We start from the raw sequence: 66,610 nt of genomic DNA, 5'->3' as shown, positions 1-66,610 counted from the left end.
GGTTGTGCCATTCGACAGGGAATTGTGCCATGACTTACCGAGTGAATCAAATGGCCCTAACTTATTAGACGAACCTTTGAAAAGCTTCATAGTGAACCCTGCCTTCTCACCTCAGATGTGTTTTGGGAGTAATTAACCCGGGCATATGGGTATCACGACTTATAGTGAAAGTGTACAACCTCTGCAGACTGTAAAACTAGTATATCAGCTGTGCTCACGGTCACGAGCGGCCTTGGAACATTTATGGAATAGATGATCACTAAGAATTATCCGTTTATGCTATTCATTATTCTTGTTTACATTGATCATGTGTTTATATGGGATTGAAACAACTTGTTGCTACTCTTATGCTAAATTTGTGACAACTAAAAGCTGAATGCTGTTAAACCTGTGTCAAATCTTTTGAGCCTCATGAACCCCATGTTACACTTGTTGAGTACGACACGTACTTATGCTTGTTTATTTTTATTATTTGGATAAAAATCTCGGATGGGGAATAGATGACTATGGTAATGTCGACTTTCCTGAGGAATACTAGACTTGTGGTCAACCAGTTGATGTCCCTATGATATGGAGTTTCCACGAGAGATTTTTCTTATACTTCCGCTACATTTATGTGAAGACTATATCTTATTATTCATGATGTAATAAACACTTATGATGATACTATTTTTAATTTGTCGGCTTATGTGTGTGACTGATCTCTGGGCGCACATAGGATTTTGTATCACATTTTATCCTTAAAATCGGGTGTGACATATAATGATTGTTTACACTAAAGTAATCCCAAGGGTCATGAAGATATATAGACACATATGGTCCGCACTACCCCCACTTCTCAAGATGCGTTTAAATTTATTTATCAAGAAATTATATGTGCAATAATGGTTCTACTATCAATATAGTTAACATTTTAGTTAAAGTGTACTTCCATTCCAAGTTATAAATTGTCTGACTTTTCTAGGTAATAGGTTTTGCTATATATTTAAATATATAATATGTCTAGATGCATAGCTTTACTATGTATCTAGAAAGGTAAAAAATATATTAAATATATTTCATAGTAATATAGTTTTAAATAATGTGTAGTATCATTAGTATATGAGTTGTTAAGAAAATATTTTTCATAGTTTCTAGAATATATATATATATATATATATATATATATATATATATATATATATATATATATATATATATATATTCATCTCAAGTATGCACATGTACTTGATATGTATGATGACATATTATGTATATTTACTTCAATACAGTTCTAATATAAATGTAGAAACATATATGTGCTTTATGGTAATTTAAATATTTGTTTTAATAGAAGATAATAACTTAGATATAGATTTGAGGGGCTCTTGTTGGCTTTTAAATAATGACAAAAGTGTTACATTAGATGTAGATTTAAGTGGTTATAATAGATTATCTCTCATAATAGCAGGTGGGTAATTAGAATTATATTTAAGTTGACTTTAGATTGTGGTTTTAGTACTGGGTAATATAAATAAGATTCATTGACTTCTTTAACTATTTTACACAATCACAGAGGTGAGTCATTATTATAAAATAGGATAGATCCTAATGTCTATAATTTTGAATGGTATTAGACTCTACTGGCCTGATGACCTTACAACTTTGTTCTTTTAGAAGAATTTTAAGATATGTATTTAAATTTTTAATCAAGTTGTTGAAATTTTTGAACCACATGTTTAGCTAAACCTAAATGTATACATGTTTACTTGCTCCGCATGACAGAACATAGCGAGCATTGAAGTGTGTAATTTTGAAATATATAGCGTACTTTTATGGATATTGGACTATTTTAATATATTGTATTAGTATTTGCATATTGATAAGTTTGATACTAACTAAAAGGTATAATTCTATATTATATTTTATAATTATATGGTTATTTTGAATGCACGGGGGATAGTTTGCTTCTTTTTTCATAATGACACATGTGGATAATTTATAAAATGTAATAGAAGGTTATTTTGAATTACCTTTCGTAACGGCTAAGGTGTACTTCATTTTTAAATTTAGGGGGTATTTGAATTGCTCCCTCCATTCCACATTCATAGTTTTGACACAGATTAAAATGTATTATAAAATGTTGACTTTTTTGGATACATAGTTTTTCCAATGCACTTGGATATACATTATATTTAGATAAATGCTAAAGTAATGTAACTGAAAATGCCAAAGCGTCTTATAGATTGGAATGGATGGAGTATTTTTTTTTATTTGATGAATGATGAAAACAACTGGATGGATGATGAATAGATGATTCCAGTTTCGCATGGATATACATGGGCTGTTTTTTGTCTACATTTAATTGCAGAGGTGGATAATTTTTTTTTTAAAAAAAATTCTCTCCGGTACGTCCAAGTTGTGTGAACATTACTAAGGGATTTTTTCTGTTACATTTTTTTCTTGAGGAATTTTCTTCCCATACGTCAAAGTTTGTTTTACATCAAGGAGATTTTGGGCTATTTTTCCATATTTAATTGCGGAGGTGGATAATTTATTTGAAAAAAATGAATTCACTCATGTACGCTCCAAGTTGTGTGAACGTCACTTTGGGACTTTTTCTGTTACGTTTTTTTTTTCTTGAAGAATTTTTTCACGTACGTCAAAGTTTGTTTTATCAAGGAAATTTTGGGCTATTTTTTGTTTATATTTAATTGCGGAGCTGGATATTAAAAAAACAAAATAGATCTAATCGTTAAGGATGGTTGAAGTCTTTTGATTAATGGCCAGATGTTTCTGATTAACGTGAGAATTTTTAGCATTTATCTTTTTTCTAGCACTTCTGGTGAGGATTAATGTGGAGGCTCCGTTGGGACATCTAATTAGTAATAGTAAGATCCATTTAGCCAATTCGGTAATAATTGTAAATTATGTAACGTGATTCGGTATACATGCACTAAGTAACTTGATAAGCCTTAAATTCAAGGATTAAATTGAAACCATCCCCTAGTATACAATATAAATAGTTCAAAAGCCATACCAATAGTTCAAATATAGACATAGATGAGTACTAGAGACTTATAATGTGAATGTTTTATTCGACGCTTTCGAAGGGACTTGAATGTCTTGAATATATCATCTTCATCTACTTCAGAGAAATATCCTCCTCAATAAAAATGACTAGATGTATCAGCAGCCACCGCCGCCTTCTTTGCTGCAAGTTTCTAAAATAGAGATGCAATATCTAAGTTTCTCTTCGTAATTGCACAAATATTAAAAAAACATATTACCAAATAATTAAACCATTCATTATTTGTGATGTTCGCAAATAAAGTAGACAATTTTTTTTTTAAAAGACAAAGAGCAAAGATTAAATTTTACCTAAGCAACATAGCGAAAGACGATAAGCCCTAACAGGCATGACCGTATATACTGCAGAAGAGACATGCGAAATAGACGGCGATCCTCCGACTCAAAGCAGGGCAAGCAGGGCAGCACAGATTCACTGGTCAGGCAGCGACACGGCGTGTTCCTCCATGGCTTCCTACTCCCCCGATCGGGTTTAGATTAGGAAACTGAAACCAGAGCGCACGTACTAACGTATGGAGTTCACTTGCCGTGTGGGCCGCGTTACATGGTCCTCCCGTCATCACGTTATGGCGTCCGGGTATGTTTTTTCGCAAACTCTATTGCGCGCACGCTCCTGGTGAGCGAACGACCCTCGGGCACGCGGCCTGGCCTTGCGCGTGCGGCCTAGCCCACGGGAGCCAACCTCTTTTCCTAGACAAACTCAATCTTATTTTCTAAACAAAACTCTATTTATTTTCCTATTTTTTATCCAAACCTTCCGTCTATTCCGGATTCCTCCTTGGCAAGGGAATCGAGGCAGTACGGTGTCCGCGCCCCCTATCTCGCGTGCCTCCCCATGTGTGTGCAGGAAGAGGCCGAGGCCAACCCAGGCCCAACGCTAGGCCTCATTGGGCCTGCTGGGATTGACGTGGGGGCTCGTATTTAGACGTATGACATCTTTCTATTTGTCTCCAAGGTAAACTAGAGAACAAAGAAACGGGGGAGATGATGATGCAGCTGAGCATCTCTAAGAGTGCCCCATATTCCTTCCTCATCCATGTTTTTTGAAAAAAATGAGAAAAAATCATCTTCAAGAGTACCCCATATCTCTTTCCCATTTTCATTTTTTTGGCACTTGCCAAACCGGTCACCTCTATGCGTAAAAATACACGCGATTGGGCGTCTGCGGATCCTCTCGGGACTTCAGGCTCACGGTACTCCGAGGTGCAGTACGCTGCCCATGCCTCTTCTTCCCAAGGGCGATAGGACGCCGGTGCCACCACTGGAGGACCCACGCTTTCCACCACCAACGACAAAAAAAGGACAGGGGCACTGCTGCGCAGTGCGGACAGCATCCTGAACAAGCCGTACTATCCTATCCAATCTATGGAGTAGCTCGATTGGTCTACGTAGCATCAGGGAAAGCCAGCCAGAGCGCAGCCATGTTCATGCGGCGGTTGCAGCGTCCGGCCTCGTGCGCCTTGCGCTTCTTCTCGTCGGTCTTGCTCTCGTACCCACAACGGCCTTTGCACGTCCCCGAACGGCGGGCTCTGCACGTCTTCGTCGGCGTTGAGGTCGCCGGCGTCGGCCTCGGCGAACATCACGCCCTGAGCAGCGTGCCGCTGCTCCTGCTTCGAACTTGTGGCCGCGTGCATCAGACAATCACAATGATAAAATGATGTGTTCCGACCTTGCGAGGCTCCAGACTACCGTGGCCGCCTGGGACGTCGTCGTCGCGGCTGGCTGCGAGGGCGCAGCGGCCGGCAGGGAGAAGGGCGCGGCCGGCCAGAAGGTGGCAGCTCGCTGCAAGTTGGCGGCGGCGGCAGGCACGTCGCGGCCTCCGAAAGGGATCGCGACCCCATGAAAAGTCGCGCGAGACAAAAAAAAAAAACCGAGCAAAAATTGACGTGGGACTCAAATTTAATTTTTTAAAGCCATTTATTGGAAACTCTTGGAGATGGTTTTCTTTTTTCCTCCCAATACCTTTTGGAGAGTTGCAAAACTACATGATTTTGGGAGGAAAAAATGGTGTTGTGTTTGGGAGAACAGCAGACTTTCAATTTTTCCCAAGGCTTAAGAGTCAACACTCAAGAGGTGGCAGCCAGCCAAATGATCAAATAAAGTTGAAACATATCTCTAAGGTAAAAAAAAGAAGTAACCGAAGGACAATAGTTCCCACCTGAATATGATTCTACAGATACCGGCAATAATGTCGGGAATGGAAGATTATAAAACGGGGCAAACTTGAGTGGTACATAATAGAGGTGAGATAAAAACTTAGTCAAGTAGGCCCACTAGCTAGCTATACGGTTGTTCCCTACGTCAAGGGGTTAACTGCCTTGAGGCACAGGACATGTTAGCATTGACAGAATAGTGAGTGGTGGCATGTGCTCTCTCGTACGTGGGCCCACTCTATGGAAAAGCTACGAAAATCACGATCATGGAAACTGCGAGAAAATTATGTTATGCTGAATCACTACCGGAAACCGGTGATTTGCCGAGTGCCGGAGGCTTTGCCGAGTGTATTTTATCGGGCACTCGGCAAAGACCGTGTTTGCCGAGTGCCAAATAAAATACACTCGGCAAACAAAAACACACGGCAAAATACGTCTTTGCCGAGTGTTTTTTCTGGCACTCGGCAAAGATGTATTTTGCCGAGTGCCTATGTTTTGGCACTCGGCAAATAGGCTTTTTGCCGTGTGCATTTTTTTGGCCCTCGGCAAATCAGTTTTTCGAAGCAGATTTTGAGGCCCTAAATGAATTCAAATGAATAACTTTTCAACTACAAAGTTATATAACTTCTCAAGATCTACAAAGTTTATTTTGGTCATTTCTTCATTTGACAAAGCGACAATAACGTTGTTTATAAAATCTACATCTCTCATATTAGTTTCATGAAAGTAGAAGACAGATATATAAGATTTGTGAATAATGTTATTACCACTATGTCGGATGAACAAATGACCAAAATAAACTTTGTAGATCTTGATAAGTTATGAAATTTTGTAGTTGGCAACATTTTGATTTGAAATCATCTTGTCATGCAAAAACGACGTTTGAATTTGAAAATTTTAAAATTTGAATTTTTCAAATGACCTCGGATGGAAAAACTTCCTAAATGAAAATTGTAGATCTCCAAAAGTTATGAAACTATGTAGTTGACAACTTTTTGATTTGAAATCATCTTATCATGCAAAACTACGTTTGAATCTCTCAAACTTAAAATTCAAATTTTTCAAACGACCTCGGATGGAAAAACTTACTAAATGAAAATTGTAGATCTCAAAAAGTTATGAAACTTTGTAGTTGACCACTTTTTGATTTGAATTGATTTAGGGCCTCAAACAAGCAATTTACTCTAAGTTTGCCGAGTGCCTTTTTTCAGCCACTCGGCAAAGCCGTATTTTGCCGAGTGCCTTTGTTTTGGCACTCGGCAAAGAGGCATTTTGCCATGTGCCTATGTTTTGGCCCTCGGCAAATAGGCATTTTGCCGTGTGCATTTTTTTTGGCCCTCGGCAAATCAGTTTTTCGAATCAATTTTTGAGGCCCTAAATGAATTCAAATGAAAAACTTTTCAACTACAAAGTTGTATAACTTCTCAAGATCTACAAAGTTTATTTTGGTCATTTCTTCATTTGACAAAGCGACAATAACGTTGTTCATAAAATATATATCTCTCATATTTGTTTCATGAAAGTAGAAGACAGATATATATGATTTGTGAACAATGTTACTATCACTATGTCGGATGAACAAATGACCAAAATAAACTCTGTAGATCTCGAAAAGTTATGAAACATTGTAGTTGGCAACTTTTTGATTTGAAAACATCTTGTCATGCAAAACTGCGTTTGAATTTTTAAATTTTAAAATTCAAATTTTGTAAACGACCTCGAATGGAAAAACTTCCTAAACTAAAAGTGTAGATCTCAAAAAGTTATGAAACTTTGTAGTTCACAACTTTTTTATTTGAATTCGTTTAGGGCCTCAAACAAACAATTTACACTCGGTTTAGTATAATATATTGGGAACTAAAACGGAATCCAGACATAAGTGACAGTGTGGTGTAGTGGTAGAGGAGGTTTGTGCGCAGCGGGAGGTCTCGAGTTCGAATCCCGTCGGCCACGTAGCCGTGAAATTTACGCGAAAAAAGCCGGAGATGGATGGGCGCTGACCGGTGGGGGCCTCCACCAATTAAAAAAAATTCCATTTTTTTTTGGTAAAAATTCCCATTTTTTCGGGTTTTTTTTCGATTCCAACTTTGCCGAGTGCCCGACAAAAGACACTCGGCAAAGACGTCTTTGCCGACTCATTTTTTACCGAGTGGTCTTTGCCGAGTGCAGCACTCGGCAAAGCCTTTGCCGAGTGCAAATTGGGCTTTGCCGAGTGCCCCTGGCACTCGGCAAATTCACTGAGTCCGGTAGTGAATATGGTATGTCGATAAGTATATTGTACAAAAGAAAAGTTCAAGTGATATTTTAGGAGACACGATGTGCAGCTGGCAGTCATCCGGACATCTCGGTAACGTTTATATGCCTACTTGGCCTGTCTCATCTCAGTCATGATGAAGACTCATATATCAGTATTCATGTGTTCTTTGTTTTTTTAGATAATGGTTCATGTGTTCTTTGTAATGTGAATCACACACGTTACAATTGGCTAGGAGCTTGCCTTCTCCGACCTCACGATCAAAACACAGCACATATTGAGGGTTGTGCCTTGAGCACCTTTTGAACTCGGCAATGTAAGCTGGTTTCCCAGCAAAACTCAATTTGCTTTTCTATAATAATGTGGGACCATGGTCTTTGGTCTAAATAAAACACATCACATATAGCGAAAGGGCCTGTGATGCCACCACTGCACAGTAGATAGAAACTAGAGCAAATTTAGAAAATATGACTGCAGACCCTGAATGCACAACATCGTCGTTAAATTCTTGAAAATTCGCCAATGTAAACCCTCTGAGGCTATGAGCAAATTCAGAAAACATGACTACTTCGTTTGATAATTTACAAATGGTTTTAAATTTGGAATAGGAAACCCTATGATCAATTGTGCACATATAACTACACAAACTGATAAAATACTTGGAGAAGAACATCTGAAGTGGAGCGACCCCAGCCCATCCACTCGCGTCACCCACTGTGCATGTCGATGACGGAGTGCTCCGAAATCGAATGTGGCTCTGCTAAATTTACAGTAGAAGATGATGTACGACGGGCCTTCGGCGGGAGATTGACAGCAACCCGGCCTTCGAGCATATCCACCACATTTTGCATGGTGGGCCTCATGTCCCGCTCGTGCTGGATGCAGCAGAGTGCCACCTTCACCACCGTCTTCACCGCCTCCACATCGTCTACAGTCACCACCATGGCTACGTCCACCAATTCCATGTGCTCGCCTTGCGCCATCTTCTCCCGCAAGTTCCGCGCGAGGTTTGGGTCCGGCGTCACCCATGACGAGGGATCGGAGTTCCGGCGCCCGCTGATGGGCTCGAGAAGGGTCATGCCGTAGCTGAACGCATCTGACCTGTCCGATACCGCATTGACGAGCATCTCTGGCGCCATGTAGCCGAATGTGCCCCTCCCGCGGGTGTTGATGACACTGGTCAGGTCCCGGGTTATGGACATGGAGATGCCAAAGTTGGAGACGTACGCAACGCACAGAGGTCACCGTCGAGGAGGATGTTGCCCGGCTTGATATCGAGGTGCAGGATCTGCCGGCGGCACTCGTTGTGGAGGTACGCGAGCGCCCTGGCCACATCGACGGCGATGCAGCACCTCTTGGGCCACGTCAGGAGGCGCCTCTGCTCCTCGCTGCCGTGGAAGGGCCACCTGTCCAGCGAGCCGTTCTCGTAGAATGGGTAGACCAGGTAAAGGCCGCCCCCGCGCTGGAAGCAGTAGCCGAGGAGGCGCACAAGGCTGCGCTGGTGCACGTTGCCGATGATGGAGACCTCTCTTTTGAATTCTTTCTCACTGGCCACGATGCGTCCACCGTGGATGTTGATCCTCTTGATGGCGACGGGTGTGTCGTCGTCGAGGTGCCCTCGGAAGACCTGGGCGGAGCTGCCTTGCCCTATCATGCTTCCGAAGTCTTGCGTCATGGCTTGTATTTCATCGCTTGAGAATTCCTTGGGGGGGGGGGGGGGGGGGGGGGGGCGCATTCTATGCAATACAGGGTCTGTTGGAGTTCAAACACTGCTTCGTCTTGCGGCGCCGGTTGGCGGGGCGGTGCCATGGCAGCATCAGGAGCGTGAAGAAGGCGTCGTCGGAGCCAGGGATAAAGCTTCAAGAGACAGTACGAGGATATAGCCACCATACTAGCCCAGAAAATGAGGGAGGGCCGAAGATCGATGTTGTCAAATGAGGATAGGAGGAAGACAAGGAGAACAAGCATAAGAAATCCAGCGGAGATAGCCTTCTCCTTCGGACCAGAGGCTTTGCAAACGTGTAGACAACCAACGAAGTTGTAGGATACTAATTGAACGACTACCCATACTGCAATGTCTTGGTAATCTCGAATAACATAGGTAATTATGATCACAAACAATAGGATTGCCACGATTGCACCATGTAAGATGGTTCTCACAATCTTTTTCATCCAACAGTAGTGCAGGATAATGAAGTGATGAAACTTCTAGACGCAATAGGAGGATATTGCCACGATATTGGTCCCGGAAACAAAGTGTCGGTGTTTCGAACAAACACCGGCTAGTAAATTTGTAATCGTTACGCGTTAGGCTCGGATGGTGTACTAAAGGACACAAGGTTTATACTGGTTCAGGCAGAATGTCCCTATGTCCAGTTTGCCGCTGCTCATGTTATTAGTACCGAAAAAGGTTTATAGTAGGGGGTACAAACGGTCGAGAGAGGGACTGGTCTCAAGTCTCTGATGGAAAGGTCGAAAGGATGCCAAGAGCTCGGTTGCTGCTTAGCTGCATGTTGTCTGTGGAATTGATCTCTCGTCTTGCGTATATCAAAACGATCCGTCCCTTTAGTGGGGTGCCCTGCCCTCCCTTTTATAGACCAAGGGGAGAGCAGGGGTTACAGATGGGAGAAAGAGAAAAAAACCCAAGGTAGAGAAGGTTCTTCGAGGAAGCCGGGTCTTCCTTTTCCCCTGTGCCTGCCCTGCTAACATGGTAGTGTCGACACAGAATTTTCGTTTCCGTGCCGATGACACACGCAGCAAGCCGGAAGGGTCCGCTCGATGGAGCAGATCCGCCTAGCTTCAGCAACACATTTAGCAAAATCTTAGTTGCACATCTAGATAGATTACTTTTTTGCATAGGTTTTGTTCAGTTAAATTAGAGACCATAGTTTAGAGTACAAGTTTTAGAAAGCATAACCGAAACCCTAATAAATACCAATAGGATCTTTAATATTAGGTATAGGTAGGAAAGAGGCCATCATGTCGTCGACGCTCGCGTCACCGTTGGGTGGCCGCAGCTCCACCATGCCGCTCCGGTGGCCGGCCTGCCCTCTCTCTTCCTCCCCACTGGTGATGCCCCCTCTGCTTCTCCCTGGTATGCCCCCCTTCTCTGCTTTGGCGGTGGGCTCTGCCTTTGCCACCTTCATCCGAGGCAAATATGGCAACTCTATGGCTGCAGACCCTCAATCTGAAGATGAGTTCTCGTTGCTGGTTGCATTTGGAAGGTGCCACTTTTGCTAGGATGTTCCTTTTGTTGCCGACACTATCTTCTCGCTCTTGGGGACTTCTTCATATTCTTTCAAAGTTGGTTTGACCGAGGACAATTTTTCTCTTCAGTGTCAACATCGGTATCATGTCTTCCTCGGGTGTCCAATCAGTGCTGGGTTCTGGAACAGGCTCAAGCTCAGCAATGTTGCAACCCTCTCCGATGTTGACATATGGAATGCTAGCACTCCCCCTCACCTGGACGTGAAGCTTTGGCCTTTCATCCTGCAGACTCTCCTATGGCGGTTGTGGGACGCTAGGAATGGTGAAATTTTCCGGAATGAGTCCCCCTCTAGTCGCTCTATTATTGTCTCTAAGGTCGTCTGCGATGACCTTGTAATTTGGCGTAAACGTTTTAAACATGATCAGGATGTAACTAGCCTGAACAATTGGCGACGCTACCTCCTCTCTTGTAACACTTCTGTTGCCTCCACGTTGCTGGAGCTTTGAATGAAATTTGGTGGGGAAGCTCTCCCCCCCGCTGGTTTAAAAAAAAGTGTTTCCTGTAAAGCTGTGGGATTTGAGGTTTATAAGATCAGAGACCTAATTTGTGACGATTTCAAGCTCTCTTTTCATCTTTTCAATGATGTTGGTCTCGTTAGCTTTTGCCTGTTCTTTGTCTGATTCAAGAACTGCTCAGAAGTTTTCTTGGCAAGAGGTGAAATATAAGAAGAATTTGTCTTATGCGAACACGGTCAGACGTACTCCTTCAGTTCTTACTGGCCGCCAATGGTATTCCAGTGGATGCTGGTTCTCATTGGAGTGCTAAGATTGGGTCTTCCTCAGGCAGAGTTTCAGTGTTTAACCATTTGGTCTCTCTGAAACCCTCAGTCTTTAATAGAATCAAGTGGAGTGATGTGCAGTCTAATGATGTTCAGAGTACTGGTCTTCAGAACAGAACTTAATATAGTTATTAATAGTTCACAGTTAGCTTTTAAAAGTTGAAACTATTTAAAAGTGTGTACGAGTAATTAATAGCTCATGTTTTATCTGTAAAATACTAGTGACTCATACATGATTAATAGGATTAAGTCCACTTTTGGGACCTCAACTATTGTGTTTGTCTAATTTTAACCCTCAACTACAAAACCGTCTAGTATGATACCCCAACTGTTAAAACCGTTCACTTTTAGCACCTGGACACGGGTGAGGCTGTTTTGTTCAACGTGGAGCGGTTTTGACACGCAACCTCCATCTCCGTGAGCTGACCCTCGTGCGGCAGGCGGTCCCGGCGCGAGCGACGCGGCGGCGCTGGCCTCCACTCCTCTCGGCGGTCCCGAGGCCGTCGTGGTGCGGTGTCGTCGCCGTGCTGGTGTTGCGCCCGTGCTGTGCCGAGCAGTGCTGTTGCCTCGCGGTGCTGCTGCCTGTGCCGTGTTGTGCCCGTGTTGTGCCTGCATCTGTCGTAATTAGTTCGTGAGGCCGCCGGAGTTGATCCAGGGCTCGGCGGTCCTAGCAGCCTGCTGCGCGCCAATGGACACGACCCTGAGCACGTGGACCAGCCGCGGCACCACGCCGAGCGCGCCAAGGCTGTCGGGCATACATGCCGTGGGGCCAGCCGAGCCGCTGCCGGGCTTGCGCATGGGGGCTGATGTGGCATCACCGGGACGCGTCTGCCGAGTTGCGGTAAGGCGGGAATGTCGCTGTCGGCCACAGGCTCACGGGCTACTCCTCGAGCCAGACGTTCCCATGTGCACGTCGAGGCACCGATGCCAAGTTGCAGCGGCGGCACGCGAGCAGGGCGACGACGCTCGAGCAGGCTACGGCGGTGCGCGAGCAGGGCGGTGGCACGAGCAGGGTGGCGGCGCGAGCAGCACAGCTGGCCGGTTGTCGGCGAGCCATGGTCGTGAGGATGGAGAGGGAAGGATTGAGTCGATGACGCGTGGGCCCCACATGTCACTGAGATGGAGGTTGCATGTCAAAACCGCTCAACGTCGGTCAAAACAGCCTTGCCCTGCCCAGGTGCTAAAAGTGAATGGTTTTGACAGTTGATGTACCGGTACTAGACGGTTTTATTGTAACAGAACCGCCCAATTTATACAAGATCAAGTACGGCTGTCCCCGCTAACACGTTGACACGCGCATACTTTCACTCATATAAACCCAGTAGTCCGCCGAGTGTCCCAAAAGGCCTCGGTAAATCAACATCACAACCAAGATCGCGTGATTAAGCAAATACACATCACATACACAGGGTTGCAGCGGAAATAATATTACAAATAGGTTCACAAATAAAAGTACGAGTTTGGGTTTCAAAACCGCTTAGTGAAAACAACATAGCTTTCAAATGATTACATTAATATAAGTTCCAAATATATTGCTAGCATAAGTGACATCATCCGACAAAAGCATATAGACGAGAAGTAACTATAGAATCAACGAGCCCACCGGTGGTTAGCCACCATCTTCAATAGGCCGCGAACTTCACCTGCAACATGGTGGGGATAAACCCTGAGTACGAGAAGGTAGTCAGCTAGACTTACCCGTCAAAACCAGAAATAAAGGACACCAAGGGTCATGCAAGGCTTATGAGGTGGGCTAGCTTGGCACAGTTGCATAAAAGAGCTTATGAATATAGTGACCAATTTAAACTTAGCATCGAGTTTATCATCATTTACCTGTCCACTAGATTAGCACCTGTACTAGAGCACTCACTTATTAGGAGCAATCAATATTAACCATAGCAGGTATAATAAGGTTGTCATCATCATATCATCGTTTCTGAACCATTATGTTATTTAGTGTATCTACTTTGGAGATAAGCCCGTCAAGTTCTCACTAACCAGGAGAGACGGCGACTCGAATCGAATTACAACTCAGCTGAGGGGGTATTCCTAACTCTCACCCTGGCATACTTTGCAAGGGTAGCCGTGGGTCACCTTTGGGACAACTCAGGAACCAAATTCATGGGTTCGATCAGCGCCAGCACTCTCAGGGATTACCCTTCTGCCAGGACGATCAGGACTTTTAAATCACCTGCCCTTGGACTCACGCCTACGGCTCCCTTCCGAGACGCACTTTATACTTATCGATTCCTGGCCTGAGGTGAGCTACTCGGCTTCGTGGTCAGTCTTCGGACACGGCCAACTAAGAGAGAGGCATGCGTTCAACATGAACAGAAAAGGCTCCAAGATTCAGTCCTTAAGCGACACAGACGGAGTCACTACAAACCGGCAAGCCTCCGCCCGGTCTTCATTTCAAATTAAGACAGGTTCTTTTCCACGATAGCAAATATAGCCAACCGTGCCATATGTATATTCCTATATCTCGCAGGTGACAGGAAATCACCTGACTTCTACCGCTTTTAAGCAGGGCTAAGCACTACACGAGCCTGAGCTACATAGGATTCAGGGTATCAATATCTGGACAAGGATTGGATAACCAATGCAGCAAGTGTTTGCATCCAACACCTAAACTTAATGCAACAATATATATATGTAACAATAATACTTTAACTGCATTTCAGAAATTAGGAGGCTTAATATACTCCGGGACTTGCCTAGGATCCGACACAAGTCAGTTTAGTTAGCTTACACCGTCATGGTGACATCTCCAGTCCTAGCACTTGCTTAGTCCTTCCATCTTCGAGATAGATCCACCAAACCAAATCTTCGGGTTTGGCCCCAACATCGCATCCTTCACGTGGTGCATCTAGCGTACCTAGATGAGATGCAATATACAAGTGCATAAATATGAAGAATAGTACCATGAGACGCATCACAAAATAGCAAGCAAGACAAGCATAGTTTACACTAACACACTTAAGTACTTTGCGATGCTTAACTTAAACATCACACAATCTATCATGCTAAGATGGCAAAGAAGACGACAACACCAAGCATGACACAAGTTTCCCAAGATCTCAGGTGCTCTAACTCAGTCATCATTCAAGGCATAAGTCACACTTAACAATATACAAGCAAACACTATAATTGGAACGGCGGGGACGGTAGGACGCAAGGGAGCCTGGAGCGGCGGGGACGCGGTGGCGGCAAGCTTCACCGCTCGGCCATGGCGGCGGCGCACCGTTCTACGCACACGGCGACGACGAGCGCGAGCAGAGGAGCGAGAGGTGGTGAGCGCGAGTGAGGAAGGAAGTGGAGCGCTCGGCCGGGGCTCTCCTCATCTGCAACGGTGCAGGAGGCACGCGGCATGGAGGTGGTGGTGCTGCTCGTGCATGGCCGCCACGCACGGGGCACGTGGCATCCGTTGGGGCATTTCCGCGAACACCTGGCGAGCGACGGAGTGAACATGGTGGAGCGCAGGTTTGGGCCAGCTACGGCCCGATTTGGTCCATGGGCCCAAAATGAAGTTTGGTCTACACCTGATGCTCTCCAACTTTGCTTAAGGGTTCAGGGTCATTAGGGTTATGGTTTAGCAGATAACATGCTCCTAACTTTGGTTTGTCAGCGTGACGACGGTGATTAGGAAAAATTCAGAATTAACCATCAACACGAAGCCAAACGGGTTCCAACTTTTTGCATGCTCTTCTACATAATATAACCTTCCACTTTTATTTTTGGACCAACTCAAATTGTTTAACGAATTTCGGAGAACGCGGAATGCCAATGGCGACGACGATGAATTCTCGAAAAATTCTAAGTGAAAACAGCCGCTGATTCAATTTTCGAGCCTCTGTTTGACTTAGTTCCAAGTTGATCTGGCTCTTGTTCCAAAAACAAAGTTTGTTCTACTCTACTCAATCTTCAACTTTTATTTAAGGTGCAACTCTATGCAAGCACTGTAAGTGGTTGGTCAACATAGGTCAAAGTATCATCACTATAAAGCTTAAATTAGAGTTATTGACCGATTGAGGCATTTTCTTGACTTCTGCTCAACATGAACCTTTTATAACTTTTGTTGTAGAGTTCATCTAGAGTTATTTGGGCAAGGTTGCAAGGTTTGATTGATGACCTACATTTCCATTCACTTAATAGTGCAATTCACGCACTTAGTAAAATCATTCCAATAAGGATATAACTTATCATTTCATGTGACTTTTTGATTCCAAACTTCATGAAACTTTTCCAGTGATCAATATAGATGGATATGGATGCGAGACATATGAAACAAGTACATCCAACATTTCCCAAGCATACTCTTTAGAAAGGGCAGCATGTAGGCAATGGTGCATGGTCCAAGTTTAAGTGGTGACTCATTTTCATATGTTTAACCTAACATCTCCATCACTACTTAACATGCCATGGTTGAGCTTAAACCCATTGCTTAATTGGTGACAAACACCTGGGGTGTTACATTTATAGTTGAGGGTTAAAATTAGACCGACACAATAGTTGAGGGACCAAAAGTGGACTTAATCCTAATTAATATGATCGATGATTTATAATTTGTAGAGTTAATATGCCTAAATTTTTCATTTTTTATATTGTTTATATGTATAGAGTTTAAATACTTATATTTTGATTTCTTATTATATTATTTTTTTAAATCATTCTGAATATTTATAGGCAACCACTTTAAATGTATATCCGAATTTAAACTATCCTATTTGTATTATTATCCAGTCATATTAGGACGATCCATATCCGTATCCGATAAAAAGATATTAAATACTGACATTCATATTGTCCTTCTAGTGTGTTCCACTCAATGTTTTCCTAAACGGTAGACAGTCGGCGAGGTCTCGTGTAGCGTTTAGACCGTGTACACGGCGTGTACACGGTTTTACACGGATTACTCGTTTTTACTTTATTTGTAAAAATAACTATAATAACATGTGTATATATTCCTATAACATAGATAATATTTGTATATTCAAATAATTTTATTATGAAAGTATATTCCACAACTAATCTAATGGTACTTATTACATATCATAAACATTTGTAATATTTTGAAAATAACATAGATAAATTATTTTCAAAATATTACCCAGTGTTCGCCTACACGGCCGTGTAGACCGATTACACGACCGTTTTTTACCGTTTACACGGCGATTCCGTGTAACCTACCGTTTATGGCCTAAACTGCACGTTCGGCTACCGAGTAGCGATTACACGCCGAGTAATCGGTCTACACGGCCGTGTAGGCGAACACTGGTTCCACTGCATTTGTCCTTGTGCATCGGGTCCTTTATGACATCTTGCTCTTAGAAAATTGGGAATCATCTACAACATAGTTTTGTCTGGATTTTCAAATAGTGGGTACAAACGAAAGTTTGCATAACTAATAACGACAAACTATTATGCCGGCTACAATATGCACTGACGATGACTCATTGACAGCTCCATGCATACATTAATTAATTTTAAGGGAAGTACCGTAGCTACTGCCGAACGAAGAAGACAAACAAAAAAGCCATGCCGAGCACGATTACGAGGCAATGTGCTTTTTAAAATCGAGCCAAATGATATCACTACATTGAGTGTGTGTTTAGTTCCCACCCCAAATTCTAAAAAAGTGCTACAGTAGTCATCACATCGAATCTTGCGATACATGCATGGAGCATTAAATGTAGACAAAAAAAAAACTAATTGCACAGTTTGGTTGAAAATTACGAGACCAACGTTTTGAGCCTAATTAGTCCATGATTGAATACTATTTGTCAAATAAAAATAAAGTACTACAGTAGTCAAATTTTCAACTTTCACCCAACTAAACACGCGCTGATATTCGAGTCCCCCTTTCATTATACAAGAATGCTAGCTCTCCACCTACGGCCGAATACGCTGGAATATTCCCAACTAAACAACAGGCATAAACACAAGGGTTGAAGGGTCTTTCTCCACCACCCACTACTGCATTAAAAACAACATAGGCGGTCAAAAAGGCTTTTCGTAGGCGGGCATCCTGTCCGCTTGTGCCGAAACTGAAAGGCCTGCGATAATGAGCATTAATGCAGATGGTCCTATAGCCTACCTATTTTAATCGCTGTTAACACGGGCTGTCCTGTTGCCCACCTGCATAAATCAATTAGAAAAAAAGAAAAACCCATAGACATGCCTGCCGAGCACATCCACGACATCCACGCCAAGATCCACAGGCACCGCCCTCCTCACCGTGGCTGCCGCCGCCGGAGCTCGGGCCCTGACCTCTCACCACCGGATATGAGCACCCAACGCCGGATCCGATGCTTAGCTGCCGAGGATCGAAGCCTCCGCCACCGAGACAAGCGGATCAAAGCCCCGCCGCCGTCGGGGTGCGTGGGCCCTCCACCACCTGGTGCACACCTCCACCACCCTGCTATCAGGTGTGCGCGAACGCAGCCGCCGGAGCTCGGTCCTCGACCTCCCAACGCTGGATCTAAGCACCCAGTGCCGAATCTGATGCCTAGTCACCGTGGATCGAAGCCCCGCCATCGGTGGGGCACACGATCAGTGGCTAGGGACACGATCACCGCCGCGGATCAATGCCGAGCATGCGCGACGTCCACCATCGGGCGTGTGCAGAAGTGACTGCCTCCGTCGATGCCATGCCGAGAGAGCAGTGGGAGACAAAAGAGAGAGAGAGGCGCCACCGCCAGGTGAGCTGTGAGAGACGATGTAGGGTGAGATGTGAGAGATGAGAGAGAGGGGATGAGAAGCCCCCAAACCCTAAGCCCACTGACTTGGGTGATGGGTCTTTGTCGAGCCACCACCAGGCTCGTTGGTCCATCAGACTAGTTCTGAGGGCTGCCGGGACGAAGGCTGCCTCCCAATCGTCCTGGTGAGTCTCAACTAGGCGACTGTAGAAGGTCCTTTTGGAGGCCTTTGGCCATTCCCCCTTTTTGGCCTTTGCCTTCGGCCTTTGGCTCGAAGGTTCCATCACCGCCACTATGTAAAAAAAGCTAATCACAGACATGTCTAAATGCACATTACAGACGTGGATTTGCCACATCTCCCATAACACGTCTGTGGTGACCGCAAATCACAAACGCGTAAACACGCGTTAGAATTCTGATATCTCTTATCACATACGTGTCTATGTAAAAGGCGACAAACGCGTATATACAGAACACGTCTGTGATAAGAGTCACCATAGATGCATATGATTAAAATGCGTCTGTGATGACTCTTATCACAAATGAGTTATGTCTAGACCACGTCTGTGAGAGGGCCTATCAGAGACGCATTTGTCTAGAAGCGCCCGAGAAGAAAACATTGCATGGTGCCTCTCGGCTCGTGGACTGCTCCGGTTCGACCTAGAAGTATGCACCAGAAGCGGGGGGGGGGGGGGGGGGGGGGGGCTGGCGGTAGCCCTTCTCCCGTGACGATATGATGTTGAATGTTCGCTAGTGTATAGAACATTTGATGACGCTTCATCACGATGGGGTTTGGGCCAAGACTGAGGTGGATCTTATGGGAAAGCACCTCCAGGTCGACGCGCAGGAGGCCTACAGGAGGAACGACATCAGGGACTCGATGTACTCTAACAAGGTTTCCCCGAAGAGATGGAGTTCACCACTGTGATCAACGCATAGTATAGACTCCCAAAGCTGAGACTATAGTGGGGTGAAGGCACTACCAGCAGAGATGATCTCATTGGAGAAGAGTATGTTGCCTTCAAGGGCAATGCCTCTAGCTCTGTCGATGAGGATGTTGGCTTGAACCACCGAAGGGTTGTGATCACACCTGACGCTGCCCCCTACGTACCTAGCTCACCAGCTGTCGTGGGTCCAAAAACATGGCAATCATCGGGTTGTTTGACGTGGGTCTATGTGTGTACCCCAGTGGCTTAAGCACTCAAAGCACTTAGAACATGAGCGATTTATCCTTGTTTGGGCCTTTGACCTCTACGTTTAGCAGTGTTGTTCTTTGTGTTAGGAATGTTCAATCGAGAGTTCTTATAATGGAGGAAATCAAGAGAGAGATTGAGAGGTGTAAGCGTTGTGCTAATCTTGGGGAAGTTGGTGTTGCCCTTGTTCTTGCAGAAGCAATCCTAGGGAAGATGTGTGGTGGGAGTGGGCACCTTCTTCCTTTGAATTGGACAGGGGGAATGGGCTTGGGTAGGAGGTGGCGCAATCGCAGCTCGACACAATAGAATTGGTGGGCGCGAGGTATTTTGGTGACATGCTCAATTCAGAGAGGGGATGGGGAGGGAGTTAGAGGGTGATGGCACAATGGAGTAGGGCAAGCACGAGGGATTTGGGCATGATGCCAGGATTGGATTCATATACGAGTTGGGCGGTTGTTGGAAGATTTTGGTGGAGGAGGCACTAGGAGTTGGCAGGGGCGGCGCATGAAGAAGCTAAAAATTTGGGACGAGCAGGGTTACGGTAAGATTTAGGGTTTATAGACCAACAAAACATATGGCCCTTTCAATAGCCAAGGTCCTATATGGACTGAAGGTTGGCCTTTTAACTACTTTATACCGACAGATAGTTTGATGGTATAAGTAAATTACTTATACCAACTGATTGTTGCTCGAAAAAAGTACATTTCTCGACATTTCATCTGTGGGTTAGTTACATATACCGATTGACTCTCAATAGTGTAAGTGAATATATAATGACACACATGTGATGTTATATGTTAGTGTTGTGGTATCTTGTAAGTTTTTTTTGAGAAATACACAGTACAACGTAGATGCCCAAAACACACACACACACTCACACTACTATAGATTGATTTATCACTATCGCCACTTTCATAGCTGTAGCGATAGAAGTGACGGTGTCATACTTTCACCGCCGGTTGGAACGATAGGGAGGCTTCGTAGGAAGGAAACCGGCCGTTGAAACTTCTGCCACCCACGGGTTAACAATGGATGCGGAAGTGGTATTTTCTCCATCGTAAGAAAAGCCGAGCCGATTGGGATAGGCGTTCTAGCCACTGGACCTACACGACTGTTTGGTCTACCGGCGGTAGTAAATTCAGCGTGAGTTATTTTCCCATTTCCCAACTACCCACAACACAGTTGCATCACCAATATTACCCCGTAGTACTTTCACTTCTCCATCTTAAGGTTGGCGCATTGTTCCTCTCTCCCAGTTTATGTGAACCATTGCATGCCTCGTGCCACGCCGCCACCACCTCTCGCACAACCGGCGTATTATTTCTCTCGCAATTTGTGTGAACCATTGCACGCCTCACGCCATGACGCCGCCAAATCCAAAGGCAAGGGTATGCTTTCGCACTTCACTAATGATCTTTGTTGGATTATTTTCCTCTTTAGATCTTGTTAGTAAGGAATGAATCTTTGTCGTAGGCTCTTTGAAATGAAGGTGGCCCCCAACAAGAGGAATGTAGTGGCCAGCCTCATAGACGATCTCCTTCTCGACATTCTCTGGCACCTCTCGGCCACTCCTTATGCTCCTACAAAAGTGTCTATCGCTCCTAGAAGTGCCTCATCTCTAACAACCATCAACTATTGCCATAGACTATGGCCAGCTTCTTCTACGACACCGAGAACGGCAAGCGAAACTTCACCAGCATCACTGGTGAATACCCCCCGACTTGTCCTTCTTGCCCTTCCACAAGGACAATGTGTAGCTGTCTCAGCTGCTATGGCCTCATCCTATGTTGGTTCCTTGGGGCTGCTAGATACCGCTATGTCATCTGCAATCCAATGACCTAGAAGTTTAATATACTGCCACCTAGCACCCATGATGTTGGTCATTCTGTTGGTGAGACTCTCTTGGGATTCGATCCGACAGCCTCCTCGCACTTCCACGTGATTGAATATGTGGATGTCGATGGTTTGTGCGTAGGTGTGGAGATCTACTCATCTGAACTGCAGTATGGATCTATAAGGAATCTGAATAGGGCGAGGAGACTGATGTGACATTTTCAAGATCACCAAGTGTGTTTCTTAACGGTTGTCTGCACATTATGGGGGACTCTGGGGGGTACTCTGCGATATTTGCTGTGAATATGGAGGGAAACACATGGAGGAAAATTGATAGGCCTAGTGGTCTTCAACACTCCATGCATCAATTTCAGGGTCACTTGTGTGTATATACTGTTGGTGGTCCCAATGATTCCAAGCTTTCAATCTGGATCCTTAAAGACTATGGTACTAATAATTATACAATAAAGCATACGGTCAGCACGGAAATCCTGTTTGGAGGATTAATATTAAATTTGGTTTCATGAATTGTGTTGACGACTACACAGTGATTATAGTTCACCCAGAATAGAATTTTATTTTCTTTGCTGGAGAGAGTAGAACAATCACCGCATATGACATGGACCGCATAATGTTCATGTCATCCCTGCCCGGGTGTTTCGGTATTGTATTTGTAGCATTATAAAAGAGTTTATCTATAGACCATACTATCTTCCTTGTGTTCCCTTTATCTTGGATTAATAACAGAGCAGTAAATAAAGTTGCATTTGATGTATCTCTCTGTCATGCATTTTAAATGGACCAATGTTGTTTGCTTACCTATACACATGTTAATTTCCTCAACGATGGATGCTGTCATTATTTCAGTTAAACTAGTGTGCCATCTCTATTTTGTTTACAAATTGAATTATTTATTTGGTGCACACATGTGTTACGGTGGTGTTACAATAACATTTCAAAACCAATGGCTCCTCTGATTGGCTTTTAATAGAGGGACGTGGTCATGTGTACCGTCTTCTGCTTGGCTTTTAATTTAATTCCTCACAAAAATGTAACATGAGACTTGATCGGATGAACTCTGTTATGTGATGAAACAGGAATTACACATCAATTCTTGGTGGTTGATAGCTCCCGTCGCCGTTTCAAACGGTGATTCAGCGTTAGTAGCATGAATAGTACTATAGTAGAACACCTATAATGAATTATGGAGTAGTTTCCTATTTACTCTCACAACAGAAAATCAAAACCTAACTAATTCACTCTCGCATGTAAAGAGTGAATTAGTTTCCTATTCCAATTGCCTTCCTAAACAAAATAATTTCGCGACAAGCCTACAGTCCCCGCCGCAAAATAGAGTCCTTTGTTCCCATAATTTTGGAATGCCGCAGTCGCTGCCTCAGCATGGAAGATCGCCGCACACCTATGCCAGCGACGGCGACAGCCACTTGTTGTGCCACCACATCGTTTGGTGGATCACGTTCATGGCCGCCTCATGTCACAGCCGAAACCCCTGGTTGCTTAGCCGCCTGCTCGTTGGTCCGCAGCCGCCACCCGTAATTCTTCCTCACCCTCGACCTGTCTTATGTACCGCCTAGCAGTGTTGTCGTCGCCAGCACTGCCATTGTGTCTATAGAGGAATATGGCGACCAGATAGTCCACCATATTGTGCCTACCATTGGCAGCACGGGTGAGATAATCGAGGCATTGCCAGGGGCTGTGGTTTTCCATTAATATGGTTTGTATCTCGGTGAGCAAGCAAGCCTTTCAGGTTGCCAACTTGGGTCAGCCTAGTAAGGAGGGCGAAGTAGTTGACGCGGTCATTCGACAACCTCGCCCCGCATCTGCACCGATCCACTGCCACGTGCCGACCGATGGTGGGGTCACCACAGATGTGACGCATGGATGAGCACGAAGCCTATAGGCTATGGAGGTCATTCATGGGCCACTCTGAGGTCACAGAGAGGTGGCCGGCAATCTCAATTTGCACCTCGGTAGGGAGCGTCGTCAACGACATAGGGTGCCGCCTCACCGCCATGATTGCCGGCGTGGATGGAGGTGCAGCGTGTGGACGACGCGATGTACATTGATTGAGGAGTTTTTTTGGGAGTAATTTGATTGAGGAATAGTTATTGTGACGAACTTGTTTCCCGGTTATGTAAAGAGTATCATCCGGCCACGTAGTGCACTGTGCCACTTGATCTTGGACGTTGGAGCAATCTCGATGGCGTAGCCCACAACATCGTTGTTGGGTATGGCGTGTTCTTACATGTGAATCACACTCCTAATTGATGACCATTGTGGTGGTTCCTTTTCCAATGTTATTGAACGCTTTGGGTACGCTGCCAGGCCAAGCGACGTGAAATACGTGCCTTGAAACTCGACGCTGCCATGCGAATGGTCGCCATTGAATGGACGCATTGAGTACGCTGCGAGGCGAGGCAACGTGAAATATGCGCCTAGGGAAGTCAACGTTGCCATGTGAATCATCGCCATTGCTTCGTATAAGAAGGGGGTGCGATGTGTTGCTTTCTCCACGCTGAACTTGCCAAATTTTACAGTTGATCTTCCTCTTTCTTTCTTCCACTTTCTCCGCAAGCATGGAAGGCCACAGTGACTCCGAGAGCGAAAACTCATATTCAGACGAGGATGAATTCAAAGAGAAGGAGAGTGAGATCCTACTCGGCCTCTCCAATGGAGGTGTCAAGTTTCATGGTCATGGCGTGGGCACCTTTGTGTGTCCTTTTTGCCGTGGTAAGAAAGTGCCATCATGGAGTCTTCACGAGTTGTTGCAGCACGCCAATGGGAAGTCTCGCAGAGGCGACGAGATATCTGGGCCAGAGCATAGTGCTTTGGCCAAGTATATCCTAAGGAATGACGCCATGGCCTGCAACCGCGAGCTTGGTGGAGTTGGGGACTGTGGCGGCAATTAGGCGATGAAGGCTCGCAGGGACAAGCACCACACGGCCAATAGGGCCGACAAGGAAGTGCGCAAGAAGAAGGTACTGAAGAAATAACTCTGTGTGATGATGTTTTTTTATCAACCTTCTTTCAATTTTTAAGTTACTACGTAGTTCCTATCACCAAATGAAACTAACTATATTTTAATTAACAAAGCGGACCGAGCGCCGCATGGGAAAGGGCCTCTACTACAAGCCCGGCAGAAGGCCCGATGGAGGGTCATCCGCATCCCGCTGAAGCTAGTCTTGTAGTAGGATTTTTATTGTATGTACTGAATTTTTAGCGTAGAATATGTATGTTTTATTTAGATGAAATATGAAATGTTCTTAACTTATGTATTTTTTGGGATCTTCCTTATCTTTGGTGCGATGTTTATTTTGTGTGATGGGGAAGCGGTAGTGTGATGGTAGCCTCCGAGCACCTTAGATTTTGCGACTGTATGTCACGTCCGTCATTAGGTGATATTCGTAACACACAACCACCACCGCTGGCAGCCTTCATCACCGTTTCCAGACTGTCAAGAACTCAATATGGCACCGCTATCGTCATATTCCAAGACCGCCCAAGTCTCCCGCGCGTATTTACAAAGTTTCGCTCAAATTTGCATTCCCGCAGCTCCTACTTTAACTGACAAAGACCGCCACTTCTCCACCCTGTTTGCCTCCTCCTCAGTGCTACTATTCCCATCACTGCCACTCACCGCCAACAATCCAGTGCTCTGCGCCGCAGCACCAGTACGCCTCACTGGCCCACACAGATCCACCGGTGACCAAGGTGGTACTCACTATCGTGTCCGCTCGAGCTCACTGCTGCAAGATCCAAACGCAAGGTTAATGCTTTCGCACTTCCCTTATCCATGTTTCTTGGATTTTTATTTCTCTCTTCACTCATGTACGTAGGAAGCAAGCTTCCATCTGATTAGTGTGTGTCTGCCGCTCCAGCAGATCCTTGTCAAGATGAGGAGGTCCCCAACAAGATGAAGGGAGTGGGCATCCTCACAGACCATGTCTTGGTCCTCATCGTCCGCCGCCTCAGTGTCCGCTCCTTGTGCAGCTGCAAGTGTGTACTCAGGAGTTGCATGTATTCATGCATATACGTTGCATGTACTTAGCGTCAGGGCCATGGATTTATCTACTCCAGCGGCGAATACAAAGACGACGCACGCATCAAGCCGTTCGAGCCATATCCATCTACTCGGACATCGTGACACGCCGACTACTCCGCTCGACCGTCTATCAAAGCGCCATGCAACATCGCTTCTCCGACCAGATTGAATGCGGCTACGACAACGATCTCTCTGTACCTAATCTGCCTGCGTCGCCGACCAGATAACGTCGTACGCCGCTGACCAGACGCTCCGTCCAAAGCTAAGTCACGCTTTAATATTTTTATAAATATTCTCCAATCTCCGTATATCGCCATAATATTTCTCCAAGCCGTTTTCTCCATATTTGCTCTCCAAACGATTTTCCGAGCCCCGGAACAGTCGCGTTGATGCTCGGACGCCTCCAGAGACGGCCCTGTCTTCGGCTCCTTCCTACACGTGCTACGGACTCCATGCTCTGCGCTATGCGTGGTTGGCAGCGGCTCCTTGGTCACGCCTATTCCTCCTACACGTGCACGGGCTCCGCGCTCGACGTTATAGACTATGGGCTAGCTAGGGCTGGAGACTCAGCTACACACTAACTGCTCGAACGGTTTATATTAAACATAAATATATTTTCACGCCAACTGATCGCCGAACTGCATAAGCCGTTTCATCACCATTGCTGATTTTTCTCCAGAGTTCATTCATTTTTACATCATGTACTACCCGTTCTACATGTTTGTATTGCAGGATCATCGTCTAGGTGATCGAATCACCTGGTGCTCGGGCTTCTCCACCGATCAACTGGTCAGACCACTCGGTTCATGGACTCTATCGCCGACCAGTTGATCGGATTGTTTGCCGGTCGCTTCTACTCAATGCTCACTTCGCCGCCGACCAGTTGACCAGACTGTTCGTCGCTCGTGCTTCATCGTCAGCTACGCCGGGGACTCCTCAGCGCTCGGTTTCTTCGTGCTCGAGGAGTAAGTGGGCACACTTCACCGCTCGGATGTCGCCAGCTACGCCGGGGACTCCTCGGTGCTCGGACCTCGCTAGCTTCGCCTAGGACTCCTCGGTGCTCGAACATCGCCGCCTACGCCAGGGACTCCTCGGTGCTCGGTCATCGCCAGCAATGCCGAGGACTCCTCGCTCCTCGGTGCTCAGACATCGCCGCCTATGCCGGGGACTCCTCGCTCCTCGGTGCTCGGTCATCGCCAGCGACGCCAGGGACTCCTCGCTCCTCTGTGCTCGGTCATCGCCAGTGACGCCGGGGACTCCTCGCTCCTCGGTGCTCGGACATCACCGCCTACGTTGGGGACTGCTCGCTCCTCGGTGCTCGGAGATCGCCAGCTACGCCGGGAACTCCTCGCTGCTCGAACATCGCCGGTTACGCCGGGGATTCCTCGCTCCTTGGTGCTCAGTCATCGGGAGCGACGTCGGGGACTCCTCGCTCCTCGGTGCTCGGTCATCGCCAGCAACGCCGGGGACTCCTCGCTCCTCGGTGCTCGGTCATCGCCGCCTACGCCGGGGACTACTCGCTCCTCGGTGCTCAGTCATCGCTAGCGATGTCAGGGACTCCTCGCTCCTTGGTGTTCGGTCATCGCCAGCGACGCCAGGGACTCCTCGCTCCTCGGTGCTCGGTCATCGCCAGTGATGCCGGGGACTCCTCGCTCCTCGGTGCTCGGACATCACCGCCTACGTTGGGGACTGCTCGCTCCTTGGTGCTCGGAGATCGCCAGCTACGCTGGGAACTCCTCGCTGCTCGAACATCGCCGGTTACGCCGGGGATTCCTCGCTCCTCGGTGCTCAGTCATCGAGAGCGACGCCGGGGACTCCTCGCTCCTCGGTGCTCGGTCATCGCCAGCAATGCCGGGGACTCCTCGCTCCTCGGTGCTCGGTCATCGCCGCCTACGCCGGGGACTACTCGCTCCTCGATGCTCAGTCATCGCCAACGACGTCAGGGACTCCTCGCTCCTTGGTGTTCGGTCATCGCCAGCGACGCCAGGGACTCCTCGCTCCTCGGTGCTCGGTCATCGCCAGCGACGCTGGGGACTCCTCGCTCCTCGGTGCTCGGTCATCGCTAGTGACGCCGGGGACTCCTTGGTGCTCGGACATTGCCGCCTACGTCGAGGACTCCTATCTCCTCGGTGCTCAGAGATTGCCAGCTACGTTGAGAAATCCTTGCTGCTCGAACATCACCAGCGATGTCGGGGACTCCTCACTCCTCGGTGCTCGGTCATTGCCAGCGACGCCAGGGACTCCTCACTCCTCGGTGCTCGGTCATCGTCAGCGATGCCAGGGACTCCTCGCTCCTCGATGTTCGGTCATCGCCAGCGACGCCAGGGACTCCTCGCTCCTCGGTGCTCGGTCATCGCCAGCGATGCTAGGGACTCCTCGCTCCTCGGTGCTCAGACATCGCCGCCTATGCTAGGGACTCCTCGCTCCTCGGTGCTCAGTCATCGCCAGCGACGCCGGGGACTCCTCGCTCCTTGGTGCTCGGTCATCACCAGCTACGCCGGGAACTCCTTGGGTGGTCGGACATCACCGGCTACGCCGGGAACTCCTTGGTGCTCAGATCTTGCTATGTCTCATCAGTGTGCTATCAAGCTGCTCCATGCTATTCGAATCAGGGTGCTGATCTTGGGCAGCATGTCTGGGGTCTTGATACGCGCATGTCAGACGACGTCGGTAAGCTTTCAGACTTCTTTTCCTTTGACCCTGCTACAAGATTCATTCTTCATCTTCCAGTAGGCTCAGGGACTATGTGGGCACACTTCACCTTGCGGTGAATGTGCTTGTTCTCATCTCGAGGCTACGCCCGGGGACTGGCTGCCAGCTCGGCTGGTTTTCTACTTTATGACCCTGGCACCACGTGACTATGTCACCTACTATTAGGCTCGGGGACTAGCTGTGGGGGTATGGCCCCCAAGACATGGGCCGCACCATCAAAGGTGGCTCGGCTCACAAGATCAAGGCGTGTACGGCGCTGCTCAGCGTGCACCGCAAGACATTGTATAGTACCAAATAGGCTACTTTACTTGTAACCCTGTCCCTCCAGACTATATAAGGAGAGGCAGGGGTCCCCTAGCGGACACGATCCATCAGATCGGATCTACATACAGATCAATACAATACACCAAAGACACGGGACGTAGGGTATTACGTCGATCAGAAGGCCCGAACCTGTCTAAATCGCTGTCTCTACGCCATGTGTCACCATCCGGTTCCTGATTATGCGCACCCCCACCGACAAATCTACCATCGCAGGATACCCCTCGGTGGACTGCCGATGATATTCTATCGACACAGCCGCTCCTGGAACCACCTCATCTCGGACGCTGAGTACCGAAAGGAGCTGCCCCAGATTGTTGTCAGATTCTTCTATCACACCTAGAAAGGCAAACGCCACTTCACCAGCATCACCGGTGAACACCCCTCCTTGTCCTTCTTGCCCTTCCCCATTCATGATGTCGTCGTGTCGGATTGCTGCAGCGGCCTCATCCTCTACTTGTGTTTTGGGTGTCGCTATGTTGTCTGCAATCTGGCGACTAACAAATGGTTGCTACTGTCGGATAACCTCCGTTCTTGTGGCGAGGCTCGCATGGGGTTCGATCCGACAGTCTCCTCGCACTTCCATGTGTTTAAATAGGGGAAGATGAGGGAGGGTGAATCCGTAGGTGTGAGCATCTACTCATCTAAGAGTGCAGCTTGGATCTTTAAAGAATTTAAATGGGGCGACGGTATTATAGTATCCACATATGCGAGAAGTCTGTTTCTTAATGGTTTTATGCACTGTCTCGAGTTCTCTCAGATCGTTGCTGTTGATATGGACAGAAAGATATGGATGAAAATACAAAAGCCACGTGGTGATGCAATCTCCATCCATGAAGCCCGAGATCAATCATGTTTTTGTATTGCTGATATTTACACTATGACTCAGCTTTTAATCTGGATCCTTGAAGACTATGATAGTAATAGATGGACATTGAAGCATACGGTGACCACGCTGGAGATATTTAGACAGAACAATATTGACCTTGGTTATGAGGTTTGTCATGCGGAGTACAGAGTGATTGCAGTTCACCTTGAATAGAATTTGATTTTCCTTGTTGGAGAGGACAGAACACTGCTTGCATATGACATAAACCACATAAAACTTCATGTCCTCCCTACACGGGTCATGCGCTGTCCTAGACATACCTAGAGTCTATGTATCAACGGACCTCACTATCTTTCTTATATTCCCTTGTTCATGGAGTCATTAGTAGAGCAGTAAAGGTGCATTTATTGTATTTTGTTTGTTTAGGTAGGTAGTTGTTTTGATTCTATATATAGGTCAATTTGGGCTTGGTAACTAAAGGAATGGTGTGTTTAATATCATTAATTCTGTTGCTTTGTGCAGGTTGAGTCTGAGTGCTTTTGAACAATTTTCCTGCATTAGCTATGGGAGGAAGAAGAGTGGTTCCATGGTGCATTGGCTACCAATCCGATGGATAGACTAATTATATTCATTTTTGCCTAGCAAGCAGGAGTGCCACATAGGCGGGGCACAACAACATCATTTTGTTATGTAAGTCTGTAGAGATCATTACCTTTAGTTTGCAATCTATGTACCGCTTGTGTTAGAAAATCAGTTGAGAAAGACATTATGGTAAGCGTCCATTGTTATTGTAAGAACATGGTTTATGGATGTAATGATTATATATGTATGCTTTGTGTTCAGTACGCTATTTTATTGTTTTGTTATCACCACCGCCGTTTGTGGTACAAACGTCCAACACCGTCACTATATGTATTATGCGGCAGGGATCAAAAGTGTATCACCGCTAAATGGTTCAGTAACCTGACACTGACTAAACGATCATCAAAGGCGGATCGTGGTGCAAGTCGACGGTAACCATGACCTTTGTATTGACGGTTCATACGCTGAAGCGATGGTGATGTTTACCTCTACAGACGTCTCGGCCGTCGAAGCGACAATGAACCTGCACGGTAGACAGTTGGGTCGAAGTATAAGGCAACGGTGTCGTGACCACTACACAGGCGGTTGATATGCCCAGACAACAGTGATGATAGCCTCCACACAGGCGAATTATTTGCCAATGCGGCGGTGTTAGTGCATACCCACATAGATGGGTCATGCTCCAATGCGACGGAAGTAAGGACCTTATCACGGATGGATCATTAGCCAAAACGGCTATGTATTGTACACCGCAGTCGGTCCCAAATGCCGACGGTGAGGGCAATGACCATCACTGCCGACAGCTTACTGTCGAGACCGAAATTGGACTGCGATTGGGGTTACGACGTGGTCGTGAAAGGTCCGAGTGTAGTAGTGTCAACTCTATGAACACACGTATGCAAACCCTACTCCTATGAACACCTTTGAAGGACTAAGCCGACAAATTTTGAGTTGGCAGCGCAAACATGTTATTATTTGAACCCATCATTTTAAACTATGTTTTCTTGTAGTGGCATAAAGACCTAGATTTTAAGGGCAAGGAAGTAGATAATGACAATCTCCTAGATGTCGTCGGGGACCTCGGTCTGTTTTTACTGAACAAAGTCATATACAACTATACAAGAACGACGAGTACCAGGATCCATCGTCCGTGATAGGACATCAAGCTGATTGGTTGAGACTTCTCGACTGTCACGTTTATATACAACAAAAGACTTAGGTTGCTGAAAACAGTGTGCATTTGATGTAACACATTATTATTATTATATTAGTATATATATTGGCCCCGTTCGCTTCGCTAAAAAAAACAAGCTGAAACACTGTTCTGGCTGATTTGTTGTGAGAGAAAAATACTGTTCCGGCTGAAAAAAACAAGTTGAAAAAGACGGATTATAAGAGAAACGAATAGGGCCAATTCATGTGATGATTTCTCCTCATCTGAATATACATATATACGTGTATATTTATAGTGCATACTTGACATACATACTACTCTAGATGGTTTAACATGATCACATACTCTGTCTACGTACATTTCATCGGGTCATATTCACCATGAATCTGGAGATGTACACATCAGAATAACTACACCCTAATAATAGGAAATAATTTCCCTATATATACATTATATATAAGACTTTATATGTGTATTTAGAATTTAGAATTTTCAATATGGGCAAAAAAGAGATTTTTGGAGGTGGCTAGAAATGGTTAATTAGGAACAACAGCCGCCTCTAAAAAAAATTGAGTCGTAGAGACGGCTGAAAACAACACTCATAATTGGAAACCCATTTCTAAAGACAGTTGTTATTTTCAACTACCTCTAAACATCGATTTCAAGGAGCGGCTAGACAGCCCGTGGAGACAGACCAAGTATGTACGACTGGGAAGTTCTTTGTCCACGGTCAGTTCAATGTATACACGGTACAAATACACCATGTTCGCTTTATCATTTCTGTGGCTTATAAATCGGCTGATGCTGTTTTATTGTGAGTGAAAAACACTATCATGGCTGATACGATCCAACGAACGGGGGTGATGGTCACTACGGGATACTGTGTATTTACCGAGTGTGAGTAACACTCGGCAAATAGTGCTACACACTCGGCAAACTCTTTATCGAGTGCCACACTCGGTAAAGTGGACTCGGCAAACAACGACTCGGTGAAGTTATTTTACCGAGTGTCTAATATCGGCGCACTCGGAGCAGAGAGTTACCGAGTGCTACAATGACACTCGGTAAACAATTATGACTTGACGATCGTCATCCTCCAAACTGACCGTTAACGGCGACGTTTACCGAGTGTCACTAGCAGCACTCGGTAAATAAATTAGCATTTCGTGATTAAAACAATTCCGCAAATAAATTTTTTGAATAATGTTTACCGAGTGTAGCTCCTAACACTCGGTAAAAGAATAACCATTTTCGTGATTAAAACAATTCCGCAAATAAACTTCAGGAATAATGTTTACCGAGTGTTCCCACTCGGTAAAAAGTAGTCAAATATTTCCGAGTGGGGACGCGGCACTCGGTAAAAAATGGCACACTCGGCAAAATTCACAGAATCAGAACCAATTTGGTTCTGTTCGCTGTTTTACCGAGTGCTACACTCTGTAAAACTGACAGAATCTCTGTTTTACCGAGTGCTACACTCGGTAAAATATGTCCACAGAATTTTTTTTGTTTGTTTCAGTGCATATCCAGTCACAATAAGCAACAAAATCACAGGAAATTATAATAACATGACAGATAGGCAATATATATCACATATATGTCCACAAATGTCACATCCACTCACAATAACCAACATATGTCGACAAGCACCATGCAAAGTCCACAAACACCATCAACATATGTCCAAAGTCCACAAAGTTCAACCAAGTCCACAGTTCAACATACAAACCCATCAAACAAGGTCGGATGGCCTGTCACATGGTCGGAGGCCTGCGGAGAAACGGAGTCAAGTCCAGGTCTTGATCACCCTGCATATCGTTGTTCGATCCAGCTGTAGAAGGTCCCTAGAATGAGATTGCACATGTGAGTTATCTGGATCAAAGCAAATTCTAAGGTCTAAGCTATGGTAGGTCAAACTAAGGTATAAGTCGAAGGTAGCTCTATATGACACGAAAGTGAAGAGTGCATCTAAGTGACTCACAGGAGTGCCGTCGCGCGGAGGTGGAGGCACCAACGGTATCATCGGCGGCGGCGGAGGCGGTGGAGGTTGGCCCATGCTCTGAGAAAAACGGGCCATATACTCGTACCTGTCCTTGTGCGCCTGCTGGAAGGCCTCAAGCTGGGCCTGCACTCGCGCCCTCTCCTGTGCCAACTCAGCCTGGTGCGACAGCTCGAGGGCCTGAAGCTGGCTCTGTGAGGCCTGTTGTGACTCCTGCAGGGCTTCAATCTGGGCCTACAATTATTTATCACATAGTTAGAATGCAAATAAAGAACGAGTAGAAAATGAATGGACAACGAATGCAACAGAACTAACCTGGAGTGCTACCACCTGGGGCTGTGAGCGTGGGCGTATGGCCGGACTCGAACTCGTGCTCCGGGCTCTAATCTGGGCGAGTGTCTGAGTGTTGGCCGTGTCTATGGTGCTGTTGCCCATATAGTACCGCCCGTGTGGCTTACCTGGTCCCAACCTCATGACGATGTCACCCTCGAGGTCAGCGGTGCTCGGATCAAATTCTGACCCATGGATCTCTCTCGCCATCGCCGTGTACTCGCTGAGGCGCCTGTGCACACTCGGGTTGTTGTATGCCTCGGGCGGGATTTGTTCAAAAAGATTTGTACAGTATATATTATTTCTCTCCTTGCTTCACAACCATCAAGGCTATTGTGCAGGCATCACTATCGAAAAGATTTGTTCATATGGTCTCGTAGCCCATCATTTTTGTTCAAAAAGATTTGTACAGTATATATTATTTCTCTCCTTGCTTCACAACCATCAAGGCTATTGTGTAGACATCACTATCAATAATCAAAATCACAGGCTAACTGTGGTCCTTCATGTATTTTTACATTATTACTTTGATATATCATTTTTTCAACGGTTCTGTTTTTGAATCTTGATATAGAGAGTTGCTATTAACATATAATTTTAGGGCCATGCCATTTTTTGAAAGGCATTCATCTTTTACCTTGTTAGAGGTTGATCCACACATTATGATAGGGGAAAATAATGTTGTCAGCTGTTAGTTGTTACCCTTCAAAACACAATAAGGCAACGTACGGCCAGACACTTGGAAATACAAGCGTCACGGTATCTGTCTGGATCTAAGAAGCATAGTGTAATTGCACACATAATCTTATATTTTTATCAATAGCACTGATAGATATTGGAACAAAATATGGAACTTTTGTTCCCCAAAACTGTATCTTCGTGAAATCAAAGACATTACTGAACTATATTAAAGTCACAGTGAAAATTGGTTTCATTTGTACTGTGCACTATGTCTTATGTGGAATGATTTGAAGGAAGCAAAAAGTCTACTTCTGTAGTTACCTCCAGTGTATTCTCTAATAGCATAAATTTGTTGTTTTGGACCCTTTTCTCATATCAGTATGTTTTTACAATGTTTAGTTCATCTAACATCATTACCTTAGCTGTCTAGCAAGAGACTGCATAGACATATAATGCAATTCAGCTAATATAATCCATTCATACTGTATTTTAACAAATAACCTATTTACTCCATACAAGAAACTGAAAGTAAACACATAATGTTTTCTTTGACTACCAGGAACACCAGAGATGGCAGCCTCAAATTCTGCAGTGACATCTATTGGCCAGAGTCAAAAGGTGCCTGGTTTTGCCAAGCTTCAGGGTGAAAATTTTGTGTACTTTATACAAACTTATTCAGTCATCTTGGGGCGCAACACTGAAAGCTATACTGTAGACTTTGATCTCTCAAAATATGAATGCGGAAGCCAACGAGTTTCCCGTTGCCATGAATGTATATTCTATGACTTTAAACTCCACCATTTTGCCATTAAAGTCATTGGAAGAAATGGATGCACCATTCGGGAGGTCTCTTATCTCCCAGGTAGTGTCCCTATTAAATTGAATTCTCAGGACCTCATTGAGATTGCTGGAATAAAATTCTACTTTCTCCTACCATCTCGCTCCATCTTTGCCACTCTTGCTGCTCGGGATACTACTTCCTTGCCTCCACAATCTTCATCCCTTTTGCACCCTGCTGATTACCCTGGGCATCGAAATGCTAATGATTTTGGCCATAGCAATGGTGAGAATGGGGCCAAAATAATCAATGACAGGCAAGGAAAGTTGGTGAAACAAAACAGGAGTTTTTCTGGAGAATTGGAGATATCTAACTGCTATGGCATCAGTAATGCTGACCCCATTGGAACGCTTGATGGATGCGGTACGCTATCTCTGCTATAGTCTTATGCTAGATCCATTTTTCTCCTTTTTTTTCCTACATTCTAGCATACTAACAGAAAGTGTGGAATCACAAAATGACTTTATCCACATGGTTTATTTGCCAAATAATTCAAGTATACCTTGACTGCTATATTGATTGTTGGCAGGCATTTCCTCTCTTTTTTTATGCTTTGCAATAATATACATTTGCCAGTGCAGGCTTGTCTTATTTTTTAATTATAGATGTAATTTTTTTTAATTACTAAGAATGAATATTGATAATGGGAAGGCTTCCTTTTTGTTGGCCACAAAATATGAATATGCTGTAATTAGTTTTGAACCAAGTGTAACGTGAATGACTTTTCCTATGCCTTTTTTTTGGAGGGGGCAGGAAGGATTGCCCCCCTACTGAGAGAAAACATCAAAACCAAAAGTAGCAAGATACAAGAAAAAATGAAACAAGAAAGAGATTGCACAAATGCATATAGTCATAACTCGAAAAAAGGAAAATATGGTGGCTTAGGGCATTTACCGGTGGCGGCGTCGGTGGAGGACCGCCCGATGGCGGCGGTGGTGGAGGGGAGGAGGCGGCCGCGGCGGCGGCAGTCCCGTGGTGGCGGCAGGTGACCGCCCTCCCCCGGTGGCGGCGGCTGTGGGGGACCGCCCGGTGGCGGCGGTGGTGGAGGGGAGGAGGCGGCCGCGGCGGTGGGGAGGCACCGGCGACAGCGGGGAGGCGCTGGCGACGGCGTGGAGGGGAGGAGGCGGCCGCGGCGGTGGGGAGGCGCCGGCGACGGCGGGGAGGCGCCGGCGTCGGCGTGGAGCGCGCGGGCGCGGGCGCGGGGAGGCGCGGGCGCAAGTGCGGGGGACGGCGGGGAGGCGCCGGCGCTGGCGGGGAGGCGCCGGCGCGGGGGACGGCGGCGGTGCGGCGGGGATGCGCGGGCGTGTGCGGTGTGTGTGTGTGTCTGTGCACGATTTGAGGGAGAAACGGCTAAGTGTTGAATGCTTCTGTTTACCGAGTGCCTAGATGTACGGCACTCAGTAAACTCAAGCACCGCAGCCCAATGACATGTGGGCCTGGTACATGTTTACCGAGTGCCCAGATCTACGGCACTCGGTAAACAGAAGCACCGCAGCCCAATGACATGTGGGCCTGGTACATGTTTACCGAGTGCCCAGATCTACGGCACTCGGTAAACAGAAGCATGGCAGCCCACTATGGCAGACAGGTGGGTCGTGGCTAACCTTTACCGAGTGTTTGAGGTCACACTCGGTAAAAGTATCCATTATTTCATGCAAAACAAAAAAGAAAAAATGCCAATTTAATCCTAAAATTCACCAAACTTTCACATGAACTATTTCATGTCATCTATTTACTATCTAAAAAATTCGAAGTTCAAATCATAATGTTGAATTTCACTCTTAATAGAAATCCTACTCGTCATTGTGAATGTTTAGCGTCTCTTTGGGAGATGTACCGGTTCGGCAGCGACGAATGTAAAAATACTTCCGAAACGTTATGAAAATTTTTCTATAACATAGATGTATGCTTCAATGTTAATTCTTCCAATCTCGTGATTTATCGAGTTCGATTTTAATTATTACAATTAAATTTACACGATATGTACCTAATTTTCATAAAGAATGAAAATTTTGTGAAATATAGTAAATAAATCGAAATAAACACCATATTTTGGAATGGAGTACTAAATATCATGTGGATAGAGGAAAAAGAATGAAGGGAAAAACAAGAAATTTGGTTGAATTTTACAGAGTGTTGCGCCAATACACTCGGTAAAAGATAGTGTTTACTGAGTGTTGTGCACTTACACTCGGTAAAACTTTATTATTACCGAGTGCAAATACTTCTACCGAGTGTGACACTCGGTAAACATTTTCGGTCTTTTTTATTTGCTATGAGCGCTTGATGGGCGGAGCTGTTGTTACCGTGATGTTTGCCGAGTGTATGCTCATAACACTCGGTAAACATGTCATGCCGTGACGCCGTTTGGCGCACGGTTGCTATCCTAGGTGACGTGGCACCTCAATACCGAGTGGCTGTTTTTACCGAGAGCGCCCCTTCGGTAAACTTGTAGTTTTAACGAGTGTCTGAAGTTACCGAGTGTGCTGACTCGGTAAAGCGGTAGACTACCGGGTGTTTATGTTTTCTGAGTGTTGGCACTCGGTAAATACTGTTTTCCGAGTGCCCGACTTTTGACACTCGGTAATTGTCGGGGCACTCAGTAACTACACAGTCTCCCGTAGTGGGTGTACTTGTACCGTGTATACGTTGAACTGACCATGGACGAAGAACTTCCCAGTCGTACATACTTGGTCTGTCTCCACGGGCTGTCTAGCCGCTCCTTGAAATCGATGTTTTGGTTGGCCGGCCGGGCCCCATTCGCTTTGGGATCTTCATATGAATTGCCTGGCTCCAATGCCTTGTCGTTTGTAGTTCACGCGGCTTTTTCTTCTCAACCCTTTGTAGACTCTTCTATCGTCCCAGATTTTCATCTCCGCAGCGCTTTTTCTTCGCTTCCATCTTTCCAGTTCCAGCCTGCAGAGTCTAGTAGGTACAATAAACATGCCGGACGTAGAAGACTCCAGCCCTGATCTTGTCGATCCTTCCCAACGATGCTGCAATGCATGGACGACAACTATCTTACATGTTGTAATGGTAACTACCCTATTCTCTGTGATCATGTTTGCCTACCAGCTTCATCTTTATCCTAGCGGCGATAATAGCTACGTAGCATCGCTGGTGATTCAGATCGTAGCGTACCTTGCCCTTGGCTGCCTATACATCTACAACTCCTCCTGTCGGCAAGACAAGTTTCTCTCTGCTGGATATCTTGTACTTGTTATGTCTGTGTTCCTCTTTGGATTTCAAGAAACCGGCAGCTACAGTTATGTCATAGAAACCATTTCCTGGGCCAATATGGTAGCTATATCCTCGTATTGCGTCTGGAGGCTTAGCTTTATCCTGCCCTACTGTAGGGCTAGGCTGAAGAAGCTTGTGAGAACCATCTTACATGGTGCAATTGTAACTATGCTGTTGGTTGTGATTACATCTACCTATGGTGTTTATCGTTCTAATCCTCTTTATCCAGATCTATTTCCCCACCCAATGGATCTATACAACAGTGTGAAAGTATGGCTACTCATTCAGTTGGTAGCCTACAACGCCGTTGCTTTCCTATACATTTGCAACTCCTCCGGTCGGAAGGAGAAAGTTATCTCCGGTGGACTTCTTGTCCTTGTTCTGCTTGGCTTCCTACTCAGCTCGTCTGCCCACATCAATATTCGCACCGATCTCATTTTCGGGGCCAACATCGTGGCTATATGCTCGTACTGCATCTGGTACTACTGGAAGCTTTATCCGTGGATCCGACGATGGCTCGATGCGATCCGACGATGTCTCGATGCTCTTGATGCCCACACGGAGACAGAGCCACGTGAACCGGCACGGCAACTAGAAGCGGCGGCGGTGCTTCAGCTCCAAGTCCAACAGACCCCATTTCGCATAAGAGACATGCCGAAGGAATTCTCAAGCGATGAAATCCAAGCCATGACGCAAGACTTCGGAAACAGGATAGGGCGAGGCGCCTCCGCCCAGGTCTTTCGTGGGAGCCTTGATGACGGCACGGCCGTGGCCGTCAAGCGCATACATATGCACAGTGGGCGCACCGAGGCCGGCGAAGAAGAATTCAGAAGAGAGGTCTCCATCATCGCCAACGTGCACCACCGCAGCCTTGTGCGCCTCCTCGGCTACGGCCTCCAGCATGGGGGTGGCCTCTACCTGGTCTACCCCTTCTTCGAGAACGGGTCACTGGACAGGTGGATCTTCAACCGCAGTGACGAGCAAAGGCGCCTCTTGACTTGGCCAAAGAGGTTGTGCATCGCCGTCGATGTGGCCAGAGCGCTTGCGTACCTCCACAAAGACTGCCACCGGCGGATCCTGCACCTCGACATCAAGCCGGGCAACATCCTGCTTGACGGTGACCTCCGCGCGCATGTCTCCGACTTCGGTATCTCCCTCTGCATCACCCGGGACCTGACCAGCGTCATCAACACGCGCGGGAGGGGCACCTTCGGCTACATGGCGCCGGAGATGCTCGTCAATGCGGTGTCGGACAGGTCTGACGTGTTCAGCTACGGCATGACGCTTCTCGAGCTCATCGGCGGACACCGGAACTTCGATCCCTCGTCGTCGGCAGCGCCTGACCCGAACATCGCGCGGAACTTGCGGGAGAGGATGGCGCAAGGCGAGCACATGGAGTTGGTGGACGTAGCCATGGCGGTGGCTGTAGACGATGAGGAGGCGGTGAAGACGGTGGTCAAGGTGGCACTCTGCTGCATCCAGCACGAGCGGGACATGAGGCCAAGCATGCAAAATGTGGTGGATATGCTCGAAGGCCGGGTCACCGTTAATTTCCCGCCGGAGGCCCATCGTCCATCATCTTTTGTTGTAAGTTTATCGGAGCCACATTCGATTCCGGAGCACGCCGTCATCGACATGCACGGTGGGTGACGCCAGTGGATTGGGTCTCTCCACTTCAGATGTTATTCTCCAAGTATTTTACCATTTTATGTAGTTATGTGCACAATTGAACACAGGATTTCCTATTCGAAATTTGAAACCATATATTTGTATAATCAAATGAAGTCATGTTTTCCGAATTTGCTCAGATCCTCAGACCACACCTGCCTCTTCCTGCCTTCAGATGTTTGTATAATCACCGATAGATTTCCAATATACTAAATTCGATATTTCTGTTTTATTAGTGGATTCTGATAGGATTAATTTATCACTATATGTTTGTTATAATATCGCAGGTAGTCTCACTCTATATATTATACATCGGAGATTACATCTGTTGAATAAAGAAGATATATGTGGCAATGAAAATCGAAGGGATTGAGTGGACATGATTGGTTGGGCGATAGAGTCGTGGATATACTTGTGTAGTATCTGTATCTACCGTGAAGTTTGTACACACATTGGACAAAAAATTGCTTGTACATGGTCGGCCCAACGTGCACCATTGTTTTGGCCGGGTCCCACTCGTTTTGGAACCTTCATATCTTGTAGTTCACGCGCCTTTCTTCTCTTCTCAACCCATTCAATTCGAAGAAGAAGAGCACGCCCCACTGCGGTGCCAGCCCGGATTCTCATCTCTGCAACACTCTTTTTCTTCACTACCAGCCTGCATAGTGTAGCGAGACTATATAAACATGGCGGATGTAGAAGACTCCAGCCCTCCTGTCGATCCTTCTCGAGGATGCAGCAGCAAGCCATTGAGAACCATCTTACATGTTGTAATGGTAACTACCATATTCTTTGTGATCATGTTTGCCTACATATATCTTTATCGCATTCAATATATTAGCGCCGAGTACAATCTCGTTGATACTTATAGATATGCCGTTGCATCGCTGGTCATTCAGTTAATAACCTACCTTGCCCTTGGCTGCCTATACATCTGCAACTCCTCTGGTTTGCTGAAAAAGATGATCTCCGCTGGATATCTTGTATTTGTTCAGTTCGTCTTCCTTGTCTCCTCCATTGGAATTCCAGTTCACAGTCTTCGCGTTGACTTCGTTTCTGGGACCCATATCGTGGCTATATCCTGCACTCTAGGCTGAAAATGACTGTGAGAATCATCTTACATGAAACAATCGCAACTACCCTATTGGCTCTGGTCATAGGAACCTATTATGCAAATCCGCCCAAACCCAGCTCGTCTAATGAGTCTGATGACGATTATTACCAAGACATTGCGGTATGGCTGCTCATTCAGTTAGTAGCCTACAATGCCATTGGTTGCCTATACATCTACACCTCCTCCGGTCGGAAAGGAGAAGATTATTCTCTCCACTGGATTTCTTATACTTGTTCTGCTTTCTTTCCTCGTCTCCTCATTTCAAACAAGTATCGTCGCCCCTCCTTCATTTTCTGGGCCAATATCATGGCTATATCCGTGTACTACTATGTCTTGATTCTCTTCAAGATTTACCCTTGGCTCCGAAGTTGCCTTCTTGATGCTGATGACGCGGTGCCAACTGCCGCCACGCAAACTGGCACGCCATCAAGAAGCGGTGCTTCAAGCCTTCAACTCCAAACTCCGTTTGGCGGCATCCAGGAGGTGCTGCGGGAATTCTCGAGCTATGAAATCCAGGCCATGACGCAGGACTTCGGGAGCATAATAGGCCGAGGCCGCTCCACCCAAGTCTTCCGAGGGAACCTCGACGACGGCACGGCCGTCGCCGTCAAGCGGATCAACAATCACGGTGGGCGCACCGTGGCCGGCGACGACTTCCGGAGAGAGCTGTCCATCATCGCCAACGTGCACCACCACAGCCTGGTGCGCCTCCTCGGCTACTGCCTCTACCTCATCTACCCCTTCTTCGAGAACGGCTCGCTGGACAGGTGGATCTTCCACGGCAGCGACGAGCAGCGGCGTCTCCTGACGTGGCCGAAGCGGCTCTGCATCGCCGTCGACGTGGCCAGGGCGCTCGCGTACCTCCACAATGAGTGCCACTGGCGGATCCTGCACCTCGACGTCAAGCCGGGCAACATCGTCCTCCTCGACAGCGACCTCTGTGCGCACGTCTCCGACTTTGGCATCTCCATGTCCATCACCCGGGGCGTGCCCAGCATCATCAACACGCGCGGGAGGGGCACGTTAGGTTACATGGCGCTGGAGATGCTCGTCAATTCGGTGTCCGACAGGTCCGATTTGTTCATCAGCTACGGCAAGACGCTTCTCGAGCTCGTCGGCGAGCGCTCGAACTACATTGCCCCGCCGGTCCCGTCAGCAGACGATGCTTCATCAGCCTCGCCGGACCTCAAGCGGGACTACTTCCCGTATATCGTGAGGGATATGATGACGCGAGGCGAGCTCCTGAAGGCGGTGGACGCGGCCATGGCTCATGGTGTGGACGAGGAGGAGGTGAAGACTGTGGTGGAGGGGTGGCGCTCTGCTGCATCCAGGAACAGCCGGACAAGAGGCCCAGGATGCAAGATGTTGTGGATATGCTCAAAGGGCGAGTCTCCGTTAATCTCCCGCCGGAGATATTTTAGTTTCTGCACTTCAGATGTTCTCGAAATATTTTATGTAGCTATATGTCACAATTGAACATAGGATTTCTACTCCAAATTTATAAAACCAAAGATTATCAAATGAAGTCATGTTTTCTGAATTTTGCTCAGAGCCTCACACGACTCCTCCCTGATAATTGAATTTATAGCGTGATAAAATTAGTTTATCATCTATAGATTTCTTATAAGGGCTTTACTATAGTACTCCTAAGTAACTGTGACCTGTTCATTTAACTAGATCAGATGGTTATGATCATCTATTACTTATTAATAGGTGAAATATATTTATTTAATTTTAATTTTTGTAAAATAGGATTGATAAGGAAAATTCTAGGTATAAGAATCTTTTTTCTACATCTAATTAATACATGCGTGATATATTGGATGTGGTAAATCTTTTTATTTTGTAACTTTATAAGCTTGACATATTTTATTACCACACCTCTTGCCACTTGTGTTTGTGTGTACCATTGTGTTGTACTCCTAGGAGCTTGTAGTTTTGCAAGATCGCCCCATTCGCGTTTGTAGTATGCCGATGACGATTTGACCGGAAGCTCGATATATAGTAAAAACAGCGGATAGCAGTTTGGGAGAATGCCTAGCGGAGACCCACTTGCGTGTGGGGAAGGCCCGCCGGCTCCACGAAGTTATTCGACCAGTGGAGCTTGGCCCTTGTTAGGGCATCCTTACCATGGACTCCAACAAGGACTAGATTTTCTCGATACCTAGGGTATAATCATCATCGACGAACAAGAGCTTGCATTCTCTACCCTTTTGCTTTGGTGTTTACTTTGTTACTTAGGTTGTGTGCTTTACATTCCTTGTTTAGCTTTCTAGACTAGTAATAGGATTGGAACCTTTGCATAACTCTTTAGTAGCAGAGATAGCAACACATTTAGCAAAATCTTAGTTACAGATCTAGATAGATTACTTTCTTGCATAGGTTTTGTTCAGTTAAATTAGAGACCATAGTTTAGAGTACAAGTTTTAGAAAGCATAACCGAAACCCTAATAAATACCAATAGGATCTTTAATATTAGGTATAGCTAGGAAAGAGGCCATGTCGTCGACGCTCGCGTCACCACTGGGTGGCCGCAGCTCCGCCATGCCGCTCCGGTGGCCGGCCTGCCCTCTCTCTTCCTCCCCACTGGTGTTGCCCCCCTCTGCTTCTCCCTGGTATGCCCCCCTTCTTTGCTTTGGCGGTGGGCTCTGCCTTTGCCACCTTCATCCGAGGCAAATATGGCAACTCTATGGCTGCAGACCCTCAATCTGAAGATGAGTTCTCGTTGCTGGTTGCATTTGGAAGGTGCCACTTTTGCTAGGATGTTCCTTTTGTTGCCGACACTTTCTTCTCGCTCTTGGGGACTTCTTCATATTCTTTCAAAGTTGGTTTGACTGAGGACAATTTTTCTCTTCAGTGTCAACATCGGTATCATGTCTTCCTCGGGTGTCCAATATCAGTGCTGGGTTCTGGAACAGGCTCAAGCTCTGCAATGTTGCAACCCTCTCCGATGTTGAGATATGGAATGCTAGCACTCCCCGTCACCTGGACGTGAAGCTTTGGCCTTTCATCCTGCAGACTCTCCTATGGCGGTTGTGGGACGCTAGGAATGGTGAAATTTTCCGGAATGAGTCCCCCTCTAGTCGCTCTATTAATAGAGCGACTAGAGGGGGACTCATTCCGGAAAATTAGGCTTAAACGTTTTAAACATGATCAGGATGTAACTAGCCTGAACAATTGGCGACGCTACGTCCTCTCTTGTAACACTTCTGTTGCCTCCACGTTGCTGGAGCTTTGAATGAAATTTGGTGGGGAAGCTCTCCCCCCCCCCCCCCCCCCCCCCCCCCACTGGTTTAAAAAAAATTTGTTTCCTGTAAAGCTGTGGGATTTGAGGTTTATAAGATCAGAGACCTAATTTTTGACGATTTTTAGCTCTCTTTTCATCTTTTCAATGATGTTGGTCTCGTTAACTTTTGCCTGTTCTTTGTCTGATTCAAGAAATGCTCAGAAGTTTTCTTGGCAAGAGGTGAAATATAAGAAGAATTTGTCTTATGCGAACATGGTCAGACGTACTCCTTCAGTTCTTACTGGCCGCCAATGGTATTCCAGTGGATGCTGGTTCTCATTGGAGTGCTAAGATTGGGTCTTCCTCAGGCAGAGTTTCATCGTTCGCGTGCCCTTAAACTCGGCTTGATCCGTTTATTTTTTTCATCCGGAACAATATTTTTCTCTCACAATTTCATCCAGCATTCCTCAAAACCATCCAAATTCCTCCAGAATTCAGACAAGCGAACTGGTCTTTCTGAAACCCTCAGTCTTTAATAGAATCAAGTGGAGTGATGTGCAGTCTAATGATGTTCAGAGTACTGGTCTTCAGAACAGAACTTAATATAGTTATTAATAGTTCACAGTTAGCTTTTAAAAGTTGAAACTATTTAAAAGTGTGTACCAGTAATTAATAGCTCATGTTTTATCTGTAAAATACTAGTGACTCATACAAAATTAATAGGATTAAGTCCACTTTTGGCGCCTCAACTATTGTGTTGGTCTAATTTTATCCCCCAACTATAAAATTGTCCAGTACCGGTACCCCAACTGTCAAAACCGTTCAGTTTTAGCACCTGGGCGCGGGTAAGGCTGTTTTGTCCAACGTAGAGCGGTTTTGACACGCAACCTCCATCTCAGTGACATGTGGGGCCCACGCGTCATCGACTCAACCCCTCCCTCTCCATCCTCACGGCCACTCCCCCGACGCGTCCTCTCTCCACGCGCGTGAGACGGGCGCTGCTCCCTCGGGCGGCTCCCTCACGAGCGCTGCTCCTTCCGATGCTGCGGCGCTGGCCTTCACTCCTCTCGCGGGCGCGGGCGCTGACCTTCGCGCTGCAGGCGGTCCCGGCACGAGCGACGCGGCGGCGCTGGCCTACACTCCTCTTGGCGGTCCCGGGGCCGTCGTGGTGCTGTGTCGTCGCCGTGCTGGTGTTGCGCCCATGCTGTGCCGAGAAGTGCCGCTGCCGCGCGGTGCTACTGCCTGTGCCCGTGCTGTGCCTGCATCTGTCGTAGTTAGTTCGTGAGGCCGTCGGAGTTGATCCAGGGCTCGGCGGTCCTAGCAGCCTGCTACGCGCCAATGGACCCGACCTTGAGCACATGGACCAGCCGCGGCACCACGCCGAGCGCGCCAAGGCTGTCGGGCATACATGCCGTGGGGCCAGCCGAGCCACTGCCGTGCTCGCGCATGGGGGCTGCTGTGGCGTCATCGGGACACGTCTGCCGAGACGCGGTAAGGAGGGCATGTCGCCGCCGGCACAGGCTCACGGGCTGCTCCTCGAGCCATACGTGCCCACGTCCGCGCCGAGGCACCGATGCCAAGTTGCAGCGGCGGCACGTGAGCAGGGCGACGACGCTCGAGCAGGCTACGGCGGTGCGCGAGTAGGCTACGGCAGCGGTGCACGAGCATGGCGGTGGCGCTCGAGCAGCACGACCCGCATGACGCGCGAGCAGGGCGGCGGCGTGAGCAGCACAGCTGGCCGGTTGCCGGCGAACCATGGCCGTGAGGATGGAGAGGGAGTGATTGAGTCGATGACGCGTGGGCCCCACATGTCACTGAGATGGAGGTTGCGTGTCAAAACCCCTCAACGTCGGTCAAAACAGTCTTGCCCCCGCCCAGCTGCTAAAAGTGAACGGTTTTGACAGTTGGGGTACCAGTACTAGACAATTTTATAGTTGAGGGTTAAAATTAGACCGACACAATAGTTGAGGGGCCAAAAGTGGACTTAATCCTAATTAATATGATCGATGATTTATAATTTGTAGAGTTAATATGCCTAAATTTTTCATTTTTTATATTGTTTATATGTATAGAGTTTAAATACTTATATTTTGATTTCTTATTATATGATTTTTTTTAAATCATTGTGAATATTTATAGGCAACAACTTTAAATGTATATCCGAATTTAAACTATCCAATTTGTATTATTATCCAGTCATATTAGGACGATCCATATCCGTATCCGATAAAAAGATATTAAATACTGACATTCATATATTTTTTTGAGCCTCTCATCTAGGTACAAATGTAGTATCTGTTCATGAACAGACACATACCAACACCACACACACTCACACACACCACACTCACACCCACATGAACACAAACAGACCATATAACTACACCTAGATTCTGAGATCACGTCCTTTAAGAGATCACCGAAACCATCCAAGGCTCCGTAGGTGACGGGCGCGCCGCATTCCCTTTGTAGCTCCACGCGAGAGAGGCACCTGTTAAAATGGGGAAAACCCCGGTGAGAAATCGTGGGGCGAGCAGAGCTCAAACCCACGACCGGCCGCTGCACTACCGGCAGCGTTGCCACTCGAGCTACGGCTCGTTCAATACTGACATTCATATTGTCCTTGTGCATCGAGTCCTTTATGACATCTTGCTCTTAGAAAGTTGGGAATCATCTACAACATAGTTTTGTCTGGATTTTCAAATAGTGGGACAAACGAAAGTTTGCATAACTAATAACGACAAACTATTCTGCCGGCTACAATATGCACTGACGATGACTCATTGACAGCTCCATGCATACATTAATTAATTTCAAGGGAAGTACCGGAGCTACTGCCGAACGAAGAAGACAACCAAAAAAGCCATGCCGAGCACGATTACGAGGCAATGTGCTTTTTAAAATCGAGCCAAATGATCTCACTACATTGATATTGGAGTCCCCCTTTCATTATACAAGAACGCTAGCTCTCCACCTACTGCAGAATACGCTGGAATATTCCCAACTAAACAACAGGCATAAACACAAGGGTTGAAGGGTCTTTCTCCACCACCCACTACTGCATTAAAAACAACATAGGCGGTCAAAAAGGCTTTTCGTAGGTGGGCATCCTGTCCGCCTGTGCCGAAACTGAAAGGCCTACGATAATGAGCATTAATGCAGATGGTCCTATAGCCTGCCTATTTTAATCGCTGTTAACACGGGCTGTCCTGTTGCACACCTGCATAAATCAATTAGAAAAAAAGAAAAACCTATGGACATGCCCGCCGAGCACATCCACGACATCCACGCCAAGATCCACAGGCACCGCCCTCCTCACCGTGGCTGCCGCCGCCGGAGCTCGGGCCCTGACCTCTCACCGCCGGATATGTGCACCAAACGCCGAATCCGATGCTTAGCTGCTGAGGATTGAAGCCTCCGCGACCGAGACAAGCGGATCAAAGCCCCGCCGCCGACGGGGTGCGTGAGCCCTCCACCACCTGGCGCACGCCTCCACCACCCCGCTGTTAGGTGTGCGCGGACGCAGCCGCCGGAGCTCGGTCCTCAACCTCCCATCGTCGGATCTGAGCACCCAGTGTCGAATCTGATGCCTAGTCACCGCGGATCGAAGCCCCGCTGTCGGTGGGGCACACGATCACCGGTTAGGGACACGTGTGGGTCCTCCAATGCCGAGCGCGCGCGACCTCCACCATCGGGCGTGTGCAGAAGTGACTGCCTCCATCGATGCCATGCCGAGAGAGCAGTGGGAGACAAAAGAGAGAGAGAGGCGCCACCGCCAGGTGAGCTGCAAGAGACGAGAGAGACGATGCAGGGTGAGCTGTGAGAGACGAGAGAGAGAGAGGGGATGAGAAGCCCCCAAACCCTAAGCCCACTGACTTGGTTGATGGGCCTTTGTCGAGACACCACCAGGCTCGTTGGTCCATCAGACCCGTTCTGAGGGCCGCCGGGACGAAGGCTACCACCCAATCATCCTGGTGAGTCTCAACTGGGCGACTGTGGAAGGTCCTTTCGGAGGCCTTTGGCCATTCCCCCTTTTTGGCCTTTGCCTTTGGCCTTTGGCTCGAAGGTTCCATCACCGCCACTATGTAAAAAAAGCTAATCACAGACGTGTCTAAATGCACATTACAGACGTGGATTTGCCACATCTCCCATAACACGTCTGTGATGACCACAAATCACAAACGCATAAACACGCGTTAGAATTCTGATATCTCTTATCACATACGTGTCTATGTAAAAGGCGACAAACGCGTATATACAGAACACGTCTGTGATAAGAGTCACCACAGATGCATATGATTAAAATGCATCTGTGATGACTCTTATCACAGACGAGTTATGTCTAGACCATGTCTGTGAGAGGGCCTGTTAGAGACACATTTGTCTAGAAGCGCCCGAGAAGACAACATTGCATGGTGCCTCTCGGCTCGTGGACTGCTCCGGTTCGACTTGGAAGTATGCACCAGAAGCGGAGGGGGGGGCTGGCGGTAGCCCTTCTCTAGTGACGATATGATGTTGAATGTTCGCTAGTGTATAGAACATTTGACGGCGCTTCACCATGGTAGGGTTCGGGCCAAGACTGAGGTGGATCTTATGGGAAAGCACCTCCAGGTCGACGTGCAGGAGGCCTACAGGGGGAACGACGTCAGGGACTCGATGTACTCTAACAAGGTTTCCTCGAAGAGATGGAGTTCACCACTGTGATCAATGACATAGTATAGACTCCCAAAGCTGAGACTATAGTGGGGTGAAGGCACTACCGGCAGAGATGATCTCGTTGGAGAAGAGTAAGGCACCTTCAAGGGCAATGCCTCTAGCTCCGGCGATGAGGATGTTGGTTTGAACCACCAAAGGGTGGTGATCACACCTGACGCTGCCCCCTATGTATCTAGCTCGCTAGCTGTCGTGGGTCCAAAAACGTGGCGGTCATCGGGTTGTTCGACGTGGGTCTATGTGTGTACCCCAGTGGCTTAAGCACTCAAAGCACTTAGAACATGAGCGATTTATCCTTGTTTGGGCCTTTGAGCTCTACGTCTAGCAGTGGTGTTCTTTGTGTTAGGAATGTTCAATCGAGAGTTCTTATAATGGAGGAAATCAAGAGAGAGATTAAGAGGTGTAAGCATTGTGCTGATCTTGGGGAAGTTGGTGTTGCCCTTGTTCTTGCAGAAGCAATCCTAGGGAAGATGTGTGGTGGGAGTGGGCACCTTCTTCCTTTGAATTGGACAGGGGGGATGGGCTTGGGTAGGAGGTGGCGCAATCGCAGCTCGACACAATGGAATTGGTGGGCGCGAGGTATTTTGGTGACATGCTCAATTCAGAGAGGGGATGGGGAAGGAGTTAGAGGGTGACGGCACAATGGAGAAGGGCAAGAATGAGGGATTTGGGCATGATGCTGGGATTGGATTCATATACGAGTTGGGCAGTTGTTGGAAGATTTTGGTGGAGGCGGCACTGGGAGTTGGCAGGGGCGGTGCATGAAGAAGCTGAAAATTTGGGATGAGCAGGGTTACGGTAAGATTTAGGGTTTACAGACCAACAAAGCCTATGGGCCTTTCAACAGCCAATGTCCTATATGGACTGAAGGTTGGCCTTTTTACTAGTTTATACCGACAGATAGTTTGATGGTATAAGTAAATTACTTATACCAACTGATTGTTGCTCGAAAAAAGTACATTTCTTGACATTTGATCTATGGGTTAGTTATATATACCGATTGACTCTCAATAGTATAAGTGAATATATAATGACACACATGTGACGTTATATGTTAGTGTTGTGGTATCTTGTAAGTTTTTTTTTAGAATTACACAGTACAATATAGACGCCCAAAACACGCACACACACTCACTACTACATATTGATTTATCACTGTCGCCACTTTCACAGCTGTAGTGATAGAAGCAACGGTGTCATACTTCCACCACCGGTTGGACCGATAGGGAGGCCTCGTAGGAAGGAAACCGACCGTTGAAACTTCTGCCACCCACGGGTTAACAATAGATGCGGCAGTGGTATTTTCTCCATCGCAAGAAAAGCCGAGCCGACTAGGATAGGCGTTCTGGCCGCTGGACCTACACGACCGTTGGGTCTACCGGGGGTAGTAAATTTAGTGTGAGTTATTTCCCTATTTCCCAACTACCCACAACACAGTTGCATCACCAATATTACCCCGTAGTACTTCCACTTCTCCATCTTCAAGGTTGGCGCATTGTTCCTCTCTCCCAGTATATGCGAACCATTGCATGCCTCGCGCAGCGCCGCCGCCACCTCCCACACGGCCGGCGTATTGTTTCTCTCGCAATTTGTGTGAACCATTGCATGCCTCGCGCCGCGTTGCCACCAAATCCAAAGGCAAGGGTATGCTTTTGCACTTTACTAATGGATCTTTGTCGGATTATTTTCCTCTTTAGATCTTGTTAGTAAGGAATGGATCTTTGTCACAGGCTCTTTGAAATGAAGGCGGACCCCAACAAGAGGAATGCAGTGGCCAGCCTCATAGACGATCTCCTTCTCGACATTCTCCGCCACCTCCCGGTCGCTCCTTGTGCTCCTGCAAATGTGTCTGTCACTCCTGGAAGCGCCCTCATCTCTAACAACCATCAGCTGCTACCAAAGACTGTGGCCGGCTTCTTCTACGACACCGAGAACGGCAAGCGAGACTTCACCAGCGTCACCGGTGAACACCCCCCGACTTGTCCTTCTTGCCCTTCCACAAGGACAATGTGTAGCTATCTCAGATTGCTGCAACGGCCTCATCCTATGTTGGTTCCTTGGGGCTACTAGATACCACTATGTCGTCTACAATCCAATGACCCAGAAGTTTAACATACTGCCACCTAGCACCTATGATGTTGGACATTCTGTTGGTGAGACTCTCTTGGGATTCGATTCGATAGCATCCTCGCACTTCCACGTGATTGAATATGTGGATGTCGATGGTTTGTGCGCAAGTGTGGAGATCTACTCATCTGAACTGCAGTATGGATCTATAAGGAATCTGAATAGGGCGAGGAGACTGATGTGACATTTTCAAGATCACCAAGTGTGTTTCTTAACGGTTGTCTGCACATTATGGGGGGCTCTAGGGGGTACTCTGTGATACTTGCTGTGGATATGGAGGGAAACACATGGAGGAAAATTGATAGGCCTAGTGGTCTTTCAACACTCCATGCATCAAACTCAGGGTCACTTGTGTGTATGTACTTCTGGTGGTCCCAATGATTCCAAGCTTTCAATCTAGATCCTTGAAGACTATGGTACTAATAATTGTACATTGAAGCATACGGTCAGCACACAAATCCTGTTTGGAAGGATTAATATTAAATTTGGTTTTGTGAATTGTGTTGACAACTACATAGTGATTATAGTTCACCCAGAATAGAATTTTATTTTCTTTGCTTGGGAGAATAGAACAATCATCGCATATGACATGGACCGCATAAATGTTCATGTCATCCCTGTCCGGGTGTTTCGGTATTGCATTTGTAGCGTTAAAAAAGAGTTTATCTATAGACCATACTATCTTCCTTATGTTCCCTTTATCTTGGATTAATAACAGAGTAGTAAATAAAGCTGCATTTGATGTATCTCTCTGTCATGCATTTTAAATGGACCAATGTTGTTTGCTTGCCTATAGACATGTTAATTTCCTCAATGATGGATGTTGTCATTATTTCAGTTAAACTAGTGTGCCATCTCTGTTTTGTTTGCAAATTGAATTATTTATTTGGTGCACATATGCGTTACGGTGGTGTTACAATAACATTTTAAAACCAATGGCTCCTCTGATTGGCTTTTAATAGAGGCACGTGGTCACGTGTACCGTCTTCTGCTTGGCTTTTAATTTAATTCCTCACAAAAAATGTAACATGAGACTTGATCGGATGAACTCTGTTATGCGATGAATCAGAAATTACACATCAATTCTCAGTGGTGTGACAGTTCACGTCGCCGTTTCAAACGGTGATTCAACATTAGTAGCACAAAGAGTACTGTAGTAGAACACCTATATTGAATTATGGAGTAGTGTCCTATTTACTCTCACAACAGAAAATCAAAACCTAACTAATTCACTCTCACATGTAAAGAGTGAATTAGTTTCCTCTTCCAATTGCCTTCCTGAACAAAATAATTTCGCGGCAAGCCTACAGTCCTCGCTGCAAAACAGAGTCCTTTATTCCCATCCTTTTGGAACGCCGCAATCGCTACCTGAGCACGGAAGATCGCCACGCACCTGTGCCAATGACGGTGGCAGCCACTTGTTGCTCCACCATGTCGTTTGGTGGATCACGTTCGCGGCTGCCTCATGGCACAGCCGAACCCCCTGGTTGCTTAGCCACCTGCTCGTTGGTCTGCCGCCGCCACCCGTGATTCTTCCTCACCCTCGACCTATCTTATGTACCGCCTAGCAGTGTTGTCGTCGCCAGCACCGCCATTGTGTCTATAGAGGAATATGGCGACCAGATAGCCCACCATATTGTGCCCGCCATTGGCAGCGCGGGTGAGATAATCGAGGCATTGCTAGGGGCTGTGGTTTTCTGTTAATATGGTTTGTATCCCGGTGAGCAAGCAAGCCTTCGGGTTGCCAACTTGGGTCAGCCTAGTAAGGAGGGCGAAGTAGTTGACGTGGTCGTTAGACAACCTCGCCCCGCATCTACACCGATCCACTGCCATGTGCCGACCGATGGTGGGGTCACCACAGATGTGGCGCATGGATGAGCACGTCGCCTGTAGGCTATGGAGGTCATTCATGGGCCACTCCGAGGTCGCAGCAAGGTGGCCGACAATCTCAATTTGCACCTCGGTAGGGAGCGCCATTAGCGACATGGGCTGCCGCCTCACCGCCATGATTGCTGGCATGGATGGAGGTACAGCGTGTGGATGGTGCGATGTACGTTGATTGAGGAGTTTTTTGGGAGGAATTTGATTGAGGAATAGTTATTGTGACGAACTTGTTTCTCGGTTATGTAAAGAGTATCGTCCGGCCACGCAGTGCACTGTGCCACTTGATCTTGGACGTTGGAGCGATCTTGACGGCATAGCCCACAACATCATTGTTGGGTACAGCGTGTTCTTACGTGTGAATCACACTCCTAATTGATGACCATTGTGGCGGTTGCTTTTCCAATGTTTTTGAACGCTTTGGGTACGCTGCCAGGCCAAGCGACGTGAAATACGTGCCTTGAAACTCAACGCTACCATGCGAATGGTCGCCATTGAATGGATGCATTGGGTACGCTGCGAGGTGAGGCGACGGGAAATATGCGCCTAGGGAAGTCAACGTTGCCATGCGAATTGTCGCCATTGCTTCATATAACAATGGGGTGCGGTGTGTTGCTTTCTCCACTCTGAACTTGCCAAATTTTGCAGTTGATCTTTCCCTTTCTTTCTTCCACTTTCTCCGCAAGCATGGCAGGCCACAGTGACTCCAAGAGCGAAAACTCATATTCAGACGAGGATGAATTCAAAGAGAAGGAGAGCGAGATCCTACTTGGCCTCTCCAATGGAGGCGTCAGGTTTCATGGTCATGGCGAGGGAACCTTTGTGTGTCCTTTTTGCCACGGCAAGAAAGTGCCATCATGGAGTCTTCACGAGTTGTTGCAGCACGCCAATGGGAAGTCTCGCAGAGGCGACATGATATTTGGGCCAGAGCATAGTGCTTTGGCCAAGTATATCCTAAGGAATGATGCCATGGCCTGCAACCATGAGCTTGGTGGAGTTGGAGACTGTGGCGGCAATTAAGCGGTGAAGGCTCGTAGGGACAAGCACCACGCGGCCAATAGGTCCGACAAGGAAGTGCGCAAGAACAAGGTACTGATGAAATAACTCTGTGTGATGATGTTTTTTATCAACCTTCTTTCAATTTTTTAAGTTACTACATAGTTCCTATCACCAAATGAAACTAACTATATTTTCATTAACACAGCGGACCGAGCGCCGCATGGGAAAGGGCCTCTACTACAAGCCCGGCAGAAGGCCCGACGGAGGGTCATCCGCATCCCGCTGAAGCTAGTCTTGTAGTAGGATTTTTATTTTATGTACAGAATTTTTAGCGTAGAATATGTATATTTTATTTAGATGAAATATGAAATGTTCTTAACTTATGTATTTTTGGGACCTTCCTTATCTTTGCTGCGATGTTTATTTTGTGTGATGGGGAAGCGGTAGTGTGATGGTAGCCTCCGAGCACCATAGATTTTGCGACCGTATGTCACGTCCGTCATTAGGTGATATTCGTAACACGCAACCACCACCACTGGCAGCCTTCACCACCGCTTCCAGACAGTCAGGAACTCAATATGGCACCGCTATCATCATTTTCCAAGACCGCCCAAGTCCCCCACGCGTATTTACAAAGTTACGCTCAAATTTGCATTCCCGCGGCTCCTACTTTAACTTACAAAGACCGCCTCTTCTCCACCCTGTTTGCCTCCTCCTCAGTGCTACTATTCCCATCACCGCCACTCACCGCCGACAATCTAGTGCTCTACGCCGCGGCGTCGGTATGCCTCACTGGCCCGCACAGATCCATCGGTGACCAAGGTGGTACTCACTGTCGTGCCGGCTCGAGCTCACTGCTGCAAGATCCAAACACAAGGGTAACGCTTTCGCACTTCCCTTATCCATGTTTCTTGGATTTTTATTCCTCTCTTCACTCATGTACGTAGGAAGCAAGCTTCCATTTGATTAGTGTGTGTCTGCCGCTCCAGCAGATCCTTGTCAAGATGGAGGAGGTCCCCAACAAGATGAAGGGAGTGGGCATCCTCACAGACCATGTCTTGGTCCTCATCATCCGCCGCCTCAGTGCCCGCTCCTTGTGCAACTGCAAGTGTGTCAGCCGCTCCTGGAACCACCTCATCTCGGACGCCGAGTACCAAAAGGAGCTACCCCAGATTGTTGTTAGATTCTTCTATCACACCTAGAAAGGCAAACACCACTTCACCAGCATCACCGATGAACACCCCTCCTTGTCCTTCTTGCCCTTCCCCATTCATGATGTCATCGTGTCGGATTGCTGCAGTGGCCTCATCCTCTACTGGTGTTTTAGGTGTCGCTATGTTGTCTGCAATGGCGACTAACAAATGGTTGCTACTATCGGATAACCTCTGTTCTTGTGGCGAGGCTCGCATGGGGTTCGATCCGACAGTCTCCTTGCACTTCCATGTGTTTAAATATGGGAAGATGAGGGAGGGTGAATCCACAGGTGTGAGCATCTACTCATCTAAGAGTGCAGCTTGGATCTTTAAAGAATTTGAATGGGGCAACGGTATTATAGTATCCACATATGCGAGAAGTGTGTTTCTTAATGGTTTTATGCACTGTCTTGAGTTCCCTCAGATCGTTGCTGTTGATATGGACGGAAAGATATGGATGAAAATATAGAAGCCACGTGGTGATGCAATCTCCATCTATGAAGCCCAGGATCAGTCGTGTTTATGTACTAATGATATTTACACTATGACTCAGCTTTCAATTTGAATCCTTGAAGACTATGGTAGCAATAGATGGACATTGAAGCATACGGTGACCACGCTGGAGATATTTGGACAGAACAATATTGAACTTGGTTATGAGGTTTGTGATGCGGAGTACAGAGTGATTGCAGTTCACCTTGAATAGAATTTGATTTTCCTTATTGGGGAGGACAGAACACTGCTTGCATATGACATAAACCATAGAAAACTTCATGTCCTCCCTACATGGGTAATGCGCTGTCCTAGACCTACCTGGAGTCTATGTATCAACGGACCTCACTATCTTCCTTATGTTCCCTTGTTCATGGAGTCATTAGCAGAGCAGTAAAGGTGCATTTATTGTATTTTGTTTGTTCAGGTAGGCAGTTGTTTTGATTCTATATATAGACCAATTTGGGCTTGGTAACTAAAGGAATGGTGTGTTTAATATCATTAATTTTGTTGCTTTGTGCAGGTTGAGTCTGAGTGCTTTTGAATAATTTTCATGCATTAGCTATGGTAGGAAGAAGAGGGGTTTCATGGTACATTGGCTACCAATCCGAAGGATAGACTAATTATATTCATTTTTGCCTAGCAAGCAGGAGTGCCACATAGGCGGAGCACAGCAACATCGTTTCGTTATGTAAGTCTGTAGAGATCATTACCTTTAGTTTGCGATCTATGTACCGCTTGTGTTAGGAAATCAGTTGAGAAATACATTATGGTAAGTGTCCATTGTTATTGTAAGAACATGGTTTATGGATGTAATGATTATATCTGTATGCTTTGTGTTCAGAAAGCTATTTTATTTTTTTGTTATCACCACCGTCGTTGGTGGTACAAACGTCCAACACCGTCGCTATATGTATTATGCGGCAGGGATCAAAAGTGTATCACCGCTGAATCGTTCAGTAACCTGACACCGACTAAACGATCATCAAAGGCGGATCGTGGTGCAAGGCGACGGTGACCATGACCTTTGTACTGATGGTTCATACGCTGAAGCGATGGTGATGTTTACCTCTACAGACGTCTTGGCCGTCGAAGCGACAATGAACCTGCACAGTAGACAGTTGGGTCAAAGTACAAGGCGACGGTGTCGTGACCACTACACAGGCGGTTGATGTGCCCAGACAACAGTGATGATAGCCTCCACACAGGCGGATTATTTGACAATGCGGCGGTGTTAGTGCATACCCACATAGACGGGTCATGCTCCAATGCGACCAAAGTAAGGACCTTATCACGGATGGATCATAAGCCAAAACGGCTATGTATTGTACACCGCAGTCGGTCCCAGATGCCGACAGTGAGGGCAATGACCATCACTGCCGACAGCTTACTGCCGAGACCGAAATTGGACTGCGATTGGGGTTACGACGTGGCTGTGAAAAGTCTGAGTGTAGTAGTGTCAACCCTATGAACACACGTATGCAAACCCTATCTCTATGAGCACCTTCGAATGACTGAGCCGGCAAATTTTGAGATTGACAGCGCAAACATGTTATTATTTGAACCCATCATTTTAAACTATGTTTTCTTGTAGTGGCATAAAGACCTAGATTTTAACGGCAAGGAAGTAGATAATGACAATCTCCTAGATGTCGTCGGGGACCTCGGTCAGTTTTTACTGAGCAAAGTGATATACAAGAACGACGAGTACCAGGATCCATCGTCCGTGATAGGACATCAGGCTGATTGGTTGAGACTTCTCGACTGTCACGTTTATATACAACAAAAGACTTAGGTTGCTGAAAACAGTGTGCATTTGATGTAACACATTATTATTATTATATTAGTATACCAATGGCCCCGTTTGCTTCGCTGAAAAAATAAGCCGAAACACTGTTCCGGTTGATTTGTTGTGAGAGAAAAACACTGTTCCGACTGAAAAACAAGCTGAAAAAGACGGATTATAAGATAAGCGAACAAGGCCAATTCATGTGATGTTTTCTCCTCATCTAAATATACATATATACGTGTATATTTATAGTGCATACTTGACATACATACTACTCTAGATGGTCTAACATGATCACACTCTGTCTACGTACATTTCATCGGGTCATATTCACCATGAATCTGGAGATGTACACATGAGAATAACTACACCCTAATAATAGGAAATAATTTCCCTATATATACATTATATATAACACTTTATATGTGTATTTAGAATTTAGAATTTTCAATATGGGCAAAAAAGAGATTTTTGGAGGTGGTTAGAAATGGTTAATTAGGAACAACAGCCGCCTCTTAAAAAAAATTGAGTCGTAGAGACAGCTAGAAACAGCAGTCATATTTGGAAACCCATTTCTAAAGACAGTTGTTATTTTCAACTACCTCTAAACATCGATTTCAAGGAGCGGCTAGACAGCCGTGGAGACAGACCAAGTATGTACGACTGGGAAGTTCTTCGTCCATGGTCAGTTCAACGTATACATGGTACAAGTACATCATGCACCCCGTTCGCTTGGATTGTTTCTGTAGCTTATAAGCTGGCTGATGCTGTTTTGTTGTGAGTGAAAACCACTGTATCATAGCTGATAAGTATGGCTGATATGATCAAGCGAACATGGTGACATGTGTTTTGGTTGGCCAGCCGGGCCCCATTCGCTTTGGGATCTTCATATGAATTGCCTGGCTCCAATGCCTTGTCGTTTGTAGTTCACGCGCCTTTTTCTTCTCAACCCTTTGTAGACTCTTCTATCGTCCCGGATTTTCATCTCCGCAGCGCTTTTGCTTTGCTTCCATCTTTCCAGTTCCAGCCTGCAGAGTCTAGTAGGTACAATAAACATGCTGGACGTAGAAGACTCCAGCCCTCTTGTCGATCCTTCTCAACGATGCTGCAATGCATGGACAACCATCTTACATGTTGTGATGGTAACTACCCTTTTCTCCGTGATCATGTATGCCTACATTTATCTTTATTGCGTTCACCTCTACGCCGTTGCATCGCTGGTGATTCAGATCATAGCCTACCTTGCCCTTGGCTGCCTATACATCTACAACTCCTCCTGTCGGCAAGACAAGTTTATGTCTGCTGGATATCTTGTACTTGTTATGTCTGTGTTCCTCATCTCTCCTCTTGAAATTTATACCAACGACCGCACCTACCTTTCTGGAATTCATACCAACGACCGCACCAACCTCATTGAACTCGCTTCCTGGGCCAATATGGTAGCTATATTCTCGTATTGCGTCTGGAAGTGTAGCTTTATCCTGCACTACTGTAGGCTGAAAAAGCTTGTGAGAACCATCTTACATGGTGCAATTGTAACTATCCTATTGGTTGCGATTATAATTGCCTATTGTAATTATCTAGATTACGCCGAACCGTACCACTACAGCAGTATTAAAGTTCGGCTACTCATTCAGTTAGTAGCCTACAACGCCGTTGGTTTCCTATACATTTGCAACTCCTCTGGTCGGAAGGAGAAAGTTATCTCCGCTGGACTTCTTGTCCTTGTTCTGCTTGCCTTCCTACTCAGCTCGTTTGCCAACACCGAACTTCGCACCGATCTCATTTTCGGGGCCAACATCGTGGCTATATGCTCGTACTGCATCTGGAAGCTTTATCCGTGGATCCGACGATGGCTCGATGCTCTTGATGCCCACACGGAGACAGAGCCACGTGAACCGGCACGGCAACAAGAAGCGGCGGTGCTTCAGCTCCAAGTCCAACAGACCCCATTTCGCATAAGAGACATGCCGAAGGAATTCTCAAGCGATGAAATCCAAGCCATGACGCAAGACTTCGGAAACAAGATAGGGCGAGGCGGCTCCGCCCAGGTCTTCCGAGGGAACCTCGACGACGGCACGCCCGTCGCCGTCAAGCGCATACATCTGCACAGTGGGCGCACCGAGGCCGGCGAAGAAGAATTCAGAAGAGAGGTCTCCATCATCGCCAATGTGCACCACCGAAGCCTTGTGCGCCTCCTCGGCTACTGCCTCCAGCATGGGGGTGGCCTCTACCTGGTCTACCCCTTCTTCGAGAACGGGTCACTGGACAGGTGGATCTTCAACCGCAGTGACGAGCAAAGGCGCGTCTTGACTTGGCCAAAGAGGTTGTGCATCGCCGTCGATGTGGCCAGAGCGCTTGCGTACCTCCACAAAGACTGCCACCGGCGGATCCTGCACCTCGACATCAAGCCGGGCAACATCCTGCTTGACGGTGACCTCCGCGCGCATGTCTCCGACTTCGGCATCTCCCTCTCCATCACCCGGGACCTGACAAGCGTCATCAACACGCGCGGGAGGGGCACCTTCGGCTACATGGCGCCGGAGATGCTCCTCAATGCGGTGTCGGACAGGTCCGATGTCTTCAGCTACGGCATGACACTTCTCGAGCTCATCGGCGGGCACCGGAACTTCGACCCCTCGTCATCGGCGACGCCGGACCCGAACCTGGCGCGGAACGTGCGGGAGAAGATGGCGCAAGGCGAGCACATGGAGTTGGTGGACGCAGCCATGGCGGTGGCTGTTGACGATGAGGAGGCAGTGAAGACGGTGGTGAAGGTGGCGCTCTGCTGCATCCAGCACGAGCGGGACATGAGGCCAAGCATGCAAAATGTGGTGGATATGCTCGAAGGCCGGATCGCCGTTAATTTCCCGCCAGAGACCCGTCGTCCATCATCTTCTGTTGTAAATTTATCGGAGCCACATTCGATTTCGGAGCACGCCGTCATCGACATGCACGGTGGGTAACGCCAGTGGATTGGGTCTCTCCACTTCAGATGTTATTCTCCAAGTATTTTACCATTTTATGTAGTTATGTGCACAATTGAACACAGGATTTCCTATTCGAAATTTGAAACCATATATTATTTGTATAATCAAATGAAGTCATGTTTTCCGAATTTGCTCAGATCCTCAGACCACACCTGCCTCTTTCTGCCTTCAGATGTTTGTATAATCACCGATAGATTTCCAATATACTAAATTCGATATTTCTGTTTTATTAATGGATTCTGATAGGATTAATTTATCACTATATATTTGTTATAATATCGCAGGTAGGCTCATTCAGTTAGTAGCCTGCAATGCCATTGGTTGCCTATACATCTACACCTGTCGGAAGAAGAAGATTATCTCCACTGGAATTCCTATACTTGTTCTGCTTTCTTTAATTTCCTCATCTCCTCATTTTTTCAAACAAATATCTTCGCCCCTCCTTCATTTTCTGGGCCAATATCGTGGCTATATCCGTGTACTATGTCTTGATTCTCTTCAAGATTTACCCTTGGCTCCAAAGTTGCCTTCTTGATGCTGATGACGCGGTGCTGCCACGCGAACTTCGGAAGCATGATAGGGCGCGGCGGCTCCGCCCATGTCTTCCGAGGGAACCTCGATGACGGCACGCCCGTCGCCGTCAAGAGGATGAACATCCACGGCGGACACACCGTGGGGCCGGTGAGGAGGACTTCCGAAGAGAGCTCTCCATCATTGCCAACGTGCACAACCACAGCCTGGTGCGCCTCCTCGGCTACTGCCTCCAATGCAAGGGCGGCCTCTACCTGGTCTACCCTTTCTTCGAGAATGGCTCGATGGACAGGTGGACCTTTCACAGCAAGGAGCAGCGGCCTGTGCATCACCATCGACGTGGCCAGGGCGCTCGCGTACCTCCACAATGAGTGCCCCTGGCGGATCCTGCACCTCGACGTCAAGCCAGGCAACATCCTGCTCGACCGCGACCTCCGCGCGCACGTCTGCGACTTCGGCATCTCCCTCTCCATCACCCGTGGCCTCAACAGCGTCGTCGACACGGAGCACCTCAAGGGTACATTAGGGTATATGGCGCCGGAGATGCTCTACAGCGCGGTGTCCGACAAGTCCGACGTGTTCAGTTACGGCATGACACTCCTCGAACATGTATCCCTCGTTGGAGACGCCGGACCTCACTCAGGACTACTTCCCGTACATCGTACGCGAGAAGGTGGTGCGGGGCAAAGTCTTGGGGGTTGTGGACGCGGCCATGGCGTCCATGGACGATGAGGCGGTGAAGACGGTGCACATGGTGGCGCTGTGTTGCATGTTGGTATTTCTTAGCGTAAGCGAAAGAATCCGCAAGCGCACGAAAGTACCGTTGTAGCACTTCATCCGGTGGTATTCAGCGTATTGTATTTCCACGAGGAACGGAAGTGTAAAGGGTCTCATAGCTAGTTCCCCCAAGAAAACAAGGAAGAAGAGAACTTGGGTAGTGAGGTTTTTCTATGGATAGAGTTCTTAGGTAAAGATAGCTTAGTTACTAAAGACTTGCTTCGGGCACCGGGTAGCATTTGGTCTGCCAAGTGAGCCCGACCTGTAGCTCTACGCCGAACCCGAATGTGGGGGATTACGAGGGACGAATAGGGCTGTCACCACCTGTCACCTACCCCTCAACTGTGGGGAACAAGGCAAACTAAGGTAACTACTAGCTTAGACACCATGTACATGCTATTAGCTGCTACCCTAGCGTTGGCCAGGAACTTCTGTCTCTATGAGGAGTCCTCTACTAGAGTATTCATTACTAGAACAAACGATGAACCCATAAGTAAATAGTAATCAAAGCTAACTTACTCAAGAACTCACCACTGTAGAGAAACACGAACTCTTTACTCCAAATAGCGAAGATATTCGTTGAGGTACAAGCACGAGTGATCCGACAACTCCGAAACTCCTCTTACTCTTCCTTACTCACTCCCTATACTAATTCTAGCTTGGAGAGCTAAGGTAGGAGTGCGGCTCTTCTTCTTCTTGCTTCTTGTGTTGTGTGTCGTGAGGGGGTAGCCTTCTCTTTACAAAGCTCTTCTAGGGCGGTTTGTATGAGGAATATTCCTTGGATCCATGCCAAACCGCCCTCCCCTCCATTCAATGTACTGACCTGCGGAGGCTGGGCCCAAGCTGAGGCGGTAGGGGTGCGGGCTCACCCCTGGTGCGGCCACACCAGGATGGCCCCATCGGGCAACTGCCTTTGGCAAGTGGGCTGCTAGTTGGGCCTAGGCCACTCCTCCATAGGTTTGGGGGCCAGGTTTGCAAGGTAGGGGGGCTTCACTACTGGAATCTCGCTTTTTTCTGTGTGTGCGAAAACACACAGAAAAATACGAATACCGTCAGAAAAATATTTTTCTGACGGTGTACCCTCAGAAAAATACACACAGAAATATAATGACAGAAAAATCGAATTTTTCTGTGGGTTCACCGTCAGAAACAATTTTTCTGTGGGTCTCACACGCATAAAAAAATTATGTTCGCCCAGATTAAAACTAATTTTTCTGTGTATTAATCCACACAGAAAAAAGAAATAAACGCACAGAAAAACACGTTTTTTTCTGTCGGTCTAGGTGAACTCATAGAAAAATTCATTTTGCCCAGATTAAAAGTAATATTTCTGTGTAGCCAACCTCACAGGAAAAAAGAGTTAAATGCACAAAAAAAATTATTTTAAAATAGTAGCAACAGTATATTAAAATATATATTTTCCATACAGTAATTTCTGTGCATGACCAACAAGGTTTCATTCAAATAATACACAAATACAGTACTCGAAGGGACCTGCTATCAGATAAAAGAAACGAAGCATTACTGATGGACCCACTAGCAAATGAAAGAATCAAAGAATTAACTGCTGCTGTGAAAGAAACTGTCAATCAGCACTCCATCACCATCTGTTAATCAAGAATGGAGGTGCTGGGCTTGAAGTTGAACGAGGATTTTGGTGGAGTGATGGTTGGGGTCTAAAGATGAAGCATATCTGTAGATTTACTTGTCTAAGCCACCAGTATTCCTTTTGACTTGCTACCAGTAACAGAGTAGTCTGTTACACCATCGGTTAAAATGAACGAGTTAGCTCAAGGTACTGCACATGATAAAATTCTATGAAACCAATTGCACAAGTATATTACATTGTTAATATAGAATGGCATCAGGTTTCTAATGCATCACAAAATGTGTCCAGTTAGAAGAACCACGTACAGAGACAGCTAGTGAGCAGCGGCTTTTACTTTCAACGATATGTATATTTTGCTTCACAAATAACGTATTAAACTGTTGATATAAATAGAGGTCTAGTGGTTAACCACTCAGGAAAAAGAGCCTAGTGTATCTGCGAGGATCTCACAATGCGTTTAGCATAAAAGACGGCAAAAAGAAAATCAGAGAGCCTCATGCCCCTAACAAATCCTTGTTTAGTTCGTCCATATATTTTTCAATTGAGAAGATATTTTCACTAACGACAATTAAAGGATCATTAGTACAAAAGTGTTATCAGCTTATTTCTATTTGCTTTAGTCATTCAACCTCCAAATCCAAAACACTCAGGAAGAATATTACCCAGTTTTCGAATTATCATTGAGATGTTCTAAATGAAAGAATTCATTACTTTTGGCAACAATGTTGACATACAATAGCGTTAAACATCACAACCTAAGATAAGAAATGTATCAGCAATAGTGTCACACAGAAGGATAGTAACTGGACAAACAAATGACATCTGATTAAATGAATGCAACTGACAGAGCACAGTTGTAGAAGGAAATATATAAAGAAATGTGACTGCAGTCCCATAAAAAATGCTCATGAAATCATTGCTAGTAACTTAACATCTAACTGATATAACTGCTCAAGAACCTTTGCCTAACAAGTTAACAAAAATGTAAAGTTCGTACATTATCGTGCTCGTGCTATAATAGAAATACCAAAGTGAGCAGCACTGCATTTAGACAACTCAAGCTTGTAATAAGACATGCTAGAATGTAAAGGAGGAAGAGAGATCTCACATTTAAAGAACTGTAGCATGGTCTTCGTCGCATCAGAAGGGGAGGCTCTCAAGGTCAGGGGAGGCAGCGGGAAAGGAGAAAGAAACTGCTTCACCTTCCACTCCATCTCTACCTGTTAAGCAAAGACATATTTTTAGTCAACAAAAAAAACACTAGTATCTGGACAGTATCAGTGGTAACAATCATAGGCAGGATGTAGAAGTCATACCATGCTGGAGTAGCAACAGCATATTAAAATATATATTGTCCATACAGTAATGAAGTCTACAAGCACGGCTATTCCATATGGCATTCAGCAAGTGAGGGAACTTATTGGCATCTCATGTGCCTTCAATCAAGTTGTGCAGGTTTGTCAACCAAGCATGTTTTAATATTAATGGTTAAGTCAGCAGTTTTGACTGCAGCAACACCATAGGGACATTTATTCCCCACCCAAGGACTTCTGGGGATTGGTAGATCTTGCCTTGTTTAGGATCAGTGTCTATTCTAGTTTGATTCGGTTAATTAGATATTCTGAGGTGTTGTATAATACTTAAGTTGGAGAGCAAAATATTCAGAAAGGCAGCTCATGGGAAAATGGCACAACAATGAACTCAAGTTGGGAACAAAATGCTAGTGCTGCGAATGATTCTGGTGACTGGGGAGGCTGGGGTAGTGGAGTTGGAGCTGCTGCAAAGCCAGCAGATCAAGATAATTCATGGGAAGCGCATGCTAAGGTGCCGAACAATTCCACTGATTGGGGATTCTAGTAACAAGGACTAGAAAGCAGATGGATGGGGTGCCAAATCTAGTAACTGGAGCAGCCAAAGAAACAATCCTGAGAGACCCCCAAGGAGACCGGATGAGAGGGGTCCACCTCCACCAAGACAACGGTTTGAACTAACAATAGAGGAGAAAAACATTCTTCTAGAAGTTGAACCCATAATATTCCGTGTGAGAAGTCGAGTAATCTTGAGTGGTTTATCACATGAATGCAATAACAGAAAGCTAACATGGTAGAATGGGCAAGTTTTCTTATATGAGAAAGATGTCTAAAAAAATCTGTAGACCAAAATAGATGTAGGTACAGTTCAGTAACGGTCTTGTGACAATGGAAATCACTACACATACATAGCATTTCAGTACAACAGAGAATTAAGTAATGTGAAACGCTAACCCAAGTTAGATTGAGAATTAAGTAATGTCAAAAGATTAGAGTTTTACCTTATTGGCAAGGATCCCTGTATCACACCACTGCAGTTGAGCGCAGCAGTAGCACTTTCAGCCTAGAAATTAAGAAACAAATGGATCTTATTGAGATGGGGCTTTATTTCTTGAAAAAAGAGGAGAAACAACAATTACTCCTATGCTACAACAAAAGCACCATCTAAAGGACCCAGCTTTTACAAATATATTGAATTAAGCATTGCCTTCAACAAATAATTAGCACGAAAAGGCTCAAGAAAGTAAGGCAGTGCAAAGGAACAGATCAGTTATATACTAGCACAGAGTAGTGATGATATCTCAAAATAATAATAAGAAGAAAAAAAACAGGTCACGAGCGCTGAACAAAACATGATGACAAGGCGCGGGTATTAACAGTTCTACTAGAGTTAGGACCCACTTATAGTACTCAAAGTCTCAGTCTTAAACAGTCAGCGTAGATTAGCACGCGAAATTACACATTTAAACAGCAGACCTTAACTCGGAGGCACTGACCAATCAAATCACTCAAACCAGCAACAAGTAAAGCTTTGTTTGTGAAAATAAAGATCCAAATTCATTGTTCTAATGTTCTCCAGTTTTGGCTCAAAAATGATAGGTTGTGAAACTATTCTCTACCTAATTAATTTGGGTGATGAGAGCTAAGCTCAGTACATAGGACAAATCCTCTTGCACATCCATTTCCACCTCAATTAATTTGGGTTTCTAAAGCTGAAACACTACCTGTCTAGAAACTAAAATCAGTGATGCAAATTTCTTCTTTGTGAACAGCACAGGAATATTCTACTGCAATGAAACTTACTTGCATGCTTCTCAAGCATATTCTTAGCATTTTAGTATTTGGAGACGATATAATGTGTCCTCGCCCATCAAACAATGCTAAAAACAGGAGTGTGCTTTTAATTCTAAAAATAGCACACATGTGACAGGTTAATTAAACATGAACCAGGTTTGAGCAACCGCAGCTCACACACACTGATCTATCGATCCACCCCCAAATCGAATCCTAAACCGAGCACAAAAACCCAAATAGATTACGTTAGCTAGGGTTTGGGTGTTCGGTTTCAAGGGAGAGCAAAGGGGTGGGCGCATACCTAGTGGGTGCTCGTCGCTGGCGAATGTCGAAGGCCCGACGAAGACCAGGGTGAGCGTAGATCTAGAGGAGGGAGTCGACGCTG

The 66,610-nt window shown here is 46.4% G+C and overlaps 4 protein-coding genes and 2 pseudogenes across 4 annotated transcripts; 5 read left to right on the top strand and 1 right to left on the bottom strand.

Annotated features, from left to right (window-relative positions):
* Window positions 1-8,183: 8,183 nt before the first annotated feature.
* LOC136503577 (probable receptor-like protein kinase At5g20050) lies at window positions 8,184-9,211 on the bottom strand (annotated as a pseudogene).
* A 25,293-nt stretch (window positions 9,212-34,504) lies between these two features.
* On the top strand, window positions 34,505-35,761 carry LOC136503576 (FHA domain-containing protein FHA1-like). The gene is made up of 2 exons (XM_066498607.1): window positions 34,505-35,135; window positions 35,658-35,761. The coding sequence occupies exons 1-2, from the start codon at window positions 34,505-34,507 to the stop codon at window positions 35,759-35,761; spliced, it is 735 nt and encodes a 244-aa protein (XP_066354704.1).
* A 2,497-nt stretch (window positions 35,762-38,258) lies between these two features.
* Window positions 38,259-39,662, top strand: LOC136503575 (probable receptor-like protein kinase At5g20050). The gene has a single exon (XM_066498606.1). It carries the CDS (start codon window positions 38,259-38,261, stop codon window positions 39,660-39,662), a length of 1,404 nt encoding a protein of 467 aa, XP_066354703.1.
* A 1,438-nt stretch (window positions 39,663-41,100) lies between these two features.
* On the top strand, window positions 41,101-42,255 carry LOC136503574 (probable receptor-like protein kinase At5g20050; annotated as a pseudogene).
* Window positions 42,256-58,380: 16,125 nt separating this feature from the next.
* Window positions 58,381-60,180, top strand: LOC136503573 (probable receptor-like protein kinase At5g20050). Its single transcript, XM_066498605.1, has one exon. The coding sequence runs from the start codon at window positions 58,381-58,383 to the stop codon at window positions 60,178-60,180; it is 1,800 nt and encodes a 599-aa protein (XP_066354702.1).
* A 564-nt stretch (window positions 60,181-60,744) lies between these two features.
* Window positions 60,745-61,564, top strand: LOC136503572 (probable receptor-like protein kinase At5g20050). The gene is made up of 2 exons (XM_066498604.1): window positions 60,745-61,344; window positions 61,409-61,564. Exons 1-2 carry the CDS (start codon window positions 60,745-60,747, stop codon window positions 61,562-61,564), a joined length of 756 nt encoding a protein of 251 aa, XP_066354701.1.
* The last annotated feature ends 5,046 nt before the right edge of the window (window positions 61,565-66,610 follow it).

Source organism: Miscanthus floridulus, chromosome 14 (genome assembly GCF_019320115.1).
Source record: "Miscanthus floridulus cultivar M001 chromosome 14, ASM1932011v1, whole genome shotgun sequence".
NCBI classification, from domain to species: domain Eukaryota; kingdom Viridiplantae; phylum Streptophyta; class Magnoliopsida; order Poales; family Poaceae; genus Miscanthus; species Miscanthus floridulus.
Note: the sequence above shows the minus strand (reverse complement) of the source record. Positions and strands in the feature narration are given on the sequence as shown.

Coding starts and splice junctions, on each gene's coding strand:
- LOC136503576 (XM_066498607.1), top strand. CDS start 34,505: ATGGCAGCCTCAAATTCTGCAGTGACATCTATTGGCCAGAGTCAAAAG. Junction 35,136..35,657: donor TGGAACGCTTGATGGATGCG/GTACGCTATCTC, acceptor ATGGTGGCTTAG/GGCATTTACCGGTGGCGGCG.
- LOC136503575 (XM_066498606.1), top strand. CDS start 38,259: ATGGATCTATACAACAGTGTGAAAGTATGGCTACTCATTCAGTTGGTA.
- LOC136503573 (XM_066498605.1), top strand. CDS start 58,381: ATGTATGCCTACATTTATCTTTATTGCGTTCACCTCTACGCCGTTGCA.
- LOC136503572 (XM_066498604.1), top strand. CDS start 60,745: ATGACGCGGTGCTGCCACGCGAACTTCGGAAGCATGATAGGGCGCGGC. Junction 61,345..61,408: donor GCATGACACTCCTCGAACAT/GTATCCCTCGTT, acceptor GTACGCGAGAAG/GTGGTGCGGGGCAAAGTCTT.